Source organism: Melospiza georgiana, chromosome 5 (genome assembly GCF_028018845.1).
Source record: "Melospiza georgiana isolate bMelGeo1 chromosome 5, bMelGeo1.pri, whole genome shotgun sequence".
Classification (NCBI taxonomy): domain Eukaryota; kingdom Metazoa; phylum Chordata; class Aves; order Passeriformes; family Passerellidae; genus Melospiza; species Melospiza georgiana.
This window is the reverse complement of record NC_080434.1, coordinates 46,866,662-46,938,750: the sequence shown is the minus strand read 5'-3', so window position 1 is coordinate 46,938,750 and position 72,089 is coordinate 46,866,662. Positions and strand designations below refer to the sequence as shown.

General features: G+C 38.0%; 2 protein-coding genes across 8 annotated transcripts; both read left to right on the top strand.

Moving 5' to 3' along the window:
- Positions 1 to 32,786: 32,786 nt before the first annotated feature.
- On the top strand, positions 32,787 to 39,965 carry EXOC1L (exocyst complex component 1 like). The gene is made up of 3 exons (XM_058024668.1): positions 32,787 to 32,907; positions 36,446 to 36,576; positions 37,599 to 39,965. Exons 1-3 carry the CDS (start codon positions 32,787 to 32,789, stop codon positions 37,860 to 37,862), a joined length of 516 nt encoding a protein of 171 aa, XP_057880651.1. The 3' UTR covers positions 37,863 to 39,965.
- A 3,442-nt stretch (positions 39,966 to 43,407) lies between these two features.
- EXOC1 (exocyst complex component 1) lies at positions 43,408 to 70,034 on the top strand. 7 transcript variants are annotated; one of them, XM_058024111.1, is made up of 21 exons: positions 43,408 to 43,708; positions 45,396 to 45,529; positions 46,348 to 46,478; positions 47,315 to 47,474; positions 48,353 to 48,373; positions 49,143 to 49,330; positions 50,168 to 50,395; positions 50,587 to 50,719; positions 50,893 to 51,002; positions 51,554 to 51,607; positions 55,672 to 55,821; positions 56,906 to 57,011; positions 59,856 to 59,900; positions 61,073 to 61,236; positions 62,933 to 63,043; positions 63,519 to 63,595; positions 64,081 to 64,309; positions 65,305 to 65,488; positions 66,680 to 66,879; positions 68,358 to 68,552; positions 69,347 to 70,034. In XM_058024111.1, exons 2-21 carry the CDS (start codon positions 45,406 to 45,408, stop codon positions 69,497 to 69,499), a joined length of 2,763 nt encoding a protein of 920 aa, XP_057880094.1. In that variant the 5' UTR covers positions 43,408 to 43,708; positions 45,396 to 45,405; the 3' UTR covers positions 69,500 to 70,034. The 7 variants fall into 7 exon arrangements, with proteins under 7 accessions (XP_057880094.1, XP_057880095.1, XP_057880097.1 ...); XM_058024112.1 differs by lacking the exon at positions 48,353 to 48,373; XM_058024114.1 differs by lacking the exon at positions 51,554 to 51,607.
- Positions 70,035 to 72,089: the final 2,055 nt, after the last annotated feature.

The window sequence follows — 72,089 nt, the reverse complement described above, 5'->3', positions numbered from 1 at the left end:
GGGCTACTCTTGGCTTTGTCAGACATTTCCTTGACTTGCTGATTTAGAGCATTAGAAGCCAGCTGCATCTCTGACTGTAAATTCTACTTCTATCTGGCAAGACACATCGAAAAGTGTCAGCTTTCTTTGATTTGCCAGATATTTTCAAGCCTCATTCATGTGGCACAAAAACCAAAGTGAATTGAGATCCCATTTGCTGTTGTATTTTATGATCATGAGAATACACTCCCCTCTTGTACCATTAACCTGCTTCCTCCATGGCCAAATTTTCTGGTTTCAATGTATAATAGTTATACTATTTTAAAAATTATTTTCCTGATACTGAACAGGCTGTATCCCTCTGTTAAGTATAAAACCATCCTCTTAAACATCCACTTCCCTAAACCTTCACACAGGTGTACAAAACTTTTCAATGGGATCTCCACCAGCTAAAAAGCATTACAGCTGGTGTTGATGAAGATACTGGGACTAAAAACCTGAAGATGTCAGCAAAGCAAAAGGTGTATGGAATAGAAATAATCCCTAATCTCAGTTATTCTAGGTACATAAAACATTACAAGGAATATCTGCAAGCTGACCATCCGATTCAAATTATTATTCAAGCCTTAATTTTAAATGGTTCAGGAAGCAATACCTGTGAGGAGATAGGGGTTGCATGATTTATTTTAATTTATACCTTTTAGGAGGGAAAAATAGTAAGCAAAGAAGGAGAAGAAGGGAAAATAGTGGCATGTGCTTTTAAACTGTTGTAGAAATGCAGTAAAAGCTAAACCTGCCTGGTTTAGTAGCTGCCTTATTTCTAAAGGGCTACAGTACAAAACTGGATATTGTGGGATCTCAGCACCTCAGGACTGAGGTGCAGAGAGACCGAGACCACCCTTGGGGGGCTCGGGAGTCCTGGAATGTTGCCAGAAGTGTCTGGTGGCAGGACTTTGATCCTACACAGCAGACGACACCTGTATGAGGATGGGGGGATTTCACTGGGGTGAATGGTGAAGGGATAAGTTAATTAGAGTGTAGAACACAGGGTTTAGGATTTCTGTACAGGGGGGTCTAAAGAAGTAAGATGGAGGAATTGGGGCGTGTCCTGTCCTTCTTCTTCTTCTTCTTGGCCTCCATCTTCTGTGGTGATGGTGGCACTTTGGGATTGGTCTTTACTAGAAGTGCACCGGTTAATAAGAGTAGAAGGTATTGGAGAAAAATCATAAATATTGTACACGTAACTTCGAGTATAAAGATAAGTGACCGTCCCGGGGGCTGTGGAGTGTGCCCATGGCTGACATGCTGTGCAGACCTCTGTCGGGCTGAAAGAAAATCTTTTAGATAAACAATTAATAAACACTGAGACCGAAACAAGATCAGAAGTCTCTCCTCGTCCTTTGAAGCGTGGGCTGCCCAAGGCCACTCTGGGCCTTTCCAGGACTTTGAAACAGCCGAGAAAAGAGAGCAGAAACCGAGCAAGTGGCATCCCTGAGAACCCCCGGACATAGAACAGCCGGGAGAAACAGAAAACAGGTCATAAATCAACCTAAATCAGCCGCAAAGAAAAACTTGAATTCGACAGGATATGACAACTTGCTGGGCACTCACAGTTGTGTGTTTATTTAAGAGTATAAATTCTTGTGAAAATAATGACAGAGAGAGAGACTCTTGAGGTAAAATCTTCATCTACACTGTTGATAAAACATTTCAAGGCAGGCTGTGCAGTTTCACAGGTAAGAGAAATATTTTATAAGGTGATTGAAGAGCTCAATGCTGGGCACAGGAACAGACCTTATTTGAAAACATGGCTCTTGAAATTGTTGCTGGCAACACAACAAATCCTCTAGCAAGAACATTTTAAGTATTTAAGAGGGTAGGGAAGGCTTTTACTATTTCCTTAGCATGGTAATTGCATTTAAGTTAGTAGAGTTATGAGGAGTCTCTGGCTTTGACCATCTGCTGCTGGTGATGAGGAAGATCTGCTCTCACTCAGAAGCTCTGCATTCACCCTTTGGCTTTCCAGCAGAGCTGTCACTTCCCAGAAATGCTGCCTGCTGTTTGATCTGCCTGCAGAGCCTCCTCACCTCTCCCTGCCAGGTCTGCAAAGGCACCTCTGGCGAGCAGAGAACGACACGGTGCTGCCATTGCCTATTAAACCAATTGAGTAAGATGTTACAGAATTAAGTGTTTAAAATATTCATTAGTTTTAGAAGCACATATATCTTCTTAATTAGCTTTGTCACTGGATCAAATTAACAAGGTTTTAATGACAGTTAGTAAGTGATACATTCATTAATTTAGGAAATGATTCATTTTCTCTGACTTTTTAAATTCCCTTCTAATAAAATAAATTCTGGCATGAGTTTTTCAATTAGGCATGATGTCCTTATTTCACATGCTGTAATACTGCAGCTTGAACACCAGGATAGGGTGAGTACATTCAAGCAAAAAAAGTGATTAATTCTAAATAATTGTGTGACCCCTGAAGTCAAGATTTTATTTTACAAAAAAAAAAGTTCAGTTTTGGCTAAAGATTTATCAGCACATTTACTGTACTTACAAATCTTCCATACCAACCTAAAATATGCTTATGTATCACTTGATTAATACTATATCTTACTATATCTTATTTTTACATATGCACAACATCAGCATTATCCAAAGAAAGAAAAAAAGAGAGAAAGAAAAGAGAAGCCTTAATCATAATAAAGAACCATTAGCTCATCATTACCTGGTTCAACCAGCTTCCTGCCCAAATCCATCAAGCTGCTCACATTAGTTCCAGGCTAGAGCTTAGTAAAACATACTTACTGTGATTATGCTTTTTATCAGTATTTATGCAGAAACATGCAAGAAGGTCAAGCTAGCACTCTTCTAGTAACTTTAAAGACAAAAGACTTTCTGTTGTGAAATCTCCAGCCTGAGAAATTGCACACAACAGTCTGGTCTGTGAGGCATAGGAACTGCGGGGGGCTCATACAGTTTTGCTTTAAGGAATACAGATTTTTATTTTATCAGATTATATGAAGAAAAAATAAAGGTACAGAATTGGTTATGGTATCAACAAGCAGATACCAGTCCTATATATTAAGGTTGCTCTGATTACCCAGAAAATTCGTGCTAGAAGATGATGCTCTCCCTTTCAAGTGCTATGGGGTCTTCCACTAGCCTTTAATCAAAATATAAAACCTTAGCCATAAGTCTTGGCTCCAGAAATTTAGAATGTTTCCCAGATGGCTCTTGTGGTGACATCTTTCCATCCTTGAGAAACCCTCAATAGTTAAAAAATCTGTAATGTTTGATTTCTGAGATATTAGAGCTACTTCCAGCTTTCAGTGACTGCTTCAAGGCTCAGCAGACAGATGTATCCATGTGACATTTCTCTGTGGTTTTGCTTCTGACAGAGAAGCAAAATCCTGCATGCCCACTGCACAAAGCTGTGCTGGGGCTGCTTCACAGGAAAGCCCTTACATGGAAATGTGGGAGGTCCTGTCAGCCAAAGAACCTTTAAACCTGTCAGACTTGGCATTAGCAGTGTCACAGCAACCCTCAGTACTGTGCCTTAGAGTGGCTTTAAATGCACCTTCTGGGGAGCAGGGTGTGTAATGTACTCACTGATATGACAGTGACCCTTTGAGCTTCCCGAGATAATGCTTGCTCCTGTCCTAAAGGAAGGAAAAAACCCCAGAAACTCTCAGGAGCAAAGCAATCTCCAAAATTACTTGGGGCAATTTCATGCCATGAAGTGAAAGAAATTAGTGCTTTGCAAACTGCAAAAAACTGACTTGAAAGCAAATTCTTTTAACATATTTTTCAGTTCATGGCAAAATTTGAAGCCTTATGAGTAGAAACATAGTGTTTATGTAGCTTGTTAGAAGCCATATGGCACATATTTTAGTTATGGGTCAAGCTTAACTGGGTACATTTGCATCTAGTTATTAAAAAATTCTCCCTAGTGTTTCAACAAAAAGTATTCTTTGTAATATTTGATAATGTTACATTTCAGTAGCAAGATCTATAATATCTCTACAGGGAGCAGTGTACTGGAGAGACTCTTTTTCTGAAAAAGGCACTGCAAATCTGTTTGAAAATGAAACACAGCTTTGTGCTTCTTAATAAACCTCCTACTCTGCTCCAAAGCACTGGGATGAGATTTTATTTTTACTGAAATTGAAGTGAATCGCACTTTTTAATTGGGATCTACAGATCTTTCTGTAATGCATAAGGCAAATAACAATGAAAAGAGAGCCTGAAGTGCAGAGGCAGTGCCCCTGCCCACACCTTTGGTTGGCTTTTGCTCAGCTTTGTGAGAGGTGTTTGCACATGCCTCGAGACCCCCCAGCTTTGTCTAGACTCTGACCTACTTTGTTTTAGGTTTTGCTTGGCTTTGCAGTAGTGTGTGGTGCAAGGTGTACATGACTGCATTTGCTAAACCTACCTAGTTTAGCAAAATTACAGATTTATAGAGGTGCCACTATAAAATTCTCTATGTCAATAATTTTATCTATCCCAGTTTTCCCTGTGATCTACCCTTTTCCAACCCAGCAGCAATATCTGGAAATTATACTGTCATATGGCAAATTTAAGGAGATCTGCAAAGGAAGGGCCAATGTACTCATAAGGTGCTTGATTCAATTCTTTTTAATATCCAGAAGCCACAAAAAATTTAATTTTTTAGGGCTTCTGTCCTGCAAAATCCAGACTATTTTTTTCTAAATTAAATTTGATCCAGGGAAAGGAAGAAAATCTCCCTGTAAGGATTAGACAAATATGAAATAACATTGGAAATGACCTGCTAAATTGTGTATGACGTCTAATTTCATGATACATCTGCTGCTTAACTAAAACTGCATTGCACTGCAAAGCAATGGCAACTCAATCTGATCATTTTCCTGGTGTTATTCTTTATAAACTACTCCATTCTTGGGGCAGTATATTAGGGTCTTTAAAGCAGAAGGGGATCAGCAAAGATTGGTGCCAAGGCAATCCTTCTCCCATATATGTGGTAAAAAGGGGAGACTATGGGTGTAACAGTGGCAACCAAAGTGGCAACTTCTGACCTGAAGAAATTTTGTCTTTTGACTTTCATGGCCAGTTTGGTAGTGAGTGGACCAGGAGAGTTTGAAGTGTCTGCTGAGAAGAATAACTCCGGGCATGCATTTGCTGCAAAATTAATTTTGCTTCTCACATTTTGTTTCTCACACACGTACTCTCACACGCACTTAGCCACAGTCTCTCCTGTGATACAGGAATTAAATAATACCCATTTTATTCAATTAGGTGTGCAATTGCATCTATTTGGACTGCTGCACATCCTCAATAACCCAGCCATGAGGTTACCATCCAAGAGCCTCCTAACTCCCAACAAGACAACAGCATTCCCAAAGCTGTGCTTGATGATGCAGCAGGGAGTCTGTGAGGTTGTGGTGTCTTAGGAAGAAAATTAACTCTATCCTAGCCACAACCAGAATATTGGTGCCATCAAAGATACCAAGGCTTTTTCCTCAACTTTGTCTAAGTCACAGGAACAAATTCTGTAAGGAAAAAGACAGGTGACATCTTCCATTGTTGAGATCAGGAAGCAACATCATATAACTTCAGGCATCAGCTAAACAAGTTTCATGTGAATCAGAGCAAAGTCACAGGTTGGGGTTGGCTTGCTGCCAGAGGACAGCTCTGCTGCCTACCTTCCCAGCACCATCCAGATGGATCCAGTAAAATTCCTGCCTGCAAACCATGGGCCAGAAGCCACATATGAAACTGCATTAGCACTGCCTGTGCTGAGGGGGACAGGGCTCTCCAGCCCAGGAGGGGCTGCCTTGGGATGCAGGTCCTCCAGAGGCAGCACATGTCAGAGCAATGGGGATGGAGCGCTGGGTTGGAAGCTCAAGTTCTTACATCAGTTCCTGAAGGAAAGCTCATTAATTGCTAAAGGTTAAATGCACCCCAAGCCATAATCTTCTCATAAATATGGCCATCACAAACAGTTCAAAGTGCTCCAGAGTGCCTACAAGTATTTAGAGTCTGTCCTGGTTTCCGGCAAGGACCGGGCTAAGTTTCTGCAGTAGCCCAGAGGCGGCAGAGTCTGGAGCTGTGTGGGCACATCCAAGATGTTTTGCTGTTCCACAGCATCTTATGTCATGGCTGGAGTGGGCAAAAGGGACTCACTCTCTTCCCAGGTCCCTTTTCCTGGGGAGCAAGCAGCAAATGGAGCCGTGGGGTAACACTGATCCCAACTGGAGGATTTGTCCATCCTGTGCTCATTTTCCCAACGTGTGAGCAATTTTTGCCCGTAAATCATCCTCTTTTTGTATATTTTTATCTATATTTTTGCTGTTGCTGTTTGTTTTCTTATCTCATTGCAGTGTCCAGTAAATTGCTGTTATCTCAACCTGTAATCTCTCCCTCTTGTGTCTCCCACCAGAAAGGGGAGGAGAACCACTGCGGGAGCGACAGGACACTAAATTAGGGAGTGCTGACCCTAAACTGTGACAGATTCTTTTCAGATTAAATGTATTCAGTGGCTGTGCATCTACCAGGGAACAATGATTTGCCTTGGTCAGCTTTAATGCATAGGTAAATTTCTCCCTATGCACAGTCAAGGATTTTAAGCATTTCTTCACCATCATTTTAAGTGATATATATCACCTTGTCTAAATGACTTACAATTACTCATGGTGACAGCAATCATAGGAGATATTGGTTTCTCAGTAAAATATTTCATAAAATTGTCAAATATGTTATTACATTAGCATTGTGAAGCATTACCCCTTATTATATGCAAATATTATATGCAAATAATGTAGTCAAATGAAGATAAATATCTTGGCACAAACATAGTAAAATAAATTTAATGACAAACAAATGTTGAAAATAAAATTCCCTACTTTTTTATTTATTGGTTATATCTAGAAAAACAATTATCATACTGATTTTTTTGAAAGCAAAAGCCCTTTCATTTACAAACTTAGAGCAAATATTGCAAATTTTCAAACAATTACTTGAAGTGCTTTTATAGTTTTTCAAAATGAAGGAATGATACAAATAGAAGAACACCCACACAGAGAAATCCCACACAGACAGAATTAGCTCCCGCCTCAAGTCAGGCTTATCTCAAGGAGAAAAACAGCCTACATCTGCTACAAGTATTTCCACTGGCAGGGAAGCGAGCTCGAGGAGACAGTTTTCAGGGTCAGTTGCACTGACTTTTCAGAAACCCATCTCATTTTCTCTTGACTTTGTCTAGTTCCAGCTCCTGCTGCCTGTGAGGTCTCCCTGGGCAGCTCGCAGGTGCCAGTGACTGCCCAGTGCAGATCAGCTGTGCCGTGGGTGCCAGGGGAGCAAACCTGGCTCTGCAGGAGCACACCCAGGCCAGCCCCTGACTCACAGCCACAAGGGCTCATCTCCGTCCTCCACACCTCTGGGGAACCCTACCCTCCCATCCTTTGAGACAACTGCAGGCACATCAGGTTCTTTCAGTCTTTCAGAATTTTCAGTGTTATTCCTTAACTCAGGTCTTACTCAATATTCCTCTGTTTTACACATTTGCAGAGCAATATTGGCTTTTCTGGCTACTTGTCCAGTAGTTTGGAATGGGATTTCATGGACATTTAGTTTTCTACCATAAAGCTGCAGCACTTCCAAGTTTCCTATTTTGTAGGGTGCTATGCAACAGCCTGTAAAAATGCCCTGCCTACTCTCATATCTATTTGTGTAACTATGTAGATTTTTTTTTAAATTTATTCAATTACTCAGTGCTTTTTCCAGCATCTTTAGATTTGATTGGTATCCTAACTTTTGCTCAATACCACATTCTTATTAAAATTACTCCTCATTACACCGAGAATTAAAACTGTTGCTGCATTATTACAGAAAATATTAACTCCCTTATATGAACTTCACCCCACAATAGAACAGAAATGTGTATTAAGAAATTCTTCCCTTGGCAGATTAAAATTAGGAATTCAAGCAATAGCACCTAAAGGGCTCTGGTATCATCACCAGACGATTCAGATAAGTAGAATTCCTTTTGGTCTACCCAGATTTGTTCACTTTTACTTTTGCCTTACAAAAAATGTTCTCTGTTTTGTTCTGACTGTTCCTTAATTCTTACTATACAATCTTAAACAATACTTATAGAGGAAGTATTTATTTTTTTTAAAAAATCTGGACTGTGGGTTCAGCATCTTGTAAAATGCACTTGAGTGACTGTTAATCGATATTTTCATTATTTAGTTCAAATCCTCTCTCCACCTGATTTTTGCTAACATTTATTTGTGAGAAAACATTCCTTGTAAAGCACGACTGTTCTTTAGAATGTTCATTACACAGATCACATCAATATAACACACTTATAGTAGACACCAGCTAATTATGGGCCTTGAGTTTTCTTTATAACTTTTTCCTTAGAGTATTCAAGACCATTTGCTACATAAAAGCAGACTGAAGACTTAGAATTCACTAGTTAATAATTTCCTTGCTGGGACTGAAATGTAACAGCATCATTTCTTAGCTGGAAATATTATAATAATAGAGCGAGCAATGCTGATACCTGGTGGTGAAAGATGAAATCGAGCCACAGAATTGTAGAATTGTTAAGGTTGGAAAAGATCTCTGAGATCATTGTGTCCAGCCATTAAGCCAAACCTGCCAAGTACACCCCTAAACCATGCAGCCCTTTTATACGGCAGGCAAGGAAGGAGGCAATTAGTGAATTACTCAGGAGAAAGGCTATTACTGTCCAAATCTTTCCTTTTTTTCTGTGCGTGTTGGCATATGGGTGTATGTTGAAAAAAATGGAAAATCTCAATGGGAAGAAAATTGCTGGTGAAAGTAGACAAGGATACAAAAAAGTCTCACTGTCCAACAACAGAATTTTAAAAAAGGCCAAAGATTGTTATAACAAATGAGAATGTCTCTCCTCATGAGAAACACTATTGACAAGCAGATGAATTGAAAAATCAGTGACAAATAGATATAGGACTTTCACCAAGAGAAAATGCTTGGGAAGGAAAGAATTTTGCCACAAAATGGTGGACTTTATTGGAAAAAGGAAAACATTTTGAAGAATCAACTTTTACCTGTCTAAGTCTCAGACTGAGAAGGACACTTGGAACAACAATGAAATAGGATCCACAAATTTCTGACCTTGTTACTGTCAAGAGACCACACAATCTCACCATTCCTCTATGAAAGTTTTATGCACAAACAATTAAAAGGGAAAAAAACTCGAAATGTGGCTTTTCGTGGGATCATAAGGCCACCTAAGCCCAGCTTTCCAAATGGAACTTTGCAAAATCATTCAATCACTGTCTGCACAAAGCGCTCAGACGTGGATAAGCATGAGTTGAAATCCAAAAGGGATGAATGCCTGGAAAACACTCTCAGGCAATTTTCTTGTCACTTGCTCCAGGAGAAATGCAGATGCTGTTCAAAATTAAACAGTGGCACAGACAGAACTCGCCCTGGGAAGAACCTGCTGCAGGCAAAGCAAAGCCTGAGCCCTCGGTGCCTCCTCGGTGCTCAGCTCTGGGGCGGGTGACACGGGGCTGAGGGACCAGGAGAGGCCTTGGTGTCACACAAGCCAGTGTGAGCCCTGCTACCGAAATTCTCCAAGAATCCACAAGAAGGGATTGTGGGTCGGTGAGGAAGCACAATCAGAAGATGAGATTGGACATTTGTCTTAATGGACATTTGAAGTTATCTGTGCTTAAAACTCTGGAGGCAGATTGTAGAGTGGTTGTTATTGACAAATGTTTAACTGCCAATGACAGTGTGGACAGCAACCTTTTATTTTCATTGAACTATGAAGCTATGAGCCTTTCTTTTTTGATTAACATTCTCATAAATTTATTGTGGCACGTGCTACATGAGTCAGCATCACTCATCTATCAAGAGCTGAGGCAGGTACAAAATGCAAGATAAAAGTTCTTATGCCGAGGTCATCTATTTCACCAGATTTCCTTCAGGAACAACAGTGCTTTCTGCTATCGACATAAATACCTCCATTTAGTTACAAAATCATTAGGATTTGACAAGTCCAAATTATCATAATGAGGTGATGAAGTGGTTAATGGCTAAATCCTGTGAGAAATGTATACAAACGTGTATAAGAAAAATTATATGAAAGAAATTGTCTCCTACTGAATAATGAGTATGCAACTACAGTTCTTAGAACAGAGATGTAATCATGAAAACATATTTTTGTGTGCTTATATAATGTGCAAATATCTTTAAAATACATTATTTGAGTTGCAATTTTTGCTTAAAATATTTTATTCTGTAGTGTTGCTATTTTTGTTTACATCTACTTTCAATAGACAGGACGATAGAGAAAAAACAAAGAGAATTGAAATATTTGCTTATAAAATACCACATCAATTCTAAGGAAAACAAGTCATGTAAGCAATTGTTTTAGCTCCTGCTAATGACACGATTACTCTCTCACCATCACTCCTTTTAAGAGACCACAAACTGGTTTTTACCTTCTCCCGGCCCTAGCTGGGTCCATGAGTGATCAGGCAGCACCATCTGCTGGGCATTATTTCCTCCTGATGACATCCGATTGCCTTTCTCTCTGAAATAATTTGGCAAGCAGGCGAAGGCAGAGCAGATCAGCTGGGGTCTGTGCAAAATCAAGCGTTTTAATCTGCTCCCCCTAGGTCTCTTGGATAGTAACTTCTTTGCATCAATTAACGTGCTCAGGATTTATTAACTAAAGGCTAATTTTTGCTCAGTTTCACAGCATTATTTGAAAATAATTAAGGTGACCTAAAATAATAGGATTTGCCCTCCTTTCCATAAAGATGTACTATCACACAGAGTGGTATTTATAAGCTTTTTGCTATTACAGATGGGGGAAAATTGGATATTGCCTTCTATAGGTTACAAGATACCACATCTCAAAGCTACCCGTATATAGGAAGCAAATAAAACATTAGCAAAGAACTTCCCAGTAGGGCATGCATATGTTTTGTAACATGTAAACCTAATCCCAGGCATAAACCTTTTTCCATCATCTCCTTGTTACAAAAGCAGCACCAGCTTTCATTTGCCACAGGGATGCTGTCTGTAATCTTGGCACCAGATGTTACCAGCTGCATAATTAAAAATTGCAACTGTGTGGAAAGAAACCACTCTTCTGCTGGGAACCCCACACGTATTTAGCAGTAAAGAGCCTGGCCTCTACTAAATGTGGTTTTGCAGCTCACAAAGGAATATGTTCAGTGTGCACCTACTCCCTTTAAATCTTTCAACGATGTTAAGGAGAATAGGCCTAATGCAGTCTGGAGGGGAATAGCATGGGGCACATGGGCACGTATTGGAAAAATGGTCAAAACCATTTTAAGCCAGCAAAATGTGGAATGTGTTTGCATTTATGAGAAGAATCTAAAAGTGTTTCTGTTTGAGGTACTATGTAAATTGACAAGGAAGATTTTGTCCACAAACACACATTTCTAGGGGCTTGGTTGCTCACCAGAGGTTTACTTTAAGATCAAATAAGCCAGAAGTTATTTCACCTCCTGCTGCTGCTGCTCGTTCCCACATCTACATCAACCTCTCCTGCTGGCAAAAGCAATTATGAGGCCAAACTGGTCTGGGGAGATTATTGCTTCCTGCTGCTGCTGGATTGTTTTCAACTTGGATTAAGCCCTCAGTGCACTTTCCTCCACAGCAAACACAAATTTGTGCTCTCACAAGGGAGGTTACAGAGACAGGACAAGCAAATCTCTGCACATGGATAAAATGGTGGTAACACACAGGTCAGCATGAGAAATTTGGACAGAATGACAGATATCAGTAATGGCAGCAATGGAGCATCTCCCTCTCTCTGGTCCCTCCTAGTCTCCTTCATCAGTTACACCAAAAAACCCCACATCTGTTCCAAGGTGAAAGTTTAAAGCTCTTATTAAGAAGAAAGAATGAAAGTTTAAAGCTCTTACTTCAAAATAGTATTTCTAGTACAAGATGTGCATTTTGATTTCACCGTGTGCATTGAGAAAAAATATTATTTGATTAAATCTTTTGCCTTTACAAAAATTATATTAACAAGTCCAATCACAAATTGCTGCCAGAAATGCCTGACATATTCCAGTCTTCTTAAGAAAGAGTGAAATATTTTAGCAAAACAAAATAGAAAAATTCTAAAGCCAGGTTTAAACACATAACATTTCTAAAAATAATGCTGGGAACAAATCCTCTTGCCTCATTTACTGTAAAAAATAAGGCCACATCACACTGGGATTTAAACTACAAGTATACATCAGTAATGTGCTAACATCCAAAAGCAAAACTAAACAGCAAATGTGGTAATGGAACATTAACCATTAGGGATGGACATATTTATGCTGCTAAACAGACACGTTTCTATCTGAGGTTGCCAAAAGTAAACCCAGAACATGTTCTGCACTTCAAGAAAGCTAAAGAATGTCATGTAAAAAAAGAGATGGCAGATTCAGAAAAAAAAATAATATTGTCAGGAATTAGTTCTGGAACAATGTTTTGAATGGTCTCACAACTTCTGAGACTGGATCCCTTTGTTTAATTTCCAACCTATGCTCTAGGAGATGGAAATATGCGAAGATGTCACAGTGCAGCTCTGTAGGTGAAAGGAGATGCCTGGGGACCAAACAGGAAGAGCAAACACCTGTGTAAGCTGAAGGCTGGAGCAAGAGCTTGGACTGTGGAAGTTGTCCAGGAAATGCTTTCCCTTCACATTCATTAACTTGGTTAATTGTTTCTGATCAGACCTCAGAGATCTCATCATCATACTCCAGGTTTTACAAAGGGAAATGTAAGAAAACCTGGTTTGTGTCCAGAACCTTTGCCACCCCTGGCAGTTACTGCACAAACCAGGGATGCCTATGAGAATATAGAATGAAAAAAATTGAAGAGATGAGAAAAAAAATTAAAACTATATAATGAAATACATCAGCAAATTTAAAAAAAATTATTAGTAATTAGAGTAGCCATGCTATCCCATTTTGAGAGACATTGTTTTTTCTGTATAGATTTGGATTACATGTATTTTTTGTGGTTTAAAACCCACACACATTTGTACCAAATTTTTGTGGGCAGCTCTGGGAAATGGCACCATCCTTTATGCACTCAAACAAAAAAGAGTGGGAGGTCCTATGTTGTGCTCTGTATATGATGTTTTGAAGTGTTTGAGATGTTATGATAAAATGAACACACTGACCTAGTTAGAGGAATGGGGGCATGAGGTGGACTATATCCAGAAAGCAGGGAAAATTATTATTTCCACTAAAATTATTTATTTCCATAAAATTATTAAAAATAAGATGTGCTGTTATTAATTGAGAGTCCCTCACAAAATCAGTAAAAGATACCAGAGACTTACGTGGTGGCAGAAGTCAGAAATCAGAAATAGCAGGCTTAACATGAATACAGCCAGTTTTAAAGACTTCTGCATGCAGATCAGTGCAGAACAGACTGCTATCATTTTGTGCTGGAAAGAGAACTAAAATTGGGATTATTATCTGACAAAAATATTAAAAGTGTTGTCTTGACAACCTTCATTCTATTTAAAGCTGACTGCTTCTCTTTTGGTTACTTAAGAGGCATAAGAACACTTTAATACTAATATAATTTTCCCTTCCAATAGTTTGTACCAGTTTAATCAAAGTGCAATTAAGCCAAATTTTAATTCTGTTTGATGTGACTGATATTTGTATGATATTTGAAATTGGATGTAATATACCCATGTTCATTTGTTTGAAACCAGCCAGCAGTGCAGTGCAGCTTATTATTATAAAGAATTCATAATTATAAATTACTAAGAAAATGTGTCTGTATGTCATGCATTACTCTTCTCATCATGATTATTGTGTGCTTTTGTTTGTATGGAGATGTAACTACGGTGATATTAACACAAAGACATTTCAAAACCCCTGATTGATACAAGAAATAGGCATAAACCAAGCACAATGCAAAATTAAGATGCTTTAAAATATATCTATTATTTTCCCCGCTTCTCTTTCATGTTTCTGTTATGTTGCTCCTTCAATTGATGCATGTTCCACTACTTTGCCTTTTATCTTCAGTTTCCAAATCAGACACCTCTCACAAAATCAATGCTGTTTTTAATGCCACGAGTAAATTTATTAGCAGCATCTCTATGGAAGGGACATGGTTAAATTAGAGATGGATTTGGCTCACTACACTGGAGTAGTTATCAGCACTCTGCAGTTGCCTATTCATTATGACCTGATTCAAACCCCAACAGTCAACTAGAAGACTCCAGTTGTTATCAGTGGATTTAGACCTGATTGTTAATGAGGCTAAATAAAATTCAAAGAAAATTAAGAAAGACAAATATATCATCTTACCTACAATATGTAAAACAAAAATGGTTTGATTGAAATCAGCCTTTTAAGAAAATTTTACCTTGGAAAGTTATATATTGTGCAGTGTTTTTCATACAGCAAATATGCAAGTATACCATTGAGAGATATACTGGGCTTAGCTGCATATGCTGAGATTAGCTTGGTTGTTGAGAGCATGGTGCTAATAACACCCAATTTATGGGTTCAATCCCCATATAAGCCATTTATTTAGGAGCTGGAGTCAATGACCCTTGTGTCCCTTCTAACTCAGAATATTCTGCGCATGCTGTGAACCTGCAAGAAAAAATGTTAAAGCGATAGCTACGGAGAAATGTGAAGAGCAAGAAACAAAATATCAGTGAATCTCATGCTAGAAAGGCTGGTGTCAGGTTCCTGGGATGTGTAATTGGGATAAAGGGTGCTTGTTCAAAGATGATTATAAGAAACAAGATAACATAACATTGTTACATGAAAGTAGCATGACAGATTTAAACTGTATGAGGCCAATATCCGTGCTAGGTAAGAAGAACGAGAAAGGCTGGGAATAGTTTGTGCAGTCACCCATGCCACAAACCACTCTCTTTCTGCTCAAACTTCCCTAAACACATCACTGGGAGCAAAGTGGCTGCTCACAGTGTGTCACTGGCCCTCCAGGCAATGCAGGATCATAGGGACCAGCCACTACCTGCAGAGCAGATGAACCCATGGAGGGTTTGAAAATCAACAGTTTTCAGAAGAAAAAGACATAGTTACTCCATTTTATAGAACATGAGAGAGATGTACAGTATAAAAAGGCTTGTTTAAAATGAGACTATAATGCCAGGATTAAATTTTTGAAGATCTTTAATGTCCCCTCCCTTTTCAATGTATTTTGTTGATCTTCTGCCTTATTTAGTTCATTATTATTGTTCTCTTCATGCTCTACCTTCAAAACAAAACTACACTGGTGCCTGACTGATCTCACACAATAAATTACACAGGTAACTCCATTTCCTTTCATAGCTTTTATTAAGAAAAAAGTGAGAGAGGCATCTCACACACAAGATGTAGGTTTCATTCATGAGGGAACTCAAATCACAAAACTCAGTTTGAACCTTGCTGGTGAAAGCTCGTGTGTGGTCATTCATTCTCAAAATGAAAGGGAACTTATTCCAGACAGGATGGTGTGTCCATCCTGACCAGGAGACCACCCTACATCGAGGAGTCAGTGACCCACCCCCTTATTAACCTGAGCTGGCAGCTGAGGTGCTGCACACCCAGCATGGCCTTAATGCCAGGCTGTGCTGAGCCACATTCCTTGAGGAATGTCCAGCAGGACAACCTCAGCCACCCCACTGCAACACCAGAGCCTGTGGGCAGCACCCACTCAGTACCAGCAATTCCATCACCTGCACATCCCTGCCTTTCTCAGAAAGTACAGGAGGAAGTGCTCACCTGAATATCCTTTATGTCTTATTTTCTTGTAAGAAAGGTATATAACAGCTCATATGTATAGAAAGAAGGACCCTCTGTCCATGAAGGGGATACAGAGTGCCATGGGAATATCCATCTGGGGTCTCTCTGGGGCTGAAAGAATGCTGTGTGCTCAGAATCTGAAGGGAATTTAGTCACCATCTACAATCCTTTTTTTTTACTGTGTCTTATTAAAGAACTATTTTGTTAAGTCATTTTATCAGTCATTTCTTCAGAAACAGCACTGCTTGTCTTTTTCTCACCTCATGAACTCTGCTGCTGGTGAAGTATAGATTTAAATATGAGTTTGCACTTATTTAAGTAAAATTATAAATTAAGTATAACTTCAGTTTCAACTTTTGCCAGGAGTTCTTTAACTCAAAATTTACCTTTAAATCTAGCACCTGAATGCACTTTTCACCACCCTTTTTTTTTTTTTTTTTTTTTTTTAATCTCATGAAAGGAACACCCAGCTACCTTCCTAAAAAGATAGGAAGCACAAAACATTGCCACTGAGAATTCTTGGGGTGCTTACATCGATCTGGAAGCTGCTGCTCAATGACATGGTGGAGCCACAACAGAGCTTTGTGCTGCCTCCCAGAGGAACTCCATGGGCTTGGAACGACCCCTCAAGCCCTTCATGCTTGGTTTGCTCCTCCAATTACAAACTTCTTCCAATTATAAACTTCTTCAAAGACAGCCTAGCCCAGAGGTGACAGCCACGCACCGAGTAATTAAAGAACAAAGCCCGAGGAACAAGGCTTTAATTGAAGGAGCAGGTGGAAGCTCCACGTTCCCCTCTGCCAGTGTGCCCAGCAGCAGGGCATGCCTTCAGTAAGACAGAACCTTTACTTTAAAAATGTGCCATCAGGTCTATTAGGGAAAGCATCAATAATTAAAGTTAATGCCTGGAAACTGGCATCAGCTACGGGCATGATGACTCAAGCTCTTGGAGATCCATTCATTACATTCAACTACAAAAGCTAGAAGTTATAAAAAATGCATGAATAAATTCTTTAAGTATTAACACACTACTTCTTTAAATGTTTGCTCTGACCCAGGTGGCACTGCTCTAACTTTTTCTGCAGCTTCTTTTCACTTAAGTGACCTTAGATTATCATAGCTGTCTCTCAGGATTAAACAAATTACACTCTTTAAAATATATTATTGAAGGATCTTACTTAGTAAGAAATAGAAAATGGTCTCTGGCATCCTCTCCTCCAACTCAGAAAAAATAATATTTTTTTATAAAAAAATAACTCATTATAAAATGTTAAATTTCACAGAAAAAATTATAATCTTAAATTTCAGCCTTTTGAGCTAGATAATGCCATTTGCTAAATTCCCTTCTGGGCTTGGCAAAATTAAGTAAAACAAGCTAAACACTACAGAAGACATCCCTGTTTTGTATTTCTAAAACTCACCAAGGTAAAGCAGTAGACACAGTGCCACAATAAAACTTTAGGTCAGAGGTGGTAGCACTCAAGTGTCTTCCACATTAAATCAACAGCAATAACAAATAAAAACAACTTTGTGAAAGTTTGGGCATTTCTGATATGGTAGAGTGAAAACTATTGTTCTGCAATTTTTGGGTTTAAGCTTCTAGATGGCATTCCTTTCCTGTTTTGATTTAGTTTGCTTTTAGGGTGGTATTTTAAGATTCCTTGTTGATGGATTAATTATGGTATTTTTTGTCATCCCTGGTAGGGCTTGGCTGTAGTTTCTAGATTCACAGAGTGTTTTCCGCTTCTTTCTGCAGTTGAATTTTTCTTTTCAGGGCAAGAGGTGTCAGTAGCATTTTCCAGAAAAAAGAAGAGCCATATGTTTCAAAGAGAGTTTGAACCTTTCTGTTTCTGGCTTTGCAGCCAAATATCCAGGAGTTGTAAGCTACTCATCATTCTTTTTCAAAAAGATAATCTAGAAAGAATCCAAAATTCCAAAGGGATTTGGATGGATCCAGAAATGTCTTTAAAGATGAGATTAAAAATACGACAGTTACAAATTCAATGCTTGTAGTACTTTTATAAAACAGAATTACATTTTAACTCAGCATGATGACTTTTCTTTACTGGATGTCATAAGACATCTGAATTTTTTCTTTGAACTCCTGAAGAATTCACATCAACAATCTACACATCTGGATAGTAAACTCTTAGAGCATTTGCTGCAGCAACTAACTGTTATCAAATCTAATTATTCTACATACCTTATTTGTTTAAACACAATAAAAATTATAAGCCAAGTAAAATTACAGAGGATAGGCATTTAGCATTAAAAACAAACACTGTCTGACCTTCACATGACTAACCATAGGAAAAAGCCTATACTAGGCCCTTAATTTCTTTAAAGAACATTTGGAGTTGAAAGTGGATTAAGATATATCTTATTTTGTCTTCAAATGCATTTTATATGTGGTTTGAAATCCCTTTAAGTGACCCTGCTGCACTCTTACAGACTGCTTTGTCCATCAGTAAAAGGGCTACCTTTGGGAGTGGGTGGGTCTATCAGGGTTTAGGGACCAGGACTTTGGTATCTAGAATCATGAAAGCCACAGCATTCCTGGGTTTTGGCCCAAAGGCCAGAAAATTATCACATTATCATAATGTGGTCAGTATCACAACTCCAAGAACAAATTAGCTGCCCATCCTGTCTGTTTTGTCTTATCTCTTATGAAAAATATCTAATTAAAGTGGTTTTAAAAACCTTTCTACAATCAGGTTCCTAGGCTCCACTGTCTTCATAAAGAGTTTTCGAGTCCTAATGGAAATCTTCTTGCTGTACATTTTGTTTTGATTGTTATAGGTATGACATGACAATTTCATCACCCTAGCCTTCATGGAAAGCTGCTACAAGCACTGATAGTCTTATTTAGTCCATGGAGGGAAAACAATGAGAAGGTGAAGCAAATTTTCTCCTCAACAATTGGATTTTCTAAATCTCCGACAATAATTTTGTGGATTTCAGGTATTTTTCTTTCCTGTGGATCTCAAAATAGATAGTGTGCTTCAGGCACCAGTAATCTCCAGGAATGTCTTCAGGACTGAGTATCACAGAAGTGGAAAGGATGTTCCTGCAGTGCTTATGGCAGAAAACGAGCCAGCAATGTGTCCTTGGGGCAGAGAAGGTAAGGGGTATCCCAGGCTGTGCCAGTGAAAGAACTGCCTGCAGATCAAGGGGGTAATTCCCTACCCTCTGCCGAGCACTGGGGAGGCTGCCTGTGTACTGTGTCCAGTACTGGGATGCTCAGGACAAGAGGGACATGAACATACTGGAGAGGGCCCAATGAAGGGCCATGAAGATGATTAAGAGACTGGAGCACTTCTTCTATTACAAAAGGACTATTTGGCTCCCAAAGAGAAAGCTCAGGGGCATCGTATCAATGCATATAAATGTCTGAAAGGAGGCTGTGAAGAGGACAGAGCCAGGCTCCTCTCAGGGGTGCCCAGTGACAGGACCAGAGGCAGTGAGCACAAACTGAAGAGCAGGATTACACCTCTGAGCACCAGAAAACACTTTTTTGCTGTGAGGGTGACCAAGCACTGGAGTGGGTTGCCCAGAGGTGGTGTGGAGTTGTTCAGAAGCTGTCTGGGCATGGCTCTCAGTGGCTGTGATAGAGCAGGGGTTGGACAAGGTGACCCCCAGAGGTGCCCCCCATCCCCAGCTGTGAATCTGTGATAACAATCTTGATATGCTTCATGGGGACTTACTATAAAAGAAACCAAATTTGATCTTTGCCTGAATATGACATCATCTTCATTGCAATTTGCATCAGCTGTTACTGGACAGGGACCACTATGTAGCAATATTGCAAAAGGGGGAGTTTACAGCAGATGTTGCTGCTTTGAGATCTCTCTAATATATCTGCTGACTGTAATTGCCATTGCTAAAGTGCTGAAGAAGCTTGTCCATGCTTTAAATTTCTTCTACCTCAGTTTATTCATGCAAGAGGTGAAAACCTTCATACTGTAGCTCCAAATCCCAAGAGCTGAGCAAGCTTTTAAACTCTTTTTCTATATTCCATTACCTAGTTCACCTTAAGTAGACAAATTCTTACAGAGTTTAAACTTCAATCTCTTTCCCTATAAACAAAGAACCACAAGCCCTTGCTGACTCTATGACATTAATAATGCATAAAGATGTAGATGGACATCTACCATGTGAGTGGAAGACATTCTCTCAGCTTTAGAGGGCATTTCCCCATCGAAATATGCATAATGAAATTCACAAGAAGCAAAGGAAAACAGAAGAAACATTTCTCTAAAATGGCTATAAACATTTCTCTAAACATTTCCCTAGCTAAGATATGGCTATCTTAAATCCCTGTAAATGCAACAAAAAGAGTTATTGTAAAAAGTTACATTTTTCTCAAGGCCACTTAAACTTTTTCAATGTATCTGGGATCATAAAGAGAGTCACAAAGAAGCTAGAGGGTTCAGCAGATGGTCACTGTCTCCCTATATGGATGATCCTAAGCACAGATGCCTTTTAGTGGCTGGGTGGTAGCAGATGAAGAAATTAATTTTCCTGCTGGATACATCAAGTGAACAACAGAGATATGCAGACATGAAATCAAACCTACCTTCCACGTGTACAGACCTAGTTTGTCCTCTGCGGAAAGTGATTTACACTACTGTGTGGGTCAACACCTGACTTTTGAGCCATTAGGAGGCTTTAAAAGAAACCAAAGCAGCTTCCCTCTTGAAGCTACAGTATTGTAAGACTGGCGACAGACTGAAGTTGCCTGGAGGAGGAGATGAGCCACTAGGCTTTTTCAGTCAAGACTGTGGTGCATTAATTGAGACTGGACCTAGCTCATCTGCAAAGGAAAGCTGTGCAAGTCCTGTCTTCCAGATTAGCTTCTCCATTACTACGCAATTTTCCAAGGTGTATGAGATGCTTCTTTCTGTACACAAAGATTTTGGCATTCAGCTCATAGAATCAGGAAAGTTGTCTGTCTTAGAAACAGATAACACTAATGGGGTGAATCATTAGAAGTATGATCCTTTTGTCTCAGGACACAGGATGATCTCCCATACTCATTCCTGTCTCATGATGAAATGGGATGATTCTCATCCTCTGCTCCTTTGAGCACCTCTGTCCCCAACAGCACTCTTAAATCTAAAATTAATCAAAAAACTTTGAATCTTAGAGCAAAATACAGGAAAAGTTCATCTGGTTTAGTAATTATGATACTCTCCAAAATTAAAATTAACATCTTTTTGGTTAAAAAGGAAGAAACAACAAGAGGGGGAAGGAAAAAGATATTTATTCTGCTAGTTCTGTGCCTCAAGGGCTCCACTGATCTCTTTTCCCTCAAGCTTTTCCAATTCCTGGATGCAGCTTACTCTTCAGGCTCCCCAGGGATGTGGTCACATCACCAAGCCTTACAGAGTTCCAGAAGTGTTTGGACAATGCTCTCAGGCACAGGGTGGGACTCCTGGGGTGTCCTGTGCAGGGCCAGGAGTGGGACTCCATGATCCTGATGGGTCCCTTCCAACTCAGAATATTCTATGATTCTTTCTCCATTCCTCTCTACAGTATAATTTCTTTAATAGCATATTCTGCAGCACAGGTGATTATTATAAATCATGTACAACTTCCACAGTTTTTTGAAAAACAAGAAACTAGTTTTCAATATTTTGGTTAAATTATTTAAAAAAAATCCACAAAACTATGACCATCATGAACTTTGCTAAAACTTCCAACAAACAATCTTGCCATTGACATTCTCAGATTGTTACATTATTGTAGAGTAGTTTGAGCATTATTCAAAACCTCACTTATCTCTGAGAATATTAAATATTGACTTTTATTTGTTTAGCATTGACAAAAGAGTCTGATTAAAAATACTTAACCTTTCATAGCCATTTAGAACCATTATTTGATTCCATTAAATAACTCTGTGAAGTCTCTCCTGCTTTCCTGTGTATGTCATTAAACACACCAATAACCAAAAGCACTTTTGGGCTATCACTGAAGACCACAAAGTATCCTACAGATACACTGCAGTGTTCTAACAGTGTCAGTAAGTTCCCCCATGTCTCCATTCTCAATGGAGACAAATCAGGTTTCTTACTTCAAAGTTTCCTACAGAGAACATAATTAACTCCAGAACCTGGCATGTCTTGATATAAAACCTACTGCTTTCATTAGAGCAGGAATACACTGGGTAAATAGCATTAGAAAACTACTTAGAGAGAATTCTAACCTGAGGGACTCATCATTTGAATAACAACTAGGACACTTGAAAATGCCTTTGGTAAATAGATTAAAAATACAAAAAAGAATCCTGGAGTGGGAAAAAAAAAACTTTTGCTTATTTGTAATCTTAAAAAGAAAAAGAAATCTTCAGCCTTATATCTAAAATTACTTCTATATTAAATGTAGGGTAAAGTCTTCCCTTGCCACTTCTTCCTGTACAGATGTTCTTTTTGTAGATGTACAGCAAATATTGCTGTCCAAGGGGCTTCAATGTCATTTATTTGAGTTTTCCCATTCACCAATATAAATGAAGCTGTGCACACCAGAATTATCAGATAACACTCATCAATATACATTCATGTGTGCAAAAGTGCAGATGTCACTATTTTGACACTATTAATATTATTCTATTATTAATAAAAAGTGCAGCAGGTAATTGTTAAAGCACTGACCTACCTTCTTTGCCTTTGAAAATAAAACCTTAAAGATTTTAAGGCTTTTAAATTAATTTTTAAAAGTTTGAAAATACATACAAAAAATCCCCCTCTTCAGCTTTCAGAGGCAAAAGCTGAGCTTTGAAATTTTAGCTGTTTCAGAGTTTTCTGAACAGCATTAAATAGCATTCACCTGGTGCATGTCCTTGTCTTATAATAGTGGTTCTAACTTCACAGATAAAGGACACATACACAAAACCAAAAAACTAAACTGATGCTGAAATATAATTTTAAACAAGTTAAAATATTGGCAGCAAAATGTGGACATTGGAACATTTCTAAGAAAACCAAGCATAAGATTCCCTCACTGAGACTGCATTAAGGGCTGTATGGAAAGGAAGACCATGTGAGAACAGTCCACAAAGTCACTGATGTATGCACCTCTCCTGGACAATTACTATCAAATAAAACAACACCCAAACACTTGACTAGTAACTTGCAGCCACATTAACTTCAGCTGTTCTCCAACATATCAATCACATTTTTATATTAAACACATAAATACCAATTTTCACAGCCTTAGCACACAGATTCTAAAAGGCTGATTTTTAAGTTGTTTTTTTGGTTTTTTTTTTTTTTTTTTTTTTTTTTACTGAGGTATTGATCTTCAAGGTCTTTCAAAGACCTAAAAAAAGGAAAGGATAGGATAGGACAGGACAGGACAGGATAGGATAGGATAGGATAGGATAGGATAGGATAGGATAGGATAGGATAGGATAGGATAGGATAGGATAGGATGGGATGCTAAGAAGTCTCTCATATGGACTGAAGGATTTTAAATTTAAATAATCATCTTTAACATTTTAAAGAGTGTTCTATATGGCACACTGGTTTTGCCATGCAGCATAGCATTGATTTTTCTACAGTGGATATTTGTTTCTTAACTACTTTGGACACAGTTTGATGGGGCTGTGGCTTCATTTGCAAAATATCAGAAAGATACTTGTCAACATTTTACTTCACAAGGTCAAGAGCCTGAGGTATAATTAACATTTTTTGATGAGATTTTGGGTATGGCTTTATTTGAAAATACTGCCTATTTGGAGAGTGGTGCAATGTTCTTTCCTTTAACTTTCAATAAATTATAGCTTGGAGGTGTGTTTTACTAGGCAAATACAGAAATGTTCTGCTCTTCTTTGGAGTTACTTGTTAAAAAATCCATTTTTTAAATATTATAAAAGGCTATTTGAAACTTTAGAAATATTAAGAAAATATTTGGTAGAACAGAACACTGATTATACTGCCAATTCTGTGAACTGACATAAAAAACCCAGTCAGCTTGCAAAAATTTGGAACTGTAAGCACTAGGAACTGGTATCTAGTTGAACAGTCACCTTCATGATAAGTGAGACAGCTGATGCTGCAACCTTTTAAAAGAGGCAATATTTTTCAATATTTGCCAAATGCTATAGACCAAGTCTCATGCCTACAGAAAAGGTTTATCCTCTTCATATGACTAAACAAAAACCTATTAGCTCTAAAAAGCCTGTTTATCTTGTATCCACTAAGAAATTGGAATCAAAATTTCTTTACTCTTTATTTTAATAAAAGAGGATTACTCCATTTACATAAATGTATTAAAACTTAGAGTGCAGAAAAATATCTTGTCCTCTGTGTCTGTTGTCCTGCTTAATTGTGAGAAAAAGAAACTTGATAATGCTGTAGAGAATGTCTTTGAACTAGTATGAAAGCCTAAAAAAAACATCCCATAATCAGATATAAATCTCCCATCTTGAATATTCATTGCCCTGGTATCAAAAAACTGTTTTCATGCATCCTTAATTATCTCATTTTACCCTTGTTCTCTCTCTTTACCCTCTGCAGAATGTAAAATAACAGCAAAGACTCAAAGCAAAGTGCTGCTTCAATATGAGAAATAGTCACAGTTCTCTTAAACTACTGGCATACTTTAGTACTCCAGCATTCATGTCTAATAATATATCCTGCAGGCCAAATTTCCCCAGAGCACACACACTGCCAGTGCTCAATACTGTCACCTGCTCTTCTTTGTCCCACAGCAAAGGCTGCCAAGAGCAGCTCCCTCAGGACTGGGAAGCTGGGAGCAGATGGATCAGCACTCTCATGCTCAAGGCAGGAATGACAGCTCCCAGTGAAATAGCCTAAGACATGAGAGCTATCAATAATGTTGCACTCCAAGCACACTCCAAGCAAATGCTCTTTCTCCTTCTAAATTACATTTGCATAAATACAATGGGTATGTATAAGGGGCAACAGCATTACTGGATTAATTATTTATCAGCAGAAATCTATTTTCCTTACCTGCCTGCAGTCTTGCTGGCTTCTTTGCTTGGAGCAACTATTCAGTAAATACTTAAGCTTTTCAAAATATGTGTTCTGAAGCAAGGGGAATGTGCAAACCTTGGGCCCTGCAAATAATGTGGGTTGCATCCCACTTTCCCCACAGACGCTAAATATATTTTAATTATAAAAGTTTCTGCAGTAGTGATAGGGAAGTATCTGAGAAACAAATCTTTGGTTTCTTCAGAAAAAGTCCTGAGGTACATCTTAGTCTATAAAACAGATTCTTTACAAAATACAATAATATACAGGTTGTGAAATATTTAATATTTGAATGCTTTCTACTACACAAATAAAAACTCAACCAACAGCTACTCCTGAGTTTCAACTTTTATACTGTAGCTAATTTTTTACCTGCTCTATCCACTACAGAGACTGTGGCTGAAACATATTGAACTTTCTGGTGTGATTTATTGTCTTACTATTGCTTCAAGAATATAGGAAAAAGTAGAAAGAATTTGTTGCGATCTGTCCAGGCAGACCTCTACTATTTTCAGATAGCAGGTTTGAAATGAAAAAAAAAAAATGAATACTTTTTTAATCCAACAGATTAACAGAATTATGGAACTCGCTGCCAAAGGATGGTAAGGAGGACAAAAGTATAAATGATTTTAAAATTAAATTAGATAATTTCATAGAAGATAGGTCTACTGGTGGTTACTAAACATAACAGACTGAACACAATCTCAGGGTTAGAATGTCTCTAAAGCATTGATTACCAGGATCCAGCTGATTTTAGGCAAGGCCACTTGCATGGGCCCAACATGGATTCTTTCTGTACTGATATTCCACCTGCTTTACCACTACTCCAGAGTCAAGGCAGGGAAAACTCTCCATTTTGGCTAATTATGACTCCTTTTATCTTCTTGATATCAGAGCTACTTTACCTTCTTTGTATCAGAGCTACTCTTGTGTGTACTCTCACTGTGGAGAATAACTAGACAACAAGGTTAACCAGGTTATTTGTAAAATAATCACTGGCTTTGAGTAACAGAGCTCTTCCAACATGAGACAGCCTGAATTGAGCATTGCCCAGGGCACTCCTGTCAATGTGTCTACTAAAAAGAAAAACAGTACAAAAAGTTATTATTTGAATGAAAGAAAAATACTTCAAAACATATTTATGCATGCACTTTGTTTTAAATGAGAACAGTTAATCCAATGGGATTATTCATTTGCTTCAAGGGTAAGCAGCTGGAGAGAAGAGGAGCAAAGCAAAGCAATGAAAAACAAAATGCATCAAGGAACACAGTAGCATACATGTTGCTATGTGTTCATTATTTAAAATGTACGTTTATAACTTAAACCATCATAATTATCTGCAACATTCTAACCTAGAAAACATTTTTACAAAAGGCAATTGCACAAAAGGCACACATGCAGTTGCATGCAGTTATGATTGCCACACACCCAGTTTCCCCACCTCTTGGTTAATGTCATTGATAGGTGCTCAAAAAGCCACCCAAGAGGAGCACGCCATAGCAGCACGAGCTTCAGCAGGGTCCATGCTCCACCAGGGCACTCACTCCAGAAGAAACTGAAACTGGGCTGATGTGGGTCCTCTGGTGTCCAATCAGACACTAATTATGACCAAAACTTCTTCTGTGGTCAGGGACTCACAGCAGCCCTCACCAGCTTTGTCTGATGTCCAAGCAGGGAGTAGGTCCCCCACAGCCATAATGCAGCTCTGCTACAAACTCAACCACCCAGTAGGCAGGAATTCTTTGGAAACCAGGTTTAATCAGTCGCAGAATAAATTAATTATTTAATTAGTTCAGTAAAAGGGCTCGATTCTGTCATGATGTTTGGCAGACATAATGAAAATTCATTAACCTGTCGCAAAATGCTTGAATCATTGGGGTGAAAGGACAGATATATCTGATACTTTCATTCAGTATTCTTTCCAGGCTATTAAAAAAAATTACCAAAATATGAAAACAAAATAAACAGCCTCTAGCCTGGATTCACTAAACGACATAATTGAATGAATCTTCTCATTACGCAATATTCTCTAGTTTTAGCTCAAATTTCAGCCAAAAAATGTTATGAAACATCCTGTAGTTTTATTTTATTGATCTTACACCAATATACAATTTTAGTTTTTGATTTCCTGTTCTGGAGTGAAATATAAGAATTGAATGAAGATCAAGGAAAAAACCATAATGAATCCAAGTTTTCAACACCAAATTTTAAGGAGTTCCCAAGTCATAAAAAGCAGAAGTTTGGCTTGCACACCTAGTCTGTTTTTCAAATACCCTGCATCAAATCTTCCTCAGTTTATGTACCCAGAGAGTTCCAAGAACATCCACTGGGTAAAGCAAAGAGAAGGTTAGAAATCTTTAAGTGCTGCAGTTTGGTATGCACGAAATTAGACTTCATGACCCCTACAGAAGTTGTGGCTCTGATTAGGAGCAGACCAGATAAATGAGCTAGATCAAGTTGATCCTGCTATGAGAAAAGCATATCTACTGATCTACTAGTCCTGTGAATACTCCCATCTTCGAGTAGTTTCTTGCATGTGCAGGACTCCATTAAGTGGACAATGCAGAACAGCCATTTGTCTTCATTTCAACACTCCAGGAAGAGAATGCTAGAAACTTGTTTAAAGTCAGATCACGCAATTTACAAATGCTCATACATTTGCATTAATGTCATTATATCTGCATTAATGATCCTTGTACTGATCTCTGTACTTTGTAATTGACTAATTGACCTCTTTGGTGACAGCAGCCACCTCTGAAAGCATTTGGAGATGTGTCCACCATGCTCTTATCAGTATTTTCCCACAATGAATTGAATTTACTCTCAAAATTTTGTGTTTTATTTCTTCTCTTGATGTATTTGACGTTAACATTTCTGAGTGACCGACCGGATAAGAACTCACAAAGATCTATATAGAGTAAGATATACTTTAAGCCACACAGTTGTCAACTATGCGCTCATGGCCTAAATACATCCACACAAATTACGCACTTTTATAGATTCCCGACTTTATGAATTTTTAAAAAATGGATTAGATATCCATCAGAAGTTTACAGTGTTTTAAGAGTGCTTTGCATCACAGTGATGTATTGATTTAAAATATAAATCCACATTAATCTGAAGTAATTGACTATCTACATTAATAATAATGTTCAATTTTCATGAGAGAAGAGAGTGGCTCTTGTGCCAAGACAAATTAAATTTATTACTTGCAACTACAGAGATAGAGATGAAAATCATTATTAAAAAGTATAAAGAGGCTTTTGACAGAATATCTGTTAAAGTTGTTCTGGGTAACTCTGGAAGAAAAAATCCATTTATTAAAAAATTTACAAGAAAATGAGAACATAAAAGGGCACTTTGATTTGTGTAACAACCTAATTTACTTCTAATGTATTATCAAGATACTTCTTGACTTCTTGATCAATGTTACTCTCTACTATGTGCTCTCCTCTGTATTTTTTGTAAAATATGCCACAGATGTCAAAATCCTGAACTGAAATTTCAAAAGCTTCCAGTTGTCAGAAGATTAATGGTCATTTGTATGCATAGAAACTCATAGGATTTGTTTTAACTTTTTTCCTTTTTTAATTTTCTTTGTTCTTAACTTTCTGGTTTTACCTCCACAAAGAGAACTGTATGATATTGAACGTGTTAGATTTGAATAACAGAGTGATGAATCCATCATGCCAGGATTTCACACCATTAATTAAATGTGGCTGCAATTTATCAAAGTGCTTTTAGGAGCTCTGCTGAACAGGAACTGAAAGTCCTATTACCTAAGTTAATTTGCTTACAGCCATAATTTTTCGTTCATATATGTGTAAAATTCAACGTGTAAACTCTTCATAGAAGTGTTGGATACTTCATACTTTTGTGTTATGTTTCAAAATATGCTTTCAAACTCCATCCATAAAACAGCATCTGGTTACTATTCTATGAAGGATGTGTCTATTTACTATTGAAAAGAAAATTTCGGATAGGATGTTGGCATTGTGTGGGACCATTTATGCCAGTGACACTCATGATTACATTTTGAAAATTATTAACCAGTAAAAAGTCAATATAAACTTGAGGAATTTGAGCATCAGTTAAATAAAATCCAGAATAAACTCTTTTACCTCTTTTCTTCAAGAAAAGAGTACAGTACTGGTTTTTAAAACCAAGTAATTGCATCATATCATTAGAGACACCAGTTACTTTTGGGATTTAGTTTTCTTTACCAGAACGGATGAAATCTTGAATCATTGTCTGTTTGAGCACCCAAATATCCTGGCATTGGTACAACACTCTTTTAATGGGCTCCCCAAAACAATCAGGAGAAAGGCAGCTCTGCAAGAACATTTTAACCAAATGACCTCTTCTACTTCATGTATTTCTATGCTCCTATTTTAAAACTGAGTGTCTCAAGCTGTTGCTTACTGAACAGCATTTCTGCATAAAACCCTGCTATTTCTGCTGCTTCAAAGAGTTTTCAGGACAACACAGCTAGGTTTATACTTCACTGCACAGAGATCTATTGGCATAGCTACAAAAACATGGGAATTACTAGCCATAATTAGGAGTCAGATCCTCTATAAATGCCACTGGGGAAAGAGACCTGAGAAAAATCATTAGTAAATCACAGGGAAAATACGATGATCGTTCAGAACTAGTGTTCTAAAGTCAGCTTTGGAAACTGCTCTGTACAGCTTGGTCACTGTAGAACGTCATTCATAATTTCTAGCTTACATGCTAATATATCATCTGTGATATTAAATAAGTGCTCTGGAGACTCAAAGCTGTGAAGAATATTTACAGATAATAAAGTAATTGTTAACAGAGAAAATTGTACCTTGCTGAAACCTCAAACAGAATCAGCAGCTATCAGAAAGTAAAGCCTATTATAAATTATATTTTTCAGTCTATAGGGATTCTTTGCAGTTCTGAGGTTATTCTTCATGTTGCATTTTCCTTCCCATTAGTTCATGACATTGTCAAAGAAGGAGCAATGGGAAAGGTGCTTCCAGCAAACACTGCTTTGTAAGGTGTGCCAGGAACTGAGAGAAAGATCAAATGTACATCTTCTCGAAGGCTCCAACATGCTTCCACAGTGAAGTCCCCCCTAAATACGGCAGCTATTGTACTGTGCCTGCACTGACTGCTCTGAAGCCCACCAGAATCAAAGACAATTTTGTTATCAAATTAATGCATTTTGGATCAAGCCTCAAGTAATCACATTGCATGCATTTCCTAATGTCCAATGGTAGACTCAAAGAAGTAGAGGGACCCATCACAAATATTTTTCCTAAAGCTGGTGAATAGATTTTTACCGTAACACTGTGATTGAGAAACTCTGAAGTTTAAAGAGATGTATCCTTTTTGGATCTGCTGATACATCTGTTAAAGTTAATATCCTGGGTACAGTAAAGAAAACTGTATTTGGACATAGGAAAAAATTGCAAGGGAAAAACAGGGGGGGAAAATGTACATAAGTAATTAATATCTAGCAGAAGGGTCTAAGACACTTCCCTGGTGACTGCTTCTCCCTTTGTATAACACTGTGAGCCTAAGTTAGGGGTTGTGTGGCTTTCACAATTGTCTGTAATTCATCTATTTGGACAGTTACATGTAAATCCCAGTTAAATTTGGATGTAAATTTCTTTGTGATCCTTGTAACAATTAGCTTCGTTTTTTCTGATTTATAAGATCCTCATTCAGGAGTGGTACTATCTCAGGTAGGGATGGCTGGCTGGGATGTTGGGTGTCAGATAAGTTGTTCCCAGTCCACATTCAGTGTATCCTTGCTGGCTGTGTGAGTTATAGCTCAGCTGTTGCCTTTCGGACTGTGAGGATTTGGGCTTATACTATCACAGCTAAGGTGGATCTGAAATCTGCTGTGTTGTAACAGAGGATGAGTAAATAAAGAATCAAAAGAATCAAAAGCAATAGTGAATTAAAAATTGTTATGTTTCCTATTAAAACATTACCCATTAAATTCATCACTGCACCTTTTGACCCATATTCTTATTGGGTTTTTTTAATGCAGCGTTTGAGATACAATAAAGGATATTGCAGAAGAATATTAATATATCAAATCTCAAAACACTCTTGTGGAAACTCACATTATGATCAAACAGTGAAAAATGAAAATCTGATTCAAGAGAGATCAGATTTATGCACCATTTTTGCCTTAGCTCCATCCCATCCAGGATGCCAGTGATGCCTCACTTGCCCTCTAGGTAGTTACTTAGATACCACCTAAATCTTTAAATGGGAAAAACTGATTGAAAATTATTCCAGAGCTGCAAGTATTTTTTTAAAGCTATTTTTGTCTGTACTTTTGTTTCTTCAGAACTGAAAAAAATACTGAAATATCTGAGATACAACATGAGCTACAGGCTGGCAGAGCCAAAATCTGCTTCCTAATGAGGAGTCTGGCACTGAATATGAGCACTGAAACCTCCAGCCATGGCACTATTAACACTGGTGGTGATGAACTGAAGCCTGGGGTATCAGCCTTGCCAATTCTGCCAATGCCTGGCCGACAGAGAGGCAAAGTGAACTGCAAGCCAGTTTGTACAGCAGTCTCATATTCAAGGCGTGGCCAAGTCATCAAAATTGTGGGCATCCTGTGCCTCAGATATCCTCTGGGAAGTCTCCATAAGAAGGCATTTTCCTGATATGCGGATGTCTTGGTTTGCAAGTGAGCATCCTGCTCTTTTCCTAAAATAACACTTTAAAGCTAGGAGATTAAATTTATCCCTAAGCACCGTACTTATGAATCCTGATGCTTAGAGTAACTTTACTCTCCCAAATCAAAGAAGGAAATTAATCTATATATCAAAAATCATAGCTGCATTTACAAACACAGTTTGCAATCAAAAGAAGGCATGATAAATCAAAACCTAGTTTCTTTACAATCCTTTTCCACATGTCAACCCAATATGCTTAGTATCTATAGCAGAGGATGATTCTTCCTAATTTTGCATCATTTTAACTTGATTCCATTTTGCTTCACATCATCAGCACCATGTAGACCTAAGTCACTAATTAATTCTAATATTGCCAATTTTTAAAATATCCTCAGATTCTAAATCTTGCCTTCACTTTAGCACTCAGTTTCATTCCAAGGTAACATTTCCTTCTATGTTGCATTGAGATCACAAAAATGAAAAACTTAGTAAGGTATCCAGATTTGCTAAGCTTGAAGATAAGAATAAGAAGAGAATATCCAAACTTTTATAAGCGGCCAGAAACTAGTCCAAAGGGCAAAACTCTAGCACAGGCTACCATGAAAAGCGCCCAGCTCCAGGAACTTCACCCACAACCTGCAGAACGGCAGAAACAACCAAAATTTCTGCAAATACATTTATGTCTGATATGAAAGACCTCTCAGACGTGCAAACATTCTTGGGTAGTGCCCAGGCTGCGTTTGACGACTCCTCTGGACGTGAGTTCACGTTCTGTTTACAAGGAGTCAAGGAGTGGCATAAGGTAATTTTGTCCATAACGCTATTAATAGCCAAAAAGCTATTACTGAAGGAACATTGGTAATGCCATCTAATTCCTTTATAAATTCTCAGGGCTTTCATCTACTGATAAAAAGAATTGCGTTAACAGCTTTTTTTTTTTTTTTTTTTTTTTTTTTTTTTTTTTTTGGTAAATCGCCTCTAGTGTGATTGTTTTGCGTCCTTCCCCGGCCGGGTGACAGCTCGGGCGGGGGCCCCGCGGCACCCCCAGCCCTTGGCTCGCTCAGCGGCGGGGCGGCGCAGCCGGTGCCGGTACGGGCGCTGCGCCCTGCTGGCACACGGGGCGGGGAATCCGCGGCCCGGCCTCTCCCGGCGCTGGCCCGAAGTTTTATCGGCGCTGCTGGGGGGCGGGGGGCAGGTCCGGTGTCGGTGCCGGCCATGCGTGCTGTCCCGCGCCCCGCGGCCCGGCGCGGGCGGAGCGCAGCCCCCGCCGTGGTGCCCCGTGGCGGCCGCGGGGCGCGGGGGGTCGGCGCCCGGCGCTGAGCAGCTCCGCGGGTGCCATGTCCTCGCTGGTGAAGGAGGACCTGGCCAAGAGGCTGTTCGGGCCCCGGCGGCAGAGGCTGCACGAGTTCATCGAGGTGGAGGGCGCGGGCGCCCAGCGCTATTACCTGTGCGCCGCAGGTACGGGGCAGCCGCCGGGCGGGCCGGGCTCCGGGGCTCTGCGGGAGCGGAGGGAGCGGGGAAGGCGAGGGAGCGGGGCTGGGGCTCAGCGCCCCCGGGCTGGAGCGGGGCAGAGCCTCGTCCCGCCGAGGCGCTCCCCGGCACAGCGCGGAGCCCGGCTCGCTGCTCCCGCAGCCCCCGAGCACGGCGTTCTGTCCCGGTGTGAGGCACGCCGGCTCCAGGCTTGACACCAGCGCGGAAACACCGCATCTGCCCCGCGGCTGAGAGCCGTGCTCGGGCCGGGCAGCGCTGAGAGCGCCCGAACTGCTCTGGAAAGAGCAAACCCTTACAATAGTTCTAGTCACTTTTTCTACAGATTCTTTACTAGATTCTACAGATTCTTTCCAAATTCTACAGGTTTTTTCCTGCATTAACATTGCAGGAAACATTTGTAAATTTTCTGCACTATCCCTCGGCTTGGTCTAACGTCCTGCATATTGTCCTTATGCCACTTTGAACAAATTAGACTTGTGGTTTAAATAAATACACATTGGAGTTAGTAATTAGCATAAACTTCGACTAAAACAAGATTTTTACTTTGAGTAAAACAAAATTGCTTTAAGTGGTAATTATCTGGCTACTGTCTAAATTTCTTTTCAAGTAAATAATCTGTTTCGTAGAGGTTTCAGAAAAGCTGGTTGGTGTGGGTTTTTTTAAATTATTATTTCAAACCACTGAAAAATAATAAAAAGAGATATGTTGTCTGTAAGTAGTTAGGTTGAAGTGGGTGATTCTTTCAGTCTGTTTCCTCTTCAGGTTCCAAACACATATAATAGGTAGAAATAATGTGTGCTTGAGACATATATGGGATTGGCATCCAGTATTCTGTGTTCATTGTCTTTCTAAAAACCTGAAGTCCTTAGAATACATGAGCTGCTTTACTGATTATTGGAAACCTGAGCCAGCTATGTTCCCTGTACTCTTTTAATTTTGGTAGAACAGGCTTTGTATGTTAGAACTATAAAAGCAGTTTTAAGGAATTAATTCCTGCGTATCATAGGGCTTCTAAACATACAGAAATACCAATCTCATTCACAGTTTATGAAACTATCAGTAGAAGTATGATAAGTTTCATGTTGAGTTCTATAAGTAGTTCATTGTTGTGAAACTTCCAAAAAGGAGAATTAACATTATGCGTCTTTAAAATCTTTCCTAAAAATTTCTTTTTCAGGTAGAGGAGAGCAAATCATTAAAGTAAGCCTCTAATCAGATTTACTGATTGGAAGTCTCTAAAGACATAAAGGAAAACTCACGTAGAGTATTAAGAGTAGGATCTCTCCACTATCCAATATTACACTCTCTTAATATATTCAGGCACGGTTGAGTAAGTGGTGAGTAGAGTGGAAATCTGATTCTGAAAGATGGATTGCATCCAGCTGCCAGCCACTACTGTGTTCTGCTGTGATTCTGTAGGAGCAAAACACATTAGCTAAAATCTTATCCCTGCAATGCAACCTCTGTGTGTTTCTGTTGATTTCAAATTACCATAAAAAAAAAAAATCAGTCAAACTACAGTCAAAACTTTCAGGTCTATGCCTTTTGAAATGTGTGTAACAACAGAATCCTGGTGTAGGTAACTGAACAATCTTTTTTTGGTGCCATATGGCCAACACTATTTCCTTTCATTTCCCAACAGCAAGTCCCAGTTCTTGCATGCAGGTGACAGTGTCCTTTCACAAAACAGTTCTTAAACCCCAGAAGAACATAGAGTTGAAATGCAGCCCCATTCAGGAGTTTTCACAACCCAGTATTGGTATACCCAAGATGGAATGGTGGAGATAACATTTTTGTCCTACAGAGATACTGGAAAAGGTGTTTAGTCCACGAGAGGCTTTAAGAAATACTTTGTCCTCTATGAAGGTATTGCCATAGCTGTGCCCACCTCAAGCAAAGCTTCTAGAGCTTAATAGAGTGACATGGTAGATCTGAGCTCATGCTCTCCATGAAAAAAATTTATTTGACTTTTTTAACTGAGTGTAAGATCAAACAGTATGTAAAATGCAGGAAAATATTTTTTTATCTCTTAACTGAAGATAGCACACCCAAGTTTCACCACTGTGTTCACTGTGCATAAGATCTCTGCTCTGTCTTTATGTCATAGGATTTCTCTTGTCGGAGGGGTGCAGCAGTGGCAGTGTGGGGATCGGGGGGGCCCTAGGACGTCCCTTTGTATTTTGGAGAGGACTTGGGGTTTGGGCTTGCTTCCTTTAGTTTTAACTCTGAGGGAGACAGCATATTCCCTTACTAGCTGGCACACCAACAAACAAAATGGGTGAAACTGAAAGCATGAAGAGAACTTCCTAGGAATGATGTGCTAGATTTGCTTGCAAATGAAAACCATTGTCATTTCTCCATGGAAGATAACACAGTGGTGGTCTTTTGGTAAAAATGATTGAGTAACTATGATTGATAGGACCAAGGAAAAAAATTATTTGTATTTCCCAGGCAGGGAAGCTATAGGTTGAGAGAAATTATGATAAATATATATATTTTCCACTGTTTTTCTTTACAATGGAAAGAAGGAATATCTCTAACATATATACTTTGCTGTTATTTAATAATGATTTTCTTATAAGCAGGTGAGAATGAGAGATGTTTTACCAGGAAAAAGGTAAAACCAATGGAGTTTAAAAATGGGGTTTCAAAAATTCAGGCAGTATTTAGAAAGGAAAGCATTTTGCTCCTGTGTTCCTAGCCTTGTGCTGTGATGTCGAAATGTTCCTGCCAGATGTAGGTGACTTCTTGACCATAACTTGGGCTACCAGATAGCTTGGGATTGTGGCCTGCCGTGCAGCCATCAGCAGCTGGATGTGCAGGAGATTGTTCAGGCTCTGGTACCTTTCACACTTGTAATGGTCTGTTACAGAAATCCAGTCTCCTAGTCAGCACTCAAGGCAATCAATTAATAATGGTAGTTATTGCAAAGAGCATCTTCGTGCTCTTTTTAATCTCATTTCCTGCCTAAGTTGGAAAACAGTAATTTCTATTAATTCAGCACTGGACAACTGGAAGCTTTAAGAAAAAAATTCATTGTTGATTTCATTTACATACTATATAGGGAAATAAGAGTTTTTTTAAAAAGTTATGGCTTCATAAGAGCACATTCTTCACAGAATGGAAAGTATAGCAGAAGTCATGTCAATGCAGAACCTTGGTAAAACAGGTTTTGCAATTTCCTAACTGCAGCACCCCAAAAAAGTCTCCCTCTTGAAGTAAGAAGGATAATGCAGACCCAGTGCCAGAATGAGGATTTCATTGCAGTGCTAGTGAATTCACATGAAAGGCTTTTGAACAAAAGACTCTTTCTTCACAGGGTGGGTAAGGTAAATCCTAAATCTGCTAAAATCTGACAGGTTTCTTAGACTAACAACATGGCACTGTTCCTACTACCTGGGCAAAATAAAGCTGTCAAGTCCAGTATAACCCCATACAGCCCTGCTGTCAGGGTTTAACTTTGGGAAATACTTGCTTGCATATTTAAACTCTTTTTTTCTTCTAGTAACTAAAAGTAAAGAAGTAGAAATATGTATGGTTAAACACTGGCGAGTGGACCAAGAGGAGAAATATGAAATAATTGAAAAGTGGTTTCTGAAAGATCTGGAGATGATTGATGGAAAAGAAGCAGATACAGTAAGTGTCACATTCTGTATTATATACATAGAAAATAATTTTCTTGTTTTGCAATTTAGAATGCAAGTATTAAAATGCAATTAAAATGCATTATCTGAAAAATAAAATTAAGTTACCAAGAAATTTTGGCTTTATTGCATGTGAGAGGCTCCACATCACATTTGCGCTGTTGGAGAGGAAGAGGAAGGTGAACTTTTTTCGTTTGTTAGTTTATTATAATAGCCTTCATCTCTGGTTCAAACCTCAGGCAGAAGCTGGGTGTTTTCTAATTTGGTCATCATAACTGGTAATAAAAATTCTCCATCTGCAGCTTCCAGTGTAAATTGCAGTTAATGTAATAGATTATAGGGTATATTTGAAAACAAAATTTCATTAAAAATTTTAATGGAGACTTTCTTCTGAAGTGTTGTGCTAAAATATTCTTCAGAAATGATTCAGCCTTTTACAGCTGGGATGATCAAAATCTGTCTCATTTTTGATTAAAGAAAAGCTTAATTGAACCTCAAACTCATGGGGTAATTAACACTGCTATAAATATTCATAATAGGTATTCATATCCATAGAATTTAAAAGAATTTGTCTGCTGCTAGAATTAATTGTGTCAAAGAGCCAGAAAGCACAAAGAAGTACAACTCAGGCAGGAAGAGCAATCAATATTCTTCTTCTTCCACAGATACAGACAGTTATAGTCCCAGGCAAGTGCTTTTCATATACTGTGTTTTAGGCAGCATAAAAACTGATTCAGTTCAAAACAAGACTGTACCAATAAAGTAGAGTGTACTGCTTGCAAAAACTTAGAAAGTTTTACTCAAAAAAAATTCCCAATGGCAAAGAATTACAGCTGCTACTTTTTAAAGTTTTAAAATATCATTTAAGATGAATAGCAGAAGTATGTGGAGTCCTTTAGAGCCCATCATACTGAGAAAAAGCCCTGTAGGTAGCTAGGCAGAGAACAACAGATTGCAATTCTAACTCTGTAATGTGTGTAGTAATTTCATTCTCTCTCAAATTTTTTTTTTTAGGATAATCCATATTTTGATATGCATTTCCACAAAGTCTACAATATGGAAGCATATAGTTGTGCATCTAAATATACCTTTGCTCGAACACTGAACAAACTGAATGCCACGTACCTTAAGAAGGACTTCAAGATTGTGAACTTTGATGACACCTACCTAAATGATGATTCAATCTGGTCATCTAGCAATAGAGATTTCATAGTAGTTATGAGGGTTTGCTTCTATGCTTTCAACCTTTTATGTCTCTCCCTCTGTCGTTTCTCCTAAAGATGTATTTTCTAGCATTAAGGTGACTGGTTGACTTTCACTGACCAGCATTTCATAAACCACCTGACCAAAAAGTTAGTAGGTGATATGTAGTGTCTCCTTTTAATTTTACATGTAAGTAAAAAGTGGAGCATACTTTTTACATGAATAGTTGACAATTCATTTATACATATTTAGAGGTCCTCATTCTAGCAAATATACATACAAGAGACTGGAAATAGAGAACCAGTAATTATCATGGTCAGTGGGGATTGCTTACGTAAGCAGAGCTCAGCATTTGCTTATATGCTGATGGAGGTATAAATTATCTTTCATTAATAGCTTGAAATACTTTCGCAGCATTAAGAGCATTGACAGTTAGTTAATATCTTGGAAGTAGGAAAAAAGAAGTAATCAGTTGAGTTCTGTATGAGAATGATGCACATTTCCATTTCCAACTGTGCTGAAACACAGAACTCCTTTAAAGTGATGACACCTACATCCCTACAAGAATCCAGTTCTCATCCTGATGAATAGGGGTACTGCATTCAGGTACCATGGGACCAACTTTTCACCTATGCAGCTATATTGCTTTTCCCACAGAACATTTAGTATTCCTCTGGTTATTTGTGATACTGACTTAGAAAATAAATGTTCTTAAGCATAATTGCTTTATTTGTCAGACCTTTGAGAACTTCTGTAACATTAATGTATCATTTCTTGCCCTTCATTACTTATGAGCAGCTGTGGTTAGGGAACAGAAATCGTCTCTATCTCTAAACCAAAGGATAGAAAATGCTGTGTAAACAGTAGTTGTTGGCTACTGGAGTTACTTTGTAGGCAAGTGATAGAGTTTTCAAAATAGAATTATGAGAATTATTTTCACCAGTTTCTAGCTGAGTGTAAGCATATTCAGTGCACTACTTAAAAGCACGTTAGAGCTACAGTTACCATGGGATGGAGTCCATTTGAGGGGTTTGGAGCAGCTCTCAAAATTAAACAGCTTGTGAAAGCAGTTTACTATGGTAGAAACAGAGGATAAGTGGCAGCAGTGTTGAGCAGAAGCTGAAGAGGAGCAATGTTAATGGTAAGAAGCATGATGTTCCTGCCCAGTGTCTGTCAGCTGAGTTAGCTGGCTGTCCATCCCATAGTAAATAAAAAAATGCCAACCCAAAGTAAGCTCCATTCAGAGAAGCTTCTGGTCAGAATGTCCTGCAGAAGAGAATCAACTTTTTGCTTTGGCAGCCAAGGAAGGCCAGGAAGGCAGGCTGTGGTCTAAACTGGGTATGGAGCTGGAGCTGGGTGATGTCAGCTCCCAGCAGATCAGAGGCTGGCTCATGTCCTCTCTCAGCACCTGCCACCCCTAACCTGGGAGAGCTGTGCAAGGCTACTCTGCTGTACTGTGGCTTGGACTTTGTCTTTCATGTGAACTCCCATCTTTGAAAACATCTATGTAAATGTACTTTGGATTCAAAATTGAAATAGCATCAAGTAAGTGAGAATATATTTGAAAACCTGTAAAAGGTACAGCTTTCTACTTTTGCCATGTTGTCCTATTGTGTGTACATAGGAAAGCCCATACCTTTGATTAGTTAATATTTGGATGTTAGATATTTATTCTAGGCATATATTGCAAATTACATTGGTTCTAACACAGATCTTAGTAATTATTACTGTACAGGAAGACAGCTGTGAGGGCAGTTTACATGGGTAACATAAATCCTCTGACATTTGTAAGGACTTAGGTCTTAAATTTGCCACCTAAATACTGTTAGAGAGAAGGAATGTAATTTTAGTGTTTGTTTGCACAATACAGTTGGTCTTTTGAGAATGTCTTTGGGATAATCCAGTGCAAGTAAATGTATTGTGACATTTGATTATTAGCTACAAGAAGTATTTGCCCAACATCCAGGTTCCACAAAACCATCTTATATAGAAAGTATAATTCATGCTATTGCTACCTATGATATGTTGTCTTGTTAGAATTGTGTATTGATTGTTGAGGTCACAATGTTTTCCACAATATTTACAAATTCTTTGCTTAATAGGCACAAGGAAATGTTTTCTGGGTGGAAAAGCTTTCATCATTCATCTTGTAATTGTAATAAAAAACATAGAACTCTAAAAATGAGCACTTCAGAGCGTTCTTTTGAAATAAAGTACATGTGTACCTAATTCTTGCCCAGTAATTTCTGTATCATTCTAGAAACTGATAATAGATAAGCTGTTGCTATAACGTTCAACCATATTTAATGGACTTTCATTGGTAGTTTATACATTTTTGTTCTTGTATTATATAAACATGTAATGGGCTATATTGGAAGACACAAACCTGCATTTTACGTGGAAGAATATGCACTTGGAATCTCTCTGGCATTTCTTCTGTCTGATAATGTAGTATTTCAGAGATTCTTAACTGAGCAGTGTGACTGAACAAAAAGAATGCAAAAACCGGGGACATTGTCCATGTCAATTATTTCAGTTACTATCAAAAGGAAGAGTACTTTAAAAGATCTATGTGGACCTAATCTAGGCACTCCTTACTTTCACACAGCTCTCTATGAGCTATCAGCTACCAAGACTCTGTAATTGCCTGTCTGTGCTGTGGGAAGTCTGAGGGACACTATCACTTTGTGGTGAGCATAGCACAGCTGCACCACAGGACACAGAGAGTATGGTAAATTATGAATGGAGAAGACCCAACAGGCTAAATAGCCCATCTTTCAGTTAATGCAGAATTATTTCCTACATCACATTTCCTGACCTTAGATAAATGGAATGTAGTTTGAAATAAAGTATCTGGGGATTCATCTAGTTCTCCTGGAAGAATTCTCCAAAACTGACTAGGAAGAAACTTACAGGAGGAAAGGATTAACACAAATGCATCTGTAGCATTCCTATAAAATGTTTCAACTATGTGATGGAATGATTGCATGAGATTGGGGATATAATGCAGATTTTCTTCAGAAGACAGGAGTAGCTATTAGCCAAGTCTGCTCCAGAGTGATGAAAATACATGGTAGCCTGAAAATGAAGAGTGATCATAAGCAAACAGAAATTCATTCTCACATAACAGGCAGAAAGAGAACAGAGGCTGTCATGGAAGACAGGTGATTTCTTTCTATATATTTTTAAACACTTAAACCAACTTCAGAATTAAGAATACAGGGAAACCTCTGACAATAGAATTTATTTACAGCAGTAATACTCCTCTCCTGTGAGCTTATTTTTCGTGGATAACTAGTATTTTCTTGCATCCTAAATTAAGCAAATACAGATCAGTGCAGAATTTTAAAAAACATTTTGGTAGTGAAACAGGGAGCATGTTCTGGACTGTGCCTTCTAGGTTATTTCTCATACTTCTCCTTTTTGAGGTCATAGGTATGCTAACATACCTCTTTCCAACACAAGCCTATATTGCTTTCCCTGCCATCTATCCATTTCCCAATGCTTTCAGTCACTTTCAGCATAGAAATCTTTTTTCTAGTAAAGTGAGTGATTGTATTTTATAGTTTTTAATATATATTTTATGGATATTTTTTCATGACTTAAAGTCAGTATTGGAAGATCAAACACCCTTTCTAAAGAGCATCTGTGGAAAGCTGAAGTAGGAGGGGAGAGGACGGCACTGTGCATCTTGGTAGATGATCTCTTGTCAGTTTTAATGTGTAAACCCATTTTAGCAGTAAAAAGTGCATTTTAGTGCGGTTTCTTTTTTCTTTTAGCATAATTAAAGCTAAAAGATAGGAAATTAGAGTGTTCTGCCTAATAACAACAGCTTTATGAAACTTTGTCCAGTATTTTATGGCTGCCTTGTCCGGTCTTTATAGAGCTAGACAGAGACAGTTACATTTTGTGGCTGAATTGAGAAATTACCAAACTATAACTTCTATTTTAACCATGGCCCTCATGAATGATATATTATAGAATTATACAGCATGGTTTTTGTAAGTCAGAAAATAAAAGTACATTCAGCAAGATTTAATTGGTCAGTCATATTTAATCACAGAATATTTGGGGAAGGGACACGCAAGGATTATCAAATCCAGCTCTTAAGTGAATTGCCCATATGGGGCTCAAACCTACAACATTGGTGATGTTAGCACCATGCTGTAATCAACTGAGCTCATCTCAATTAATGCTTTTGATTAAGTGGAAATATGACACAGGAAATACAGAAACACAGTTCTACACATTAGAAATCCACATACTGGCAATTTAGAACAATTCCTTGGAAAGGATGTTTTCTGTTCTTTATTGGTCATGGCCTCACAAATACATTTTATCAGCTACACACTAGAATGAATAAATCATATACAATTTAATCTGGAATGATTTCAGTCTATCCTTAACTCTGCACTCCATTATATTAACAATGCTAAAATTAGGTAAATGTATTGATCATGTGGAGAATGTTCCAGTTTTCACAGAATTCATCAGTGACTACAAGTACCTATAGTCAATTTGGACATCAGTTCTCATGGTTAAATGCCAAATCCTAAATCTAGTTTCAGCGTAATTTTCCCATCTGGATTATCACTGACACCAAAGACTGTCAATTAGTCCAGATTCTTCTACCTAGGAGCAAAGCAAAAATCTGAGTGCTGTTCACACATTATGAATATGAGCTGAACATGAGCCAGCTGTGCCCAGGTAGCCAAGAAGGCCAATGGCACCCTGGCGTGTACCAGCAATAGTGTGGCCAGCAGGAGCAGGGCAGTGATTGTCCCCTGTACTCAGCACTGGTGAAGCCTCACCTCCAGCCCTGTGTTCAGTTTTGGACCCCTCACTTTCAAAGGGAAATGGAGGTGCTGGAGTGAGTCCTGTGAAGGGCAGCAAGGCTCACGAAGGCTCCAGAAAACACGGAACAGCTGAGGGAGCTGGGTGTGTTTAGCCTGGAGAGGGCTCAGGAGGGACCTCAGTGCCCTCCACAGCTCCCTGAAGGGCGGCTCAGGCTCAGTGGGGAGGGGTTCGTCTCTCCTGCTGTGCCTGCCGTGAGAGGACAAGAGGAGATGGCCTAAAGCTCAGACAGGGGAGATTCACATGAAATATTAGAATTTCTTTTCACACTCAGTGTTGTCAGGCTCCGGACTAGGTTGCCTGGGGAGGTGGAGTCACCAGTCCCTGAAGGTGGTCAAAAGGTGTCTGGATCTGGTACTGGGTGATACTGGTTTAGAGGTTGCAGTGATAGTGCTGCATGGATGATTGGACTGGGTGGATGGCCTTAAGAGTCTCTTCCAACCTTGCTGATTCTGTGAAGTGACATTAGTCCTGATGCTGTGGCCAAATGGAGTTACAGCACGCAGTCAGAGGTGGACACTGTAATTCGAAATTGACTGTGTGACGCTGTAATGCACTGTATGCATCTTTCAACACCAGGTTTACCTGCATCTCTTTTGTGGACTCATTTGTCCGCTAACAGGCCTGAACCCCCTCAGTGCCTCTGCCGTGACGTCACTTTTGGTTCGGCCGCTGCGCCCCGCGCCCGCCGCGCCCGCTCCTCCCCGCCAGGGGGCGCTGCCGGGCGGCCCGACCCGAGCGGCGCGCCGCCGTCACGTGGGCGGAAGCCGCGGCGGGAGGAGCCGTGTCCCTGCCCGGCGCTTTCCTGCCCTGTCCCGGCGCTTTCCTGCCCGTGTCCCGGCACTTCCCGGCCGTGTCTCGGCGCCGCGGTGAGAGCGAGGCAGCCCCGGCGCCCTTCGCCCCTTTCCCCGCCCAGGCGTGAGGCTGGCGCGGTGCTGCGCGGGCCGGCTCGGCCGTGGCGGTGCCGCCGGGTTCGGGGCGGGTCGGGGGCCGCTTGTGCGGGACTCGCAGGCGGGAGGCGGTGCAGTCGTGTCGGACGGGCCCTCGGGAGGCCGCCGCTGCTCTAGGTAGCTCTTCTGAGTGTTTCTGTTAAATTGTTACCGTGTTGTCGGTTTCCGGCGGTGCTGTGGTTGGGCTGCGCCCTTGCGGTGCGCTGTGAGCCGGTGGCGTGCGGGAGCGGCGGCTGTTCCTGTTTGCAGCCTGGCAGGGGCCGGGCAGCGCCGGCAGCCGCCCCGCACTGCCGGGCCCCGGCTGGCCTGTGCTCCTGGACAGGCCGCGGCTGGGATGCCGTATCTCTGACGGATTTCACGTAGCCTTTGTCTGGAGTATTACAAACGCAGCAGTGTCTAAAGGAATTTATCTGAGTCTAGTGTGGGCTCTGCTTTCTAGAAGCTTTTTTTTTTTCCTGAGGAAGGAGCTTTATTTCCAGCTCCTTAGGCTAAATTCTATGTTCCTTTGACACAGCAGGATTCAAGTGTGACAAGCCGAATTTTGTGCTTGGTCCTGGCACAGTGTGAAGGTTTTGGTGACTGTGACTAAAGGGACTGAGTTTGTAATTCAGAAGTTGTACTGTATGTGAGAGCCAGCCTTGGATCTTGGATTTATCATGCTGTGCCTTATGGGAAAGGTGTATTCTGCCTAAGTCGGACAACTTGTGTTAGCACTGCCATGGGAGAGTTAGCAATTTGTTGCAGTTTGATTGTGACTTAGAGCAGAAAATAAAATTCTAAATAAGGAAGGAAAGAGGTATCTGACTATGAAATGCAGCAGATTATCAGAATTTTGTGTGTTCATCTAATGCATCTGTTGAAGAGTAACAGGAATGGTGACCTGGTACAATTTGGGAAACAAAAGGTGGGCCCAGCATTTGATGAAGAGAAGGAAAGTTATTAGCACCTTTGGAGTTTTACATTGTCATGTAAACAGCATGCCCTGAGCTCTGTTGACAGTACTGTTGACAGTTTCCACTTTCCCTTCTTTTCACAAAGTTCTTGAGTTAATAATCTTCAAAATTACTGTAGTGCCCAAGACTTTGTCTTTTCTGTGAGTTTATCAGAGAAAGCAACTCAGGCATCTTCAAGAGAACAAGCCAGCCTGCAATTCAGCTCCATAAATTGTCTCAGCATCAAGCAGTGTAGCATGTTGTGTATACTAATCATGCTTTTAATGAACTGTAGAATTTTAAGGCATGGATAATATTGAAACTTCTGTATTTAAATGAGAACACTGGAATGTGATGTCTAATGCGTTTCTCTGTTCAATCTAGATAAAATCTCTCTGTAGCGTGAGAAACTGTTCTGAATCAAGTGAATATTGCCGATTCCTTAATTTTCTGGACCTTGGTGGGGTGTTTTGTTTTGTTTGTTATTTTTTGTGCTTGTGTAATTGAGTTCTACAAGCTTGAGCATTAGATGGTCTTTTTTTCCTGGTTCCAGTTGCAGCTTTTTTATGTTAATGCCTTACTACAAAGAAGCTTTTTGTACTCTGTTAATTTAAGCTGAAGGATCATCCAGGTATTAATAAGTTGCAGTTTTCTAATTGAAAAAAGTGAGTATGCTTTTTTTTTTCGTATTTTTTTCCCAAAGTGGTCTGGTCTTCCACCCAAGTCATACCTGTCTAGATTGCAAGTCATTAAGTTATCTGTAAAATTGAATTTTAAAATCCTGTAGTTACTGTAAGTACATGACTGGTTCTTTTTTCATGTGTGTCAGTTAAATGTGCTTGAGTTTATTTTTACCTCCTAAAATCTTTCAGCTGAGAGAAAATGACTGCAATCAAGCATGCCTTGCAGAGGGATATTTTCACTCCCAATGACGAACGTTTGTTGAGCATTGTGAATGTGTGCAAAGCAGGCAAAAAGAAGAGGAACTGCTTTTTGTGTGCCACAGGTACATAGGAATACCACACTGTATTTGTTGTCTTCAGCTTTGTTTTTTCTTGGTTGCATTTGTTTTAGCTTAATGTACAATCCTTATTCTTGACTTATGTAAAGCAGGTGCTTTCCATTCCTAATGGAGAAAATTAGTTTTAGCTTGTACTTTCATTATTGCTTCTACTAAAAAAAGAAGCAAAGCCCACTACTTTGATTCACAGATCTCATTGTAATTTGAAAGGAAGGAGTCAAAAATTATTATTTTGGTACTGGTGGGCTTTTGAAGCAGGCCTTATGTAGTGCTTAAAACAGGGTTTAGTAATCATCTAAACTGATAAGCCTAAATAAAATGCTTTAAAGAATATTTGTTAGAGTCCAAGGAAGGGCATAGCAACTGAATTGAGTTCTAATGTTCCTTTAAGTGCCTGTTATTACATTATATCTCTTAAAAAATTAGGTGCTTTGGGTTGATCTGTCAAGAAATTAGCTTGCTAGAATATTTTTTGACTGAAAAATGTCTGAAAGTGTTTTTATTCTGACTGTACTCTCCAGTTTTGTCTGTGCTTTGTCAGTTACATGATCATGGTCCAAAATCTGCTGTATCAAAGAAATAGGTGAAAATTTGGGTCATAACCTCACAAGCTGTATAGAGATATCAGCTTAAACTGAGCTGTGGTTTTTGTGAATGAAAATGTTTCAAAATGTTCCTTTTTATCAGATAAATACTATGAAATCTCCCCCACAGATTATTTATTTAAGAAGTTGAAGTACAGCAGAAACAAATGTGAAAGCAGTATGTGTGTTTTGAAATGACTCTCTTACTTCATTTAATAGTGACTACAGAACGACCAGTGCAAGTAAATGTGGTCAAAGTGAAAAAATCTGACAAGGGAGATTTTTACAAAAGGCAGACTGCGTGGGCACTTCGGGACCTTGCTGTTGTTGATGCCAAAGATGCTGTTAAAGTATGTGTCACTTTTTTGTTCAGTCCTCTGCTCACAGCATCCTCTTCATTCCAAGTCAGACTTAACTTCCTTGTTACTGGCTGCTTTAACAATTAGATTGATAACAGGCTAATTAAGGTGATACATTCCTGTGCTGCCTGTGCCTGCATTTTCTTTCAGCCTTTGCAAGAATATAACCCTGGTTAATTGAGTAACAGTAGGCTAGATATGCTTGAATAGCAATAGTCTCAATATCTGCCCTGTTAGTTGTAGTGATCTCTCAGTGACTGTAGAGAGCATCTGTTAAGGATCAGTAGTACCTTTTTAAGTCTTATGTAAATTTTTTCACCCAAGCTTAATTTCCAGTAAGAGAATTTATATACAGTAATAAATTGTTAAAGTATCCAAAATGTTCTGCTACTTGTAATTTTTTTTTTTGCTGGGACACTTACAATGTTCTTAATGAGCAGTATATAAGCTTGAGGGTGAGTTGGAAGCATACAGTCCTGGTATGGTGGACTTTTCCACAGAACAGGAGCAACCTGGTTTTGCCCTCCTAAATTAATTTGTTGTCATAAACTTAATGAAAAATCTTACACATTTGTGTATTGTGTTATTTTTGTCTTACTTGCCTTGACAAAATACTACTGTCATAGCATGGATTCTGATTCTTCACTATCATTTTAGCACCTTTATTAAGGTCCATGAGGGCCCTAAATTTGCTGTATGAGATTCAGGTTGATATGTGTGTAATTTAATTTTTATCCTGTCATCTCCATTATTAAATGTGTGGACAGTCTCTGCTGCTTAGATAATCATTTGACTGTGGAGCATGTAACATATTTCATCTTTTGCAGGAGAGTCCTGAATTTGATTTGCATTTTGACAAAGTGTACAAATGGGTTGCAAGCAGCACAGTGGAAAAGAACACCTTCATTTCATGTATCTGGAAACTCAATCAGAGATACCTTAGAAAGAAAATTGACTTTATTAATGTTAGTTCACAGCTGCTGGAAGGTAAATTTCTACAATTGTATTTGAAGTATAAAGTTTAGTAATTACTGATTTAAAACAGATACACTAAAAAAAATACTCTTAATCCTGATGTGTTGTTTTCTTATTCTTATTTCTTTTCAACTTTATATTTTCTAAGTCTTCAGATAAACGAGATGACTATATAGCACATTTTTTGTTAGAAAACTGAGAACCAAGACAAAATACTTCATTAATGAAGTTCTAAATACTGATAAGCTTTCTGTATTTCTAAGACATTCTGTTTCTTGAACAAAATAAAATCTACCTCCAAGAACTGGTAGGTCTAAATGTGTAACACAACTGCTTTTGTTCTCATTTGCATTTCCCCTGAATTAGAGAAATACTTTAAAAAGCAAGAGTCTGTAGCATTCTAGAAGGTAAGGGGGTTTTGTATGAGATTTCTAGTTCATTGACTGTGAGGCACGTGCTAAATTCTGCTGGATTGTATTACAATTTATGTGACTGATTGGTGGCTAGGATGGCTTTGTATCTTGTTTGCTTATGCTGTAGTAAATACTTTATGGTCACATTATCTTTTAATAGTTAACATTTTATAGTAAAGCTTAACAAGTGGGAGTATATCACATAGAATCTATCAGAGGTGGTGAAACTACTGGTATTAAATACTACACTGGTGTGTGCAGAAAAATTTGAATTGGAAATGTGAAACAGGAAGGGATAGCATTTCTGTGTTTTGGTGTTGACCAGAATTTGTTTTAAACATCTAACAGTTCAAGTTTGTGCAATAATAAAACATTGGAACTTACTGCCACTTAAATATATACACACTGTTCATGCTTTGTCTAGCTAACATTCTCTGCTTCCTTTCCTCTGCTTTTCCATACCTTTTAATTCTTCAGAACTTCCTAAAGTTGCAGAAGGTGCGTAACACCTTTTTCCTTTATTTTGCCTTGTAAGCAATTTTGTTAAATAATACAACTTTTGTTTGGTTGGTTGTTTTTTTAGTGCTTTGGTTAGCTTATCAAGTTGCTAGAGATAAGAGACATGTTTCAAATGTCCCAAACACTTTCTGGCTGGACTGTGTTAATATTCATTTGTCAGCCTTTGAGTGTCTTGTTAAATTCGTTAAACACTGTTGTGAGAAATTGCAGTTAAGGAAACCATTGTTTATTTGATTTTCATTTATCTCAGTACTGATATTCCTGCTGTGAAACTCATCTCGAGTGTCAAGATAACTTTTATTTAATCAGTAGTATATGTATTAATCAACTTTGGTATGTTTCCCTTATGCTCTGTCCACTAAAAGAGAGAATCTAACTTGTACTGATTTTCCATTAACAAATTGAGTGTCATACTGTAATATATTCTAATGCTGATTACCAGTGTAAGAGGTAAATAAACTGAGAGTAGGTTTTTCCTTGGAATAAAGGAAGGTGGATATTTGTATTTTGCTTATGTTACATAATTTGGAAAACATCACTGTTGGGAATCAGTCCTGGAAATTGTAATGAAGCTTGTGGAAGACTGAGACTTGAAAAAATGTGTTCATAGGCAGCAGGTGCTTTTTAGGAGAGTTGTTTAATGGATTGATTTACTTACAGGTAGTTTAAACATACTTTGGTACTCTTAAAATACTTGTGACTTTCTGGACTTGATAACGTGTTTTATTTTCCTTATTCTCTGCCTAAGAATCTGTTCCAAGTGGAGAGAATCAAAGTGTAGCAGGAGGTGATGAAGAAGCTGTGGATGAATACCAGGAGTTAAATGCAAGAGAGGAACAGGATATTGAAATAATGATGGAAGGGTGTGAATACGCTATTGCTAATGCTGAAGCCTTTGCAGAGAAGTTGTCAAGAGAGCTGCAAGTGCTGGATGGGGTAAGCATTGCTTCTGATGCACAGTGGTGATGCTGGATGGGGTAAGCATTGCTTCTGATGTACAGTGGTGATGCTGGATGGGGTAAGCATTGCTTCTGATGCACAGTGCTGATGCTGGATGGGGAAAGCATTGCTTCTGATGTACAGTGGTGATGCTGGATGGGGTAAGCATTGCTTCTGATGCACAGTGGTGATGCTGGACGGGGTAAGCATTGCTTCTGATGTACAGTATCGCATGCCAGCACATTGAACTGTTCTCTTTGATGCTCCCCAAAGAGCATTCTCAGAAAAGGTAGCTAACCTGACCTGTCACATACTGAAATGTAGATGGTTTTTAGACAGCCCAGCATCCTAAAGATCACTTGGAAAACTTAGGAGATGCAGGGGATACAGACTTGAGGGAACCATCAACAACCTCCTCAAACTGTCAAGTTGTGTGTTTCTTGTATATTTTGAAAATGGCTGCTGTCATAGTGATGACTGATCTTGCAACAGAAAATCTAACCCTATCACCTATGCTTTTTTTTTTTTTTTTTTTTTTTTTTGAATTAAAAATGTTCTGGTATAGTAGGAATTACTTTTTGGCTTTTTGTTTTTCTGCAGACCAATACTTCTTCTCCAAGAACTTGAGCAAAATTTTGGCTTTATATCTTATCTTTTTGAATGTGTCATAGATTGATGAATTTGTGTGTTCAGTAACACTATGGCTTATATTATTTTGTTTCATCGATTGCATGAAGAATTTTGGGAACTATTTGACAATAATAGACGGAGAAGGAGATAGTCACATTTTAGAAGACATTTTCATATCTCAAAAGCAGTCTATTTTCTTTACAGGCAAATATTCAGTCCATTATGGCCTCAGAGAAACAGGTGAATATCTTGATGAAGTTGTTGGATGAAGCTCTAAAGGAAGTTGACCAAATTGAGCTAAAGCTGAGCAGTTACGAAGAGATGCTTCAGAGTGTAAAGGAGCAAATGGATCAAATTTCGGAAAGCAACCACCTAATTCATCTCAGCAACACAAATAATGTTAAACTACTGTCAGAGATAGAGTTCTTAGTGGTAAGCATTTTTGTTATGTTTACTGTGGTTACTCATGTCAGGTACAAAATTTTTTTAGGTTGTTACCCTCTTTAATTGTTACTATTTTCAGTAAGTTATAATGACAAAATTGTATTTATCCTTCTTGGTTCACTAGCATAGCAAACTAATTTGCTTTCAGCTTATGAACAATACTATCCATTATTTTGTAGAATCACATGGATCTGGCTAAGGGCCATATAAAGGCCCTTCAGGAGGGAGATCTGACATCTTCTCGAGGCATTGAAGCCTGCACTAATGCAGCAGATGCCCTTCTGCAGTGTATGAATGTAGCTCTTCGTCCAGGTAACGTTTTTGTCAGACTACTGTCTAACGAAATTTATTATACTGGTGCCTTGCCAACTAGTCTCAGATTTTGTTCTGTTGATTGAAGGAATTGTGACCTCTGGTCCTCTTGGCTCCCCTGTTCAATATCTTACTCTGTATTTTGTACACTCTGAAGTCCTTTCTGTTTGTAGGACACGACATGCTTCAGGCCGTGAAGCAGCAGCAGCAGCGGTTTAGTGACCTGCGGGAGCAGTTTGCACGGAGACTTGCCAGTCATTTGAACAGTGTATTTGTTCAGCAGGTATTATTTCTTACTATTGAATATGCAATTTTTGGTCACAAACTTGTCTGGAGAAGGAAAACAGTCTATCTAAAATTGGACATACTCTGTGCTGTAATCAGGAAATGCTAGAAGGTCTTCAGGCACAGATACTGCTAAGCATACCAAACAATAACTGCCTGCAGGAATCTCTTACAACCAAACATCTCTTTTTAAAAACCCCCAAAATCTCAAATTGACAAACCAAAACCACTACAGCTTGCTGTCAGAATTAAATGCATTATGTGATATATAAGGATTTATTTTAATTGTAGAGCTTGATTATTGAGGAGAAAAAGCAGTGACCTGTTTTAAGGATCTAAGTGGCTGAGAATACAGGTCTTGCTGTCTGAACATCAAAGACCATGAGAAAACCCCCAAACCAAAACCAAACATACAAAATAAAATGTCTGAACATTGGTTTTGTTTCTTAACTTCAATTATTCATCAAACACTATCCTGACACGTGTTTCCTAAAGTCTGGTTTTTTTAGCCTCAGCTTTTTAATTTATGTGTTTTTTATCTTCAATCAGTTTACTCAGACCCTCCTTCAGCTCTATAACAGGTCCTCCTATCATTCAGTTCCAGTGAGTACATTGAGTTTGATACAAGATTTTCTAACCAACTTTTTTCCTGAGCTTGAAATTATCTAACTAGCAGCTGCATTTTTGACTCTGCAAAAAGAAATTTGTCCTTACTGATTACAGAGCATCAGACTTACGTCCCTTTTCACTTCTATTATTTTTGTCAGCCCTTAAGCTTTGTTTATATGTTTAGGAGCTAACATTCCTCTGATCTCATTCCCAAAAGTTGCTGAGAGACAGATTGACATGCATGGAGAAAAAAATATTTCCAGGAAATAATAATAAATGTGCAACAGTACAGGTATTGAAAATGTGTGAAATTGCAGTATTTGTAAATAAAAAATAGTAATTCTGGTTTTATGCATATTAGCTCAATAAAAGTTTTTACAGTTCTAAATTTTCTGTATTAGACTGTGTGCAGAAATAGAATAGAGTAACACTGGATAATTGTATAGAAAATTGCATTTAGAGCCTGGCTTTTTATGGCAAAGATAACTGCTTTCTATATTGTCTTCACTTTGCAGAAAAATTCCAGCTCCACAACATAGTGGTTTTTTTTGCCTTTAGCTTCTGTTCTTAAGAAGGTATTTTTGCTCTGTCACTTCACATATTTTGAAAACCTGGGTATAGACTATGTGTCCCAGCCCTTAAATGAGCAAGTAGAAACTATGTTGTGTAAATGCATCCACAGAGTTTGAATATTGGACTTGTGTATGGAAGTGGATGTTTAAAAGAATGTCTTTCTGAGGATTTTATTTTTTAAAAAATGGCAAGAGATTATTATTACTGTGAAATATTATGTGTATGAGATGAAATTATTATTCTTAAGACACTTTTCAGTGGTGTTGAGAATGCTATTACCAACTGGCAGTTTACTTTTTTTAAAATTGTGATACTACTAGTGGCCTCATGTTATTTTTCATACAAATTTGCCCTCTGAAAAGTTTCGGCTTGCTGTGAGCTGTGAGGTATTAATCAACAGATAAAAAAATCATGATTTTGCTGTTAAGTTTAAGCAGGAAGAGTTCATTACCTGCAAGAGATGAGACTCTGCAAAGGTTTTCATTGTTGAAAAAGAGAAAAAAAGAGGGTTTGTACTTCATTTTGAGGTATAGATTCAGGTGCTGGAGGTATAGCAGATTTTTGTGTCAGCTTACCAAAATGAACTTGTTTTGATAGTTTGAGGAATATAGCAATTTCTTAGTCTGACGTTGTAAACCTAATCTGCAATACTTTGTTACCCTTAACATCTGAAGAGTTGCATTATTTGTTTAGAATGTTTCTTTAAAAAGTAATTTAAAGCACTTCAGAAGAAACTAAGATAAAGGTAAAGAATTCTAAATTAAAAAGACAAATGAAAATGTCTTGCCTATATTAGTTATAATGTATAGGAAGCTGTTAATATAAGCAAGACATTTTGATTTGGAAGTCATTAGATGGAAAAACATAGTTACATTGGCATTTGAGCCTAAATATATTTCCTTGAAAGTGTGAAATTGCTCTTTATTTTTTGAAAAGCAAAATAATCAATGCTTGATTCAAACTATGGTTGTAAGATACTAAAATGCTTCACCTCCTTTACATCAAAAGGAGAATAAATGTTAAAAATTTTGAACAGAAATGCAACTTCAGATTGCCATTTTCTGCAGTGTTAAAAACTATTTACTAACAGTTAATGTAGTTGTCTTTTCTGTGTAATACTAATAATTAATTAACCTATTACTTTAAAGATTTTTTGACAACCAGCTTCAGCACTCAAAGGCAATTCCAGGCTTTCTGCCTTTGAAATATGAAGCAGGTTGAAGCTTTTAAATGATGAAATAGTTGAATGACATTCGTGATGTCATTTGGTAATGATATAAATTTATGTGCAATGAGAGAAAGCCCCTAAATGAGATGGGAAAGGTACCTCTAGAAGCTCTATAATGTTTTTGGCAATCTTGAACAGAACATGCTTTACTGTAACTAGAATGATTAGTCCTGTGGAAAAGTTGGCCTGGAGAGAGAAATATGCTTTGTCAGGGAATTTGTCATCTAGCATTATGAATAATACAACTACTAACCAGATAAGTTGTGTGTAATAAAGGGACATGAATAAAATTGTTCCATGGAAGAAGACATAAACATTTGGATAGCTGAGTATTTCCTAGCAGTAATATGAATGAGCATTTGGACTGATGTAGGTGATAAAAACTGTGACAGCCACCAGGTAAATTACGTTAAACTATAATGAACTTGAACATTAAAAATACATGGTGTAGGAATATGACAAATGAGGGGTTAGAGGGAGTTTTTCATAGAAGCATATCAAAGATTTGTTGAAAAGTTTTTCTATATGTATCCCCAAAAGTATGCCCACAATATTGAGTATGACCTCAGTAATCACAAGAGCAGCTGTGTTGCTAATGCTGGCTGGATTCTAATTCCAAATTATATGTTCCAATAATTACACTAGCTTTTTGTTGAAGTCAGACTACAGGACTGTTTTTATAAGAAAAATTATAGTGTTATCCTTCCCCATTTTCTGTGAGCATAAATTAATGAAGTTGGCCAGGGCTTGTTTCTTTGGGTCTATTTGTATGCCAGTGTACGTAGTTAAAAGAGCAGGGCTCAGAGTAAGTTCACGCTCATGTTGGATACAAAAGTGTACTGAGACAAGTCACAAAGAGTTTGAGGATGCCCCATCACTGGAAGTGTCCAAGTCTAGTTGTTCAAGGATAGGGCTTTGGGCAGCCTGTTCTAATGAAGGTGTCTCTGCCCATGGCAAGGGAGCTGGAGCTAGATGGTCCTTAAGATCCCTTCCAACTCAAACCATTCTATGATTGTTATGTAATAGTTCAGCTTAATCCAGAAGCTGGCAGTGTTCATGTTGCCAACTTAGTAAAAGTTGATATTTTACAAATTAAATCTTAGTTGTTTTTTTTTAAACAAATGTGTGAATGTATAGTGGAAGAGCTTTCTCTAACAAATGTCTTGAACTGATTCATATCCAGTGTAACAGAAAAAGGGTAAGACAAAGTTGCTTTAGTTTTGATCCAAACTGCTTCTCTTCTGACTTAGAAACAGGCAAAGGCACTTTTTAAATTGTATAGCTTATTCTTATTGCTGACTTGTCATGTCCAAGATGGAACTGTCAGGAATGCTTCCTCTCTCAGGAATGGACATTGACTGACCTTTATAAAGCACCTGCATGTGATGCAGGAATTGGAGACCAATTGGTACAATCTTTGTGTGCTTCCATGGCACAGACTATAAGTTCTGTTGCTGTATTTACAGCAAGCGCAGTAAAAAAAGACTTTATAGAAAATATTAAAGCCATTTGGAAATTAATTAAATAAATTATCCTCCATTCTTTTAACCCAGGGATAGTGGCTGTGTGTTCTGCTGTGTGACTGCACAGAGGTATTACCTTGCTCTTCCTGAATTACTCAGGAAGCTTGTTCAGGCAACTGAAAGCTTAAAAAGCTAAATCATGTGTTGTTCTAGCAATATGATGGGATCTTTGTGTAAAGGAGGTGCGGATTGGTTCATGCTGCTGGCTGTAAACATTCACTGACGGTGTGTTGTGTGTGTTTGTGTGGAGTGAGAGGGAATGTGTTATGCACTGATGTTTTAAAGACTTGATCAAGGAGGGCTTGGCCAAAGTGGACTAAAGTATGTTGAAAAACATCTTTAAACAGAAGCAGCTATTTTCTTTTTTTTAGAGGAATAATGTGATAATCTCTTAAAAATTTTCAGAAAGAATTGAACACTTGTCATTAAATTTTCATTTAGGTGTACATTGCATTCTTTTACAAAAAGTGCCAAAGTGACTCACCTAGAAGCCAAAAAGCCTTAAAATGAACAAACTTATTAAGATGCACTGCCTGCCTTGGCTGTAATAACTCGGTGTCTGTATTAGGTTAGGTGTCTTTTTCAGCCTGCATCTCTAGACCTTGCTTATGTGCAAGGTATTTTGAGGCCTTTCTGTTTGTCTGAATGAGATGCCTCGTATTAAATTTTCCAGGAAACTTCTAATGCATCTGTGTAGTGCTTCCAGATTTACTTTAATATTTTTTCTTATCAAGGGTCATGATCAGAGCTCCACTCTTGCCCAGCACTCTGCTGAATTGACATTACCCAATCATCATCCATTTCACAGAGATTTACTTCGATATGCTAAACTGATGGAGTGGCTCAAGAACACAGATTATGGAAAATATGAAGGGCTAACAAAGGTATGTGAAGTGATCAAATGATGCTGGAGAATGTACATAATAGACTGGGCTTGAGAGTCAAAAGAATTGGCTCTGTGCATGTACATGTCATTTTAATATTGCTATATATTAAGTATAACTCACTACTCCTCTTTTTTTATTCCTTTTTAGAATAGGAAACTTCATTTTTTAGTATTTGTGATCTCCTGCTCTGTTTGTTGTTTTTTTTCCTCCAACAGTCTGTGCTGAGGTATCACAAGATATTCATCTTAATATTTATGTAAAACAAGTTTGCCATTAAACAGCTGAGTAAGAAAAAATTATTAAGCTACTTTCAGATTGGTTCAATTGTGCTTATTGCCTGTGTAACATCTCTGTTTCAACAGACCTTCATTTCACTTGGAAGTGTCAAAAACTTCAGAGGTCTCTTGTACAGTAGATTAAATAGAAATGTTTTTCCCTTGTATGCATATAACTTTTAACTACCTTGTTTAAAACTAACATGGAGTAAAAAATTACTACAGAAGTATAGAAAATGTTCAGGTAGAAGTCAAGGAAAAGTTAGTCCTTACAAAACAAGTATTTTAAATTAAAATTCTGTCGGAAGGTTTAAATTAGACTTTGACAATAGCTTTTGAATAGTTATTCATTTGCCTTCAGTGTAAAGCATTCACATAGTGAATGGCTGGCATCTTTGTGATCTTCTAATAAAAAAATATGAGAATTACATATTTATGTGTGCTTTTGAGGGAACAGTAACAGTCTTACAGAAAAGGGAGATTGGTGCTGAATTCTTTCTCTTCTACTCTTGAAATGAATTCTGTGATACTCTACCACCAGTAATCCTATACTGCATTGCATATTTTTCCTTATGAAGGAAAAGTAGAAGTTTCTGATTAATGCTCACTATGAAAATGAATATAAGCTGTTTAAATATCACAAATATATTTTTGTGCATGCTGCATTGATATATATAGTTATATAGTCCAAACCAGTTTGTTATTTAGTAGGGTTTGAAAATGCACAGGTTTTAAGAGTTATTTACCTATAATAGAAGAAAATCAGTATGAATACCTATTAACTGAATTTACATTTTTCTTTTAAGAATTATATGGATTATTTGTCACGACTTTATGAAAGGGAAATAAAAGATTTCTTTGAAGTTGCCAAGATCAAGATGACAGGCACAACCAGAGAAGGAAAAAAGTTTGGTAAGCTTCCAGTAGGCACATATCTTGCTTTGAATCTTACTCTTTGCATATAAAAGACTCATTATGACACCTAGGGCTAATTTTTTAATGGTGTAAAATTCTTTACTTTTGGCAAGATGGAAGAAGTTGGAGGAAAAATATGACTGGTAAAACTTCTGACTTCCACAAGGCCAAAGTAGCACAACTGAAATCTTGTGAAGTTGGTGAAAATAGAAGTATAAAATACAATATTTCTCTGTTTTCAAATCTACACTCACTTTTTATTACTTGAATTATTTCAGTTTGTTACCTGAACAAATCTGAAAAATCAACTCTTGTAATGAAAGTGAGTTTGGGCAGCATTGTTTTGTGTTCCTTCTGCTGTTATTGCTACTATTAATAAATCTTGGGTGGATTTTTAAGAAGCTACTTTTGTAATGCTAATCCTGACTAGTAAAACTTAGATATTTTAAATGTATTTTTTCAGGGGGGTTTACCTATGTAGCCTGAGACTAGAAATCATAATTTGTTAATGTGTAGGTATTTATATTTAAGAGATTATTTCTGCCTGGTTTAGTCTAGTGTGAATATGGAAGTAAAGCTTAAAAAAAAAACCCTGGATACTTAAAAATCAGCAGTACTATAGGCGTATTTATGTATTGTCAGTTCTGCATTTTGAGGTGCAGTGTTTCAAAGCTTGTTGGAAAGTGTATTTGCCACAGTTTAGCCATTGCAAATTCTGAATTCCAAAATTATGTGCAGCTGTAAGTAGTAAGTTCTATCAGCCTCTTTTGGGTCCTGAGTTTATGATTTGAAGTTTGGTGGTAGAAACCAGAAAAATGTAAAGAAAGGAAGAAAGCAGGAAGGTAGTAAGGCTTGTTTGAGAGATGGAAAACTGCAAAGGTAGGTCTTGGCAAGCTGTTGGACATGGAAAGCAATAAGATGTCATTGTCAGAACATTTGAATTCTTAAATCTTGAAAAGCAATCTTACTGCAAGACATAAAATACCATTAGTCTAATACAAATTGATCTCTGAAACTTTCTAAACACTTTGTCTTGACACTTGTTTTGTGATTTGTACTTGTGAAGAGACAGCTTTTGTAGCAATTCCCTAACTTGTGTTAATGTTATGGAGCAATCAGGCATTTTGGAGAAAGAGATCCTTCCAGTCACCAGAGTAAAAGCGGCACCTTGAGAAGACTTCTGTCATGTATTTGTGCAAATTTATTTATGTTGCAATGCCTCATAAGGGTGTGTAATTTCAAAGGCTTCTGTGTTCATTGTAGTGATTGTACTATTACTAATTGCACATTCATTCAAAATATATCACTTCTTAATAATAAACTTGTTCAAGGTGTAGTGTAGTGGTACATAATGCTCCAGTTGTACTCAAATACTAAAGATGACCTGTTTCCAAGTTGTGTTGGTGTGTGTTCTTGCCTTTTTTTTGTGCTTTGGGAATAGTACTGCTATTTGAGTGCCTCAAATGCAGAGGGGATGCTGGGAGAATTCTGGCATTCTGTGCTAGCGTGAGGTTCTTTGTCTGCATTTTTATGGCCAAAAAACCAGCCTGGGTCACTCTCGTCTTAAATAGTCTTTTTTCTTTTTTTTTCGTTTTTTTTTTTTTTTCTTCTCTGAGGAAGCCAAGACTTTGCTACTTAAATACCATAAAGTCAGTGTTGGAAAGAGTGCTACTATTGTCATATGTTTATATGATGTAGCTTGTTAAAAGCCACTAAGGCTCCCCTGATTGTCCAGGGCCTGATCTTGTACTTCTTTACATTCTGTAATAAGTCCCATGTGTTTAGAAATTGAGGACCATGAAGAAGTGCGACCAATGCATGATAGTTGCAAATGCCAAATGTATCATGCCTAAACTTTTTTTATTCAAAATCAGCCAAACCCCCAAGATCTAAAAAACAGGCTGGAATTAAATTTTAATTTGGTGTTACAATTATCAGAAGTGTTGCCTACTTGAGAACATCTGGTATTTAAGACATGTTTGTGGCGTTTAGAAATATATACTCATTCTATTACAGTAGGTTCTGCTTGCCTGCTCCATTTTGGGGGGCTTGTAGCATCCATCCTCATCAAGATCTCTTTAAAACCTCATATTGCTTTAGTGTACGTATGCAAATGCCTCTACTCTAGGGATTCTATATTTTCTACAAATGCCCATTTACTTTAAATTTCATATTGAAGTCCACTAGAGGAAACTTCAATTCTGAAAAGAGCCAGGAAAAATATAAAAACCTCTTTGTAAATTTTTTAACTATATGTTTATTATTTTTATCCTCTCCAAATTTGCAGTCATCTGTTTTTGTGCAGCATGAATGCAAAATATGTAATCTCTATGTAAATATCCTGATTTGCAACAACTAAGGAAGGTTAGCTGGTCTTACTGTTGATGTTAATTATTTTGCAGTAATTGTGTGTATTTTAAATTTGAAAGGTGGACAATGTCTCTGACTCAGTAAAAAAATTCCATAAGTACATTTTAATTTCTTCATGTCTATTGTTGATATGATTTATCATGGAAACTGAGTCTGACAAATAATTTAATGGACTTCTCAATTTGGGAGAACTTAAATACATGTTACCAAAAGTGTTCTTTGAACATACTATATAAGAAAAATCAAGCTTTAATACCTAGAAACTTATTCTGTTTTCCATGTAGTTTAGATACTGAATTTCTGGAATAGTACCTCTCCAACTAAATGTGTTTGCAATGTAGTTACTTGCTGCTTATAGTTCTCTGCATGTTTCTTTCCAGTTAGAGCTTAACTTGCATCTTGTGCATGGTTTGTGCAAACTGCATTTTAACTTGTCTTTGTCTTTGATGCTTGCAACCTAATCCATCCCAGCTACACTGCCTCGAAAAGAAAGTGCTGTCAAACAGGAAACTGAGAGTGAGTATAACTAGTTGCATTAGTTGGTGTTGTCAATGCATGTGTGTCAATGTTACAATGTAGTGCTGCATCAGGAAGAATCTACCTCACACTGAAGCACTGTTCAGAATGAAATAAACGTCAGCAGAACCATTGGGCTGGCAAGCCAAAAAGGAAGCACAGCTCTAAGTCCAAAGATAGAATTTGAGAAGATTTCCACATAAAGGCAATATCTTTAAGTTTTCCCATGCTACTAGTTAATAGTAAAAATGTGTTTGTGCTGAGACCTTGTCATAGTTTTCCATTCCTCCAATACATTGAAGTGACAATTTAGATTAGATCTATAGAGTTTGTCTTGTGTCCCTAGACTTGATACCAACAGAGCAGTTAAGTGAAGCTTGCAGGATTGCTTTTAAGTTTCTATGTGGCTTAGGATTGCTTTTAAGTTTCTATGTGGCTTAGATGTGAAAAGTTTACTTGGAGATCCAAAAAAATTATGATGTTTTGGTCTTTTTTGTTATTAGCTTTCTCTGTCCTAGTCCAACATTTCTTAAAAATTAGGGGAAAAGGAAAGGAAATAAAAAAGAAAAAACATACTCCTAGGAGAAGGCCCAGCAATATCATGAAGAAATGACTGAATCTTAATTATGATCAAAGGGAGGGGAGAGTATTAGCAGCAGAGTTACTGTAGGGTTGTAGATCCAGCAAAATAGCTGGAACAAACTGTAGTTAAAAGGATGTTAACAGCAGAAAGATCAAGTGCAAGATTAGAAAGTGCCTGTGTGTACATAAAATATTTTAATTTTTTTTCCTTCCTGTGGTTCAGTTCTGCTTGTGGCAGCCTTTGCCCAAAGTACATCCACAAATGTGATAACTGGTCTTAGCTTTCAAGTCTTTAATCCCTGTATTACTGTATTGCAGAGTTTTGTTCCTTTTATACCTTTTTGCCCTACTTTACAATGAGAATTTAAATAGTTATATTGTACTTTAAAAATTGCTGAAGAATCTGACTTGTGTTATAATGAGGAAAGAATGCAGTTACAGCAAAAGCGTTTATAACTTTGACAAACGTTGTTTGATTTTAATATAGGACTACTAGCAACTCTTGATCTCATATGTTCTGTAACAAAACCTATTTTTCAGTATTTTCTTCTGCCTTCACTTTCATCCTTCATAGTGTCTTTATTTCACAGGTCTTCATGGAAGTTCTGGAAAATTAACTGGATCTACTTCTAGTTTAAATAAACTCTCTGTTCAGAGTTCAGGAAACCGCAGATCTCAGTCATCCTCACTGTTAGACATGGGAAACATGTCTGCCTCTGACCTGGATGTGGCTGACAGAACAAAATTTGATAAGGTAAGGCCAAAATACCCCATAGGATTTTTGCTTAGTTTTGTATTAGAGGTATCTTACATATCCTTCTTCCATAGCTCAAAAATCTCTACTTTTTAAATCCTAAAACATGCCAATTTCGAAGTTTTTATGTGCCATATATCTAATAAAGTCAGTTCCTAAGAAATATGTAGATCACAGTATTAATTTCAGAATATAAGATTCAATTTAAATCCTTTATAGGCTGTGTGGAATCTTTAAAGAATATCAAGCATAAAAAAATATCTTTCAAGTTTAAGCCAAATATGGGTATTTAAGCAAATAGGAATGAAACTGATCCATTCTCCACTGGTTTTATTTTTTTCAATTTATTCAATGTTCTGTGACATTTTGCCAGTATGTAAGCAAAAGCAAAAGATAAGGAACTTGAGCCAGGACTTGAGCGTGACCCTAAAATTTTACTTATACTGGTTTCACATTAGTTATCATCAGTTTTAACTTTAACCAATAGCACTAAGTTATTATTGGAGTGGCCTCATCCTGTTTTAAAACCTGTTGTCCTCAGCATCTGTTGACTTTTTTTCCTGAACCATTAAAAGTGACAATGCTCACCATTTCTTGCAGAATTAACTCCTCACTGCTGTGGAACGAAAACAAGCAGTTACCAGTCAGACATAAAAATAATTTTGTTGTTCTCTGTTGAATTACTTGATGGAGATTAATGTTTTTCTTCTGACCTCTTCAAATCATTGCTTAGTCTTTTCCTGGGAGGAAATAGATGCCTGAAACAATATTAACTGTTAAGTTATTACAAACTTGTAGCAGCAACTTGTCTAGAATTAAAAGGCTAACTTTTTAAAAACAGGTTTATGCAATTGTTATGCTATTATTTTCAATTTTTCACTTGTACCTCACACCCATTGGATATGTGAATGTGATTTAATATACAGAGTTATAAGCTATTGAGCTGACCTACTAAGTTGTTGGGTTTTTTTCCTATGGGAATTTTCATCAATGTGGATTTCCTGTGTGGCTAGATGGGTTTAATTTATGTAAATTATTGCATGGCTTTATTTTTAAATACTTGCAGAGAAGATACTAAGAGAAATATGTTTAACATCTGCCTTAGAATTTCCTTACTTTCTATTAATAAAATTAAATCATTGTAATTACTTATTGCCAAAATAGTGTTTTATTTTAGTTTAAATCTAAAAATTGTGTTGCTGACTTCAGTACAAAACCTACTTATTTGTTTCTCTAGCAGCTGTGTAGAAACTTCTGCTTTTTCTACAGAACAGTTAACTTCAACATACACAGTTGACCTGTTTTTCTTCCCTGAAGCTTTTAATTTAGTCTTCCTCTGCTCAGCAACCCAGGCAGAAAAGATGGTCAAAGAACCCAAGACTTGCTATTAAAATGCAAGTGTTTCTGTTAAAGCACAAAAGTGTTTCCTCAGGCTGCAAGTAGAAAACTTTTAGTTGTGGAAAAACACAGATTGTTCTTTCCTTCACAGTATTACATGGATAAGAAAGGACTATGTTGAAGAGGCAGCTATTACTTTTAGACATCTACTTATAAGCTGTTTCCATTTCTGTTAAGTAGTAGTAAGCCTTCTAAAGCTCGGTGAAGATAAAAAGTATATGTAACAAACAATTAAAATTAGTATTGTTAACTGTCCATAGTATTTGGTGTGTTGAGAAAATATTTTATCTTTCTTTAGATTTTTGAGCAAGTATTAAGTGAACTAGAACCTCTTTGTCTGGCAGAACAGGACTTCATCAGTAAATTTTTCAAACTGCAACAACATCAGAGCACCTCTGGAACAACAATGGTATGACTTAGATTCTCTGTTACTGTAGTAAAAAAGTATTGAGCAGGCCTCAAAAGAGACCTGTTTAAAAGAGAGCTTGGGAATATATTGGTGTTTATGTGATCCAGGTGATGAGTAATTTGTTTTTGTTCATGAACTGGAAGGATCTTTATTTTGGCTAACCAAAACAAAATTTATGAAAGAAGGACTGACATGTTTCCTTTGCCATGGCTTTGTTTCCTCCTGAGATGACAACAAACACTCCATCATGCTATATAGGAAGACAGTGGGGAGTAAATGTGGATAATATTGAATTCAGTGGAATGTGACTGGAAAATTACCAGCAACTTTAAAACTGTTCTTTCTTCTACTCTGGATGCAGGGGGTGCTGGGGGTATGGAACTGCTACTTATATTGGTTTTGTAAGATGTAGTAACTACTTTGATAAAGAATTGGAGACAAACCTTATCTTTACATACATTCCTTGTTCTCACAGAATGAAGTGGAGGAAATGGACGGAGTAGCTTTATCTCGTTCGCACACTTCTGGTGTTGCACAAACAGTATCATCTGAGTATGTGCTGCTATTTTCATTACTGATTCTTAAGCCTATGTTTGAGTTTATTTGGCATATAAAACTTTTTTTCTCTAAAATCAGAAATTATTCCCTTTCAGTGAAAGTGAATAGTGAACTTTAAATTTTTACCTAGACACTGAGTGTGTCAGTAAAAAGAATAATTTTTGTATATAGAATGGGTGCTCCTGTATATAGTTGTTTAATTCTCTTAATAGCTTGCAAATTGAAATTTGGCACAATAATATAGAAAGTATGCTTAGCAAAGTTCTGAGAGTGTGTGGCAGCTTCCACAGAGAAAATACTTTTTGGAATATTTTATACCTGTGACTTTTGATTTTTACTGTGGGGTAATGACTTTCTGAAAGTCATGAGACTTGTTGAATGCAAATGAGACTACTATATCAAATAAATATATCAAAAAGCATGTAAAATAGCCTAGTAAACTGTCAGAGTAATATTTTCCTCTTATGCATTTTTAATAGGAAGGACATGATCCGACAAATGATGACAAAAATATTTCGTTGTATTGAACCTGAGCTGAATAATCTTATAGCACTGGGAGACAAGATTGATAGCTTTAATTCCCTTTATATGTTAGTTAAGATGAGCCATCATGTATGGACAGCACAAAATGTGGACCCTGCGTCCTTTCTCAGCACAACACTTGGAAATGTTTTGGTGACTGTCAAAAGGAACTTTGATAAGTGCATTGTAAGTTCTTTAGTTATTCTGATTAAGCTAACTGTAATATTATAGGAAGCCCACTCCTACCCAGTTTGATTTTACATTTCTGTATACCTAAATTCTTTAAATTTGAAGTGAAAATTAGTAATTTGTTGCTTTTCTACTGGCCAAGCCTTCAGATATGTGGTGGTTATGTTTCTTTTTTCCTCTCCGTTCCAGTTTTCCTTAATAAGTAGCTTTTTGTACCACTTGCTCAGGGTTCTGAGCTACTTGACATTCTTAATTCTTTGTTTAAATTTGTACTCCTTCTTAGATTACTGAAATTCATTACGAAAAATACAGCTCTCTGCCTTTTTTACTTGCCAAAACCAAACCTTGTGGATGTACAAGGGTATGAGGTGTTTTGGCAGTAGCAGAAGCAGCCCCTACTGTCTGAAACTTTCTTTGGCTAACACAGTTACGACCATTATATTAAATATGACACATGAAAACAGAATTGTTGCTATAACTTTGTTTTATTGTCATAAATGTAATTTCACTCTAGGCAAAGATCATAAAACTGACCATTCTTGATCAGTTTAATACTTAAAAAATTTGAAACTGATTTTTTTATTACACTCAGAAGTAAAATTTCTTCAAAAGAAGACTAAAGAAATTTCGTGCAGCAAAAGGAATTGTTAGCTTGGCTGAATCAGAAAAGTGACATTCCTTGTTAGATTACAAAGTGAAAATTTTTAATTGCTTCTGGTGCATAAATCTGGGGTTTTTTTCATTGGGTGTTTGTTTACATAATACTAAGTAAATAAAGGGGAATAAAATACAATCTTTCCTTTTTCTTTCAAATTATTTTACTTAAAAAAAAAAACTTAATGATAAAAAAGGTGAAAGACTAAATAGATGTACAAATTGAAGGAATTTATTTGTCTTTTATATATGTCAGTTTTTTCAGTACATCTGCATTTTTCTTTAAATAGCTTTTACATGATCTATAGCCTAACACTTGTTCTTGTTTTAAATTAAAGAGTAATCAGATGAAGCAGATGGATGAAGTAAAAATCTCAAAGAAGAGTAAAGTTGGGATCCTTCCATTTGTTGCTGAATTTGAAGAGTTTGCAGCCCTTGCTGAATCAATTTTCAAAAATGCAGAACGACGAGGCGATCTAGATAAAGCCTACATAAAACTTATTAGAGCTGTTTTTGACAGTGGTAGGTCTTCCGAGGCTGTCATAGTTTACTAAAATAATTGTTTCCACCTGTTTATATATACTTTTGCCCCAATTAACAGGTGATTTAAAAAAAAAAAAAAACTATGGTGAAATTTTGGTTGTCTCTGTTAATGTAAGTGAGCAAGTGTAGTCCTTTTGGTTGTAATATACTTTTAGATACTTTACAGCTATGTACAAAGGAAAGTAACTTTGAGCTGTGACGGAGGAGAGTGGTTAAGACACTGAAGAGGGAGATAGCAGCAACCTGGCATGCTCGGTCTGAAGTGGTTTCTTGTCTTTTTTTTTCCCCCTGCAAAAAATCATACAGGAAGAAAAAAAATTGGCAGTAGCAGATTTTTCCTAGTTAGCAGTTCAGTGTTTTGACTGGAATGAATCTGTGCTCATTACTGGTGGCCTGGATCGCTTTCATGATGGGCATCTTGATAGTCTCAACAAAATGATTAATGGATGAACAGGCATGGAAAATTAACTGCTCTTGGTTGAAGCCATCCTCTTTCAGCCTGCTTTTAGGTGCAGTAAGGGAGGGATAGGTAGAATTTTTTTTTTTTTTTTTTTTTTTGCCTGCTTGTTGTTTTTTTGGGTTTGGGCTTATTTTGGCAGAGGAAGAGGGAAGTAAAAGATCTATGTGCAGTATTATCTATTTTTATTATTATGTTTAGGGACTGAAGGTAATTTTGACCATAAAGCTAATAAGCAAAAACTGAGATTAAGAAGTAGATTTAAAAAAACCCTGCTACCTTACTGAAGACTTTTGTCCTGGTGAAAATGGGAATTGATTTTGCTGTGACTTTTCTTAAATTGTTCTATCATATGTTATTTATTAGGGTTACTGAAAGCATGCTTGTGAGCTTCCTCAGAATGTGACTTGTTCCTCACACCTGTAATGAGATCATACATACTCATTATTTTGTATCTTTTTATAAGTGACCTTTTTGCCGCACAAGTTTCATCATCTTAGAGCCTGCATGTATCTGTTGCTTCTTTTGAAGCACTTGATTTAGTGGTAATTTTGAAGCATTTTATTTAGTGGTAGTTCTGACTCATAGAAATGGTAATCCGTTACATGAAATTCAAAATTGCTTTTTTGATAGTACTATGATTATTGGTTATGTTTTTCTAAATTTGTTTGTCCTTTTGGTATTCTAAGTATTTTGCTTCTCATTTCTTTCAGTTGAGAAAGTAGCTAATGAAAGCCAGAAGACACCCAGGGATGTCGTCATGATGGAGAACTTCCATCATATTTTTGCAACACTTTCTCGCTTGAAAATTTCTTGTCTGGAGGCTGAGAAAAAAGAAGCCAAACAGAAATACACTGATCATCTTCAGTCGTATGTAATCTACTCACTTGGACAGCCTCTTGAGAAATTAAATGTGAGTATTCATTTAAAAGGTACACAATAGTTTTTGAATGTATTATTTCCACTATTTGATCTCTTTATCACTGCATCTATCATTATCTCTTATTATTTTGGACTGGAGCATGTCTGGCAAGAGTACTCATGAGGGTAACACTCTTGGATGAAAATAACCAAATTTTTCATGGCAATTAATAGTACTGACTGAACATCAGTGTCTTAAGAAAATGGTTTTGAGGAAGAAGAAAGTGAGGGGAAAAATCACCAGGATTTTTGGGATAATCTTTATCACCTCAAGTGCAGAGAAGATTGCTGTAGTTTTTGAGTTGTTCAACAAGAAGAAAAGTTACAGGAAAATTATGAGTGTCTGAAGTGGAGCTAAATGTTAAAGTGAGTGGTGACTTAGGTTCAGAGTCAGTTCTGTCAACTTGAATGTCTTGTGGCTTTTTCTATAAAGAGGATTTCAGGCATCCATTTTCAGAGACATTTAAGATGTATTATCTTTTTGAAAATTAAAATGCTTTGTTGCTGTTACCAACTTGTGGATTGACTCTGACCAACATCTAAGCTGCCATGTAGCTAACTCCTGCTCAGTCCCCCCTCTCCAGGGGAGACAATAGGAGGAGCAAAAGTGAAAAAACTTGGTGGTGGAGATAAAGACAGTTTAATCAGAGAAGGGGAGAGAGAAAGAGGGAAGAGGGGGAAAAAATCAAGTAAGTGATGCAAAAGCAGTCAATGATTACCTCTCACAAGCAGACTGGTGCCCAGGCAGTTTCTGAGCAACAGGCAACTCGAAGCCAAACACCAAACCCCCCCTCCAACTCTAATTTTTATAGCATGATGCTATGTGCTATGATTTGGTCAGGTTTGAGCTGTTCAGATGTAACCAAAACATTGTTGTGTTATCAGCCCAGTTTTAGCCACAAATCCAAAACACAGCATCATGTAGGCTGCTGTGAAGCAAGTTAACTAAGGAGTTACCTCTGTCCTACTGAGACCTGATGTGCTGTTGAGCTCAACCTGCATGTTCATGGATATACTTTCCTCTATTTACTGAAACTTTTGTATTTCCTATGTTGAGGAAACTGGTCAATGACAGTGACATGGTCAAATATGCTGTTGTGTAATTATGGTTTAAAAGATGCTCAGGTGCTTAGCGAGTTCATCCAAAAGATCCAGTATTTGGATCCCTGGTTATGAGCTCATGAATCAAGGATTTTGAGGCTGACTGGTTATTAGTTACAAGGTTGCAAAGAAAAGCTCAATTGCTTCTAGAAATAATTGCTTTCAATTTCATGCTAGTACTGGACTGCATTGTTGGGCTGTGTATTAATGTTTATGGCTGAGCAGTACTTCATGCCCGCTTGAAAAACAAAAACTGGAAAAACACAACAGTCATGAAACAGAATCAAGATTTAACCATACATATCCTTGTCAAATTAAATTAATTAGCTCAGATTTGTGATAGTGACTAATGCTATTACTTGTTGCTAGCATTTTTTTGAAGGTGTTGAAGCTCGTGTGGCACAGGGTATACGGGAAGAGGAAGTAAGCTATCAGCTGGCTTTTAATAAACAAGAGCTTCGTAAAGTTATAAAGGAATATCCCGGTAAAGAAGTGAAGAAGGGATTGGATAATCTCTACAAGAAGGTAGATAAGCATCTCTGTGAAGAAGAAAACTTACTTCAGGTAAACTAAATTGTGTCTTGAAAACCCTATAATGTGGTACAGAGGCTTTTTATTACTGCTTTTGCATTTGTATTTTGTGGCAATGTTCAGCATAACTCTAAAAATGTAAATTTTGAGTACAGCTTTTGGGTTTTTAATAATCCTAATCTGTTTCTATTTGATTAATACTGATTGGGACCAGAGTGGTAGAAAAAAATTTCAGAAAGAAACTTCCTTTATGATTCCCTAGCTGACCATTAATGGGTGACGTCTGTTGTGCAAAATACATTGGAAGTAGAGAATAGATTTACATGAGTGGGTAACCTGGTGTGAATCTTAATTGGTGCACTATAGCAGAATACTTTCAGTTATATATTTTCTGATAGTTTAATATCTAATGTTTTTCTTACACTCTGTAAACTTTCTTGCTGGAGTAAATAATGAGTAGACTTGTTCAGCTTGTTTAAACAGCTTTTTAAAGTCTGCAACGTGGCACAATTATAGCACTCTTCTGGTTCAGTGTGTTTTCCTGAAAGACAAAAGCAATACCTCTATTAGGGAAACTTACCCATCTTCTTTACTATTTTCTGCTTTGCACATTTATTACAAGTCATGTCAACATTACAGATCTTGATGGGTAAAAACTATCAATCTTCTTTTTAATGCGGTAACTCAAGCTGTTGAACTTTATTAGTAATCTCTAACTGGAAAATGACACCTGAAGTGAGGACTGATTAATGAGCCAGTGTTTTCTAGTTAACCTATGCAGTGTGTTGTGCCAGTTGACTTTTCCTAAAGTTTGCTTTCTTTGGCAGGTTGTGTGGCATTCCATGCAAGATGAATTCATACGACAGTACAAGCACTTTGAAGGGCTGATAGCTCGCTGCTACCCTGGATCAGGAATTACTATGGAATTCACTATACAGGACATTTTAGACTACTGCTCCAGTATTGCACAGTCTCATTAAGTTCTACAAAGTGAAACAGAAGCTAGCAAAGTGTGTGCCTAAGGGAATCAACACCGTAAATGTTATTGGGTTTTTAAAAGGTGGATTTCCATGTGTGTGTAGTTAACTGCCATGTATGTTGAGTAACACTCCTGCTTCCAATGCCTTTCAGGGCAAAATAAGACCTTTGGGGGATTTTTTGGGCTTCTACTGGGCTGAAGTACTGTTTGAAAGCATTAATTCAGTGAAACACTTTAGATACAGTTTTTCCCTTTCCCTAATATTAAAGTATTTTTATTTATAATTCCTTCTCTTGCCAAAAGCAGTAAGCACTACCTTCATAGTATGCCAAAAGAATACTACTGTTTTCACTAATATTTTTCATCTTAGAAATTATGTAAATATTGAAGACTATCAGATATTTTCCCTTCGTATTTTCCCTTCCCTTCCAAGTATGGATGTAGAACTTTATGCAGTGGGAAGACTGAGTGCATGCTCTGAAATGTAATGTGACTATGGCTGTAATTCTTAATTAAACTATGTTCATCATATTCTTTATTTCTGTGGAGAGTTATTTCAAAAAGGTGAAAATACCTGAAAATACCATTGTTTTGCTGCTGGCTGTTGAGGAGTTGTTGCATTTCTGCACCCATGTTGTTGTTCTTCCTTTTTTGTAAATATGATGTAGTATCAGTGTACTCTAAACCTCATGTAAATCCTTCCTCTTCCTGGAGCTTCAGCTGCCAGGGATTCAGGCCCTAGGTTTTCTGTACAGCTTGGTGAAATGGCCAGGTTGTTGGATGGAGGTGAGGTGTACACAAGGTAGAAACAAGTACAAAAAACATGCCGAGGTAGAATGTTTTTTGAGATGCAGATGCAAGAATTAAAAAAAAAAAAAAACAAAAAAAAAAACCCAACAAAAACAAAACAAAAAAAAAAAACCAAAAAACCACCCAAAAACAAACAAAAAAAACAAAAAAAAAAAACCCAAAAAAACCAACAGTATGAATGTAAGTTTTTCCTTCTAAGTTTTGTAACCAACCTGCCTAGTTCCAACCCTTCCATGGGCAGTGACACCTCCCAGTACACCAGGTTGCTGAAAAGCCCATCCAGCCTGGCCCTGAACACTTCCAGGAGTGGGGATTCCACAGCTTCTCTGGGCAACCTGTTCAGCGTCTGACCGCCCTTACAGTAAACAGCTTCCTCCCCCCACACAGTCTAAACCTACTTCCCTTTCACTCGGAACCCTTGGGCCCTTCTCCTGTCGCTGCAGGCCCACGGAACCCGCCCCTCTCCGTCCTGCTCGCAGGCTCTCGGGGCCGGGCTGCGGGCACGGGTGAAGCCGCCTGTCCCGGATCTCCCGCGGCACACCCGGGGCCGCAGGAAGCGTTCCGCCCGCGGCGCGGGGGCTGCCGGGCCGGGAAGGGGCGGGAGGGGAAGGGCCGGGCCGGGCCGGCGGGCGCGTCCCCCCGTTGCTGCGGTGACGGGCCGGAAGCGGCCGCTGCTCCGCGCGCCATTTTCAAAGGATTTCAGGCGCTGGGACTCCGCGGCCGCTCCGCGGCGGCCCCGCTTGCCGGCGCCTGCTTTTAGCGGTAAGTGTGGGGGAAAAGTGGCGTGAACCTGTTGGCAAAGCGACCGACCGCCCCTCTGTAGGTACAGATCGGGATTGCTGGAAGGTCTGCAAAGCTTGCAGTTTAGGGAGACGGGTGATGAGCAGGCTCATAATCGAAAGAGTTTTCTTGTGCTGTAGTGGGAACGTGCAGGGTGCGGTGACAGCCTGCCCAGGGAGGACGTGGGGTCTTCCTCTCTGGAGACATTCTGAACCCATCTGGACGCGTTCCTGTCACCTGCTCCGGGTGAGCCTGCCTGGCTGAATGAGCTCCAGAGCTGCCTTCCAACCCTAACCATTCAGGCATTCCATTAACTTATTTTTTACAAAAAAAAAGTCTTTCTTCGGAACAAGTGGTGTCTTTCCATTGGCAAAGTGCGGAGACTTCCCAGCAAGCATGTTGTATGAATGTCTTAGTCAGGAGTGCGTTCCCAGCAAATGCCCTTGGAAGCAGGCTTTGCTAAAGCTAGCCCTGGCTCTCTGGGTGTATGTAACATGATGCTGCAGCAGCTGCTGGTTAGGGCACAGCCCTGAAACACCGCAATAGTCAAATAGCAGGTCCACTGAGTGCCTTTGGGACCTGGGCAAACAGTAATGATGTAAAAGGAACAAAAAGGAAAAAACCCTTTAACGTGTAAGTTCTGTTGAATGAAAAATGCATTTTGGTATTTCCCAAAACTGAGACTGAAACTGCATTTCACGATTGTCTTTGATGTTAATGTTACAGACTCAATTTAAAAATAATGTTTCATCGCATATGTATTTGTCCATAATAATTTTTTTGTGTTCAACCGTTCGCAATTTCTTTGTCTTCAACTGTAGTTTTGTTGTCCTCATGGCTCAATGACTGCATTATTTCTTCCGCGGCCAAGATCCACCTTTGCTTTGCTTTTTTATTATTACATTTTCTGATTGATGACGCAAGTACTGCATCTGCAACAGTTCTGAACCTGAGCTCACCATCAATTCTGCTGCATTGTTCTCTGAATAGAAGGAGGATTC

What these genes read in the sequence shown, in the direction of transcription:
- EXOC1 (XM_058024111.1), top strand. Translation starts at nt 45,406, where the DNA reads ATGACTGCAATCAAGCATGCCTTGCAGAGGGATATTTTCACTCCCAAT. An exon ending in TAGTTCACAGCTGCTGGAAG is followed by an intron (nt 47,475 to 48,352) that starts GTAAATTTCTAC and finishes TTAATTCTTCAG; the next exon opens with AACTTCCTAAAGTTGCAGAA. An exon ending in ACTTCCTAAAGTTGCAGAAG is followed by an intron (nt 48,374 to 49,142) that starts GTGCGTAACACC and finishes TCTCTGCCTAAG; the next exon opens with AATCTGTTCCAAGTGGAGAG.
- EXOC1L (XM_058024668.1), top strand. Translation starts at nt 32,787, where the DNA reads ATGTCCTCGCTGGTGAAGGAGGACCTGGCCAAGAGGCTGTTCGGGCCC. An exon ending in CTATTACCTGTGCGCCGCAG is followed by an intron (nt 32,908 to 36,445) that starts GTACGGGGCAGC and finishes TTTTTCTTCTAG; the next exon opens with TAACTAAAAGTAAAGAAGTA. An exon ending in ATGGAAAAGAAGCAGATACA is followed by an intron (nt 36,577 to 37,598) that starts GTAAGTGTCACA and finishes TTTTTTTTTTAG; the next exon opens with GATAATCCATATTTTGATAT.